General features: G+C 43.5%; 4 protein-coding genes and 2 long non-coding RNA genes across 20 annotated transcripts in view; 3 read left to right on the forward strand and 3 right to left on the reverse strand.

The window, feature by feature from the left end:
- Window positions 1-2,909, forward strand: part of LOC127314154 (protein NRT1/ PTR FAMILY 3.1) — a 3,546-nt gene extending 637 nt beyond the window's left edge. The window contains exons 2-3 of the mRNA XM_051344620.2: window positions 186-1,002; window positions 1,640-2,909. Coding sequence (XP_051200580.1) covers window positions 186-1,002; window positions 1,640-2,537 — 1,715 coding nt within the window. The 3' untranslated portion in view covers window positions 2,538-2,909. The remainder of the gene's footprint in view (window positions 1-185; window positions 1,003-1,639) is intronic.
- Window positions 2,910-5,857: 2,948 nt separating this feature from the next.
- On the reverse strand, window positions 5,858-9,802 carry LOC127314195 (uncharacterized). Its single transcript, XR_007859490.2, has 3 exons — window positions 9,518-9,802; window positions 7,379-7,515; window positions 5,858-6,567 (listed from the first exon to the last, which is right to left on the reverse strand). It is a non-coding gene; the product is annotated as an uncharacterized lncRNA (long non-coding RNA).
- A 6,799-nt stretch (window positions 9,803-16,601) lies between these two features.
- On the reverse strand, window positions 16,602-31,486 carry LOC127314164 (uncharacterized). 15 transcript variants are annotated; one of them, XM_071820121.1, is made up of 20 exons: window positions 30,935-31,486; window positions 30,152-30,421; window positions 29,440-29,514; window positions 29,314-29,363; window positions 28,822-29,084; window positions 28,539-28,636; window positions 27,787-28,010; window positions 27,070-27,160; window positions 26,827-26,988; window positions 24,367-24,678; window positions 23,880-24,054; window positions 23,296-23,379; window positions 20,922-21,018; window positions 20,521-20,718; window positions 20,165-20,425; window positions 19,445-19,589; window positions 18,822-19,047; window positions 18,247-18,294; window positions 17,426-17,608; window positions 16,602-17,049 (listed from the first exon to the last, which is right to left on the reverse strand). In XM_071820121.1, exons 11-16 carry the CDS (start codon window positions 23,946-23,948, stop codon window positions 19,573-19,575), a joined length of 726 nt encoding a protein of 241 aa, XP_071676222.1. In that variant the 5' UTR covers window positions 23,949-24,054; window positions 24,367-24,678; window positions 26,827-26,988; window positions 27,070-27,160; window positions 27,787-28,010; window positions 28,539-28,636; window positions 28,822-29,084; window positions 29,314-29,363; window positions 29,440-29,514; window positions 30,152-30,421; window positions 30,935-31,486; the 3' UTR covers window positions 16,602-17,049; window positions 17,426-17,608; window positions 18,247-18,294; window positions 18,822-19,047; window positions 19,445-19,572. The 15 variants fall into 15 exon arrangements, with proteins under 15 accessions (XP_071676222.1, XP_071676213.1, XP_071676224.1 ...); XM_071820112.1 differs by having other exon boundaries at window positions 18,247-18,391; XM_071820123.1 differs by lacking the exon at window positions 18,247-18,294 and having other exon boundaries at window positions 28,822-29,081; window positions 29,314-29,360.
- A 24,059-nt stretch (window positions 31,487-55,545) lies between these two features.
- Window positions 55,546-56,508, forward strand: LOC127314162 (uncharacterized). The gene is made up of 2 exons (XR_011745198.1): window positions 55,546-56,053; window positions 56,126-56,508. It is a non-coding gene; the product is annotated as an uncharacterized lncRNA (long non-coding RNA).
- Window positions 56,509-57,519: 1,011 nt separating this feature from the next.
- On the forward strand, window positions 57,520-59,937 carry LOC127335345 (protein NRT1/ PTR FAMILY 3.1-like). The gene is made up of 2 exons (XM_051361983.2): window positions 57,520-57,594; window positions 58,762-59,937. Exons 1-2 carry the CDS (start codon window positions 57,521-57,523, stop codon window positions 59,657-59,659), a joined length of 972 nt encoding a protein of 323 aa, XP_051217943.2. The 5' UTR covers window position 57,520; the 3' UTR covers window positions 59,660-59,937.
- Window positions 59,938-67,262: 7,325 nt separating this feature from the next.
- Window positions 67,263-68,733, reverse strand: LOC127314208 (probable carboxylesterase 17). The gene has a single exon (XM_051344668.2). It carries the CDS (start codon window positions 68,615-68,617, stop codon window positions 67,526-67,528), a length of 1,092 nt encoding a protein of 363 aa, XP_051200628.1. The 5' UTR covers window positions 68,618-68,733; the 3' UTR covers window positions 67,263-67,525.
- Between the last annotated feature and the right edge of the window lie 3,195 nt (window positions 68,734-71,928).

The following is a 71,928-nucleotide window of genomic DNA, read 5'->3' on the forward strand; positions in this document are numbered from 1 at the left end:
TACTCCCTCCAGTTCAGAATAATTGCCTAAAAATAGATGTATCTAGTTATGTTTTAGTGTGTAGATATATTCATTTGTAAGCAATAATTTTGAACCGGAGAGTATTCGATTAGTACTATAACGCAAATGTTTACTGGAGACTCAGGTGTTCTCATCGCTTGTATTGTCTGTTGACCTTGCTGCAGTGAACGAGGTCTGCGACAGGTTCGCCACGGCGGGCTTCGGCGCGAACCTCATCACGTACCTGACGCAGGAGCTGCACCTGCCGCTGGTGGAGGCCTCCAACACGCTCACCAACTTCGGCGGCACCTCCAGCCTCACGCCCATCCTCGGCGCGCTCGCCGCCGACTCCTTCGCCGGCCGCTTCTGGACCATCATCGCCGGCTCCGTCTTCTTCCAGCTCGGCATGCTCGGCCTCGTCGTCTCTGCGCTCGTCCCTTCACTCCGGCCCGGCCCCTGCTCCCCTCCCGCCACACCGTGCCGCCGCGCCAACGGGCTGCAGCTCGCCGTGCTCTACCTCTCTCTGCTCTGCACCTCCCTCGGCTCCGGCGGGATCCGGCCGTGCGTCGTGGCGTTCGGCGCCGACCAGTTCGACAGCCAGCCGAAGGAGGAGCAGCACGGTGATGAAGCGGGCGGCGCGGAGGCGGTGGCGGGGCAGAAGCGGCAGTACTTCAACCTCTACTTCTTCACCATGGGGTTCGCCGTGCTGCTGGCGCTGACGGTGGTGGTGTACATCCAGGAGAACGTGGGGTGGGGGTGGGGCTTCGGGATCCCGGCCATCGCCATGTTCGTCTCCATCCTCGTCTTCGTGCTCGGCTACCCGCTCTACGTCCGGCTCAAGCCCGGCGGCAGCCCCTTCACGCGGGTGGCGCAGGTCGTCGCCGCCGCCTACAAGAAGCGGGCCGCCCCGCTGCCGGAGGACCCCGGCATGCTGTACCAGGACAAGGAGCTGGACGCGGTCATCTCCACCAACGGCAGGCTCCTGCACACCAACCAGCTCACGTAAGTGACAAATTAATTTGTCCTCACATGCATTTCCCTCTCGCAAATTAAGCCGCGTAGCACATGACGTGACGTAGCTCGGAGCCGGCGTCCACGAATGGTGTTAGGCGCGTCGGCTACGTGCTTTTGGTGGCGTTTACATTATCAGTGCACAAAGGAAGAAATCCAAATCGAAAGCAGATATATATATATATATATATATATATATATATATATATATATATATATATATATATATATATATATATATATATATATATATATATATATGTATGTATATATATATATATATATATATATATGTATATATATATATACGTACGTGTGCGTCTTAATTTCTTACATATTACTCACTCCGTGCATCAATGTAAAACGTTTTAGATATTTTTAAAATAAACTAGATACAAACTAAAGTGAGTGAATCTACACATAAAAATAGACTAAATACAAACTAAAAAAGCTGATGTGAGTAATTAATGATGAGAGTTTATAATGGTACCAGAAAATTAATGTCAAATACTCAATTTTACAGCAAGATCCTATAAATCAATAAACATAATGATACTATGATACAAATATTATATGCAAGATAGTAGTATTATATGATGATATATGTTCCGTACATGTGTGGTTTCAGTTTCTTCGACCGGGCGGCGATCGTGACGCCGGCAGACACAGCGGGCTCCGGCAAGCTAGACATGTGGCGTCTGTCGACGGTACACCGCGTGGAGGAGCTCAAGTCACTCATCCGCATGCTGCCCATCTGGTCGGCTGGTATCCTGCTCGTCACCGCCGGCTCGCACAACAACAGCTTCGCCATCATGCAGGCGCGCACCATGGACCGCCACATGACCCAGCATTTCCAGATCCCCCCGGCAACCATGTCCATTTTCAGCACCGTCGCGATGCTCGTCACCCTGGTTCTCTACGACCGGGCCTTCGTGCCAATCGCGCGCCGCTTCACGGGCCTTCCGTCCGGGATCAACTATTTCCAGCGCATGGCCGTCGGCCTCGCCATCTCCATCCTCGGTGTCGCCTCGGCGGCGCTCGTTGAGGCCAAACGCCGGGGCTCCGCTGCCGATCACGGGCTACTGGACACACCGGCAACCATGGTGCCGATGAGCGTGTTCTGGCTGGTGCCGCAGTACGCCATCCACGGCGTGGCGGATGGGTTCTCCTCGGTTGCGCACATGGAGTTCTTGTACGACCAGGCGCCGGAGAGCATGCGCAGCACCGCCGCCGCGCTCTTCTGGCTTTCCGCCTCCCTCGGCAGCTACATGGGCACCGTGCTCGTCACGGCGGTGCAAAGCGCCACGCGGAGAAGTGGCGACTGGCTCCAGGACAATATCAACAGGGGCAGGCTGGACGCCTACTACTGGCTCGTCACCTGCCTCATGCTGCTCAACCTTGGCTACTACCTCATATGCTTCCGTTTCTACACCATGAAGCCATTAGAGATGGCGGTGGACGATGACCACGAGAAGGAGCTCGAGCTTTCCTCTGTCCACAAAAATGGCGGCGGTGGCGCTGTATAAGATCGAGCCTAGACGGTGGAGCGTATAGTATAATACTAGTAATTACATCGAATGTGTTGAGTGGCTAGTTAATCAACTGCACATGCGTGCACAACTGTTGCAACATCGAAATGTTCTTGGCGCTAGCTAGCATAGTAAGCATCCCGGCCGGCCGTGACAAGGGCCAATATTGTGAAGGTCATGTTGCAAGGTCATGCCGCGGAAAAAGGAAGATCGTGCAGCAAAAAAGCAGCCCTGATAGATAATCTATCCTTGCCATGCCTGCATCATCTTTGCTCTTTTGCAGCATGTTTCGATTTGCTCTTTTGTTCGCTTTAATAATTGGAGAATTGGAGTGATCTATCACAACCAGTTGAAAGGACGACTAGAAAATGTTTACGATTCCTGAAAAGAGTCCGCTGTTTCGCGATAACTTAAATTTCTTTTCAGAGACCATTTGGTGACAGATCTCTTTTTTATGGTAGGAGATTTGAATCTGCATGGACCCCTGGTGCTGGTGTTCTTGTTCAGGTCGCATGTAATTTGCACGGACGTGCGTGCGTCAGGTTGAACTGCTAACAGCTAAACAAACGCAGAATCCAATGATCGGATTACATGGATATGCTAATTAAGAGCATTATACTGTGGATAGGTTTCTTCACGGGACCTCATTACATCTTATTATTCACCGACTATAATTGTAAGTCCTATAAACCACTAAGAAGTGTACTGTCCGTACTTTTTTGCGAAAATTTCACCGATCTACAAATAGACTAAAAAGTAATAAACATTACAAATAGATATTTGAACGGGAGTGGTGTTTTGGCTCATGGGAACATATGCTTCCTTCATTTTGCAATGCATCTTAGACATATTTTAAAATGTCAAAAAAATTAAAACTAAAAATTCACACGTACATCTTCACATGCTACGTGCCAACAAATTCATTTCACGAAAAATCAACTTGTCATGTGACGTGTGTAAAAAACACAAAATTCGATATTAAAAATAAGGCTTTTGACAAGACAAATTTTCTCTTTTTTACATAACCACAAAAAATATAGACTTTTCCACGAAACTTGACGAATACACGTATATTATGGAGATGTACATGTAGAATGTCTTGTTAAAAAAATTCGACACTTCAAAATATGTTTTTGATGTAGAGGGAGATATGCACTCGGGAGCCGAATTAAATTTCCGTATTTGAACTACCTAGCGACGACTGCAAACACTAGCACGAGCCGAAGGCGCGCCACCATCATCGCCCCTCCATCACCGAAGCTAGGCAACACTAACTACTAAGAAGTGTACTATCCAATACTTCACCTTTTAGGAACTTTTTTTGAAATGGTGTTGATAAATATATGAAGTACAATCGGTCTCTGCAATTTCCAGTATGAAGGCTGGTGCAGAGGAGTACATAGCACCACTAGAAGAAGTTCTATGGCTATATGCAGCCATCATATGCGCCGGGACGTTGGCTGATCTGAGCAGTGACCACCTGTTGACGGTCACACTCTAGAAATAATTGGGATATTAAGAGTAGATGCAATCTAAATGCTTTCCACTGTAGCCACAACTTCAGCTTCTTCTGCCAATTGGCACCGCAATATCGGACCCCAAGATGATGTAATGGTTTTGCCAGCATGGTTCCTGACAATCACGCCCCAATGGCCATGATCAGCACCATGCGTGAAGGTAGCTTTAGTGTTGTTTAACTCATGAGTGTGGAAAATTCAGGAGTGTAAGTGTTCTTCCCTTTTCCTTTGCGGTCATATTAATTCCAACCATTCTTGATCAGTAGTGGTGTTTAGGTAATTAGAGATGAAGCTAACTGAGTTATTAGTTGAAGCATCGCCTTTTTACGAAGATGTTGTCATTTCGTAGATACAAAGCTCTCCACCAAAGAAAGAGAAGCATGGGTCTCATCTTGCTGGGTCGATTGTCCCAAATGCTTAGCCCCCCATTCGTCCCATGTTTTCCTCAGCTCATATTCACCTCGCAGCTGCCACACTCACGCATAGCCCGACGAAGACTAGAAACTTTCTTACAGAACATGACTACATGTATTCACATTCCGGTTGCATACCGCACATGGTGCATGTTGGAAGATAATTCTTGATTCTTTTGATTCCGTTCTTTTGGACACCGAGAGTATTAGAGGCCAGCTTCCAAGCAAAGACTCTGATTTTGGGAGGCACATTAGCCTTCCAACTGAGTCCCAAATTTTCCTTTCACCCTCTGGTTATTGCCTCGAGCCATGGCTCTATGGGTTTGATCTCAGATGCAAAGCCAAGTTATAAGCACTTTTAACTGAGAACTGGCCTTGTTTTATTAGCTGCCAAGCAATATGGTCAACACCAATCTATGCTTGGAATTCTGATGTTTAGGATTTCGTCAGTGTCCTATTTGTGGAAAATGGATCTGGTTAGTGGCCCTTTCCAGACTCTTGAGTTAGGAATTAAGGATCAATCAGGTTTTGAACCCATCTCAACTTGGAACCAGTTGGGTTACCTAAGATTTTGTGATTACCTCTCGCTGACAACTATCCTTCCATATACAAACTCTTTTGTCATTGAAAATCCCCCGCACAAGGCCTCGTTTAGGAGTTTGATCCCTTGGCAACTAGGGGAAGCATTTTTTACGAACACTGTATAGGTAAGGACAACATTGGGGTAGTATTTGGCTTTCAGTAATCGTGCAGACACCACCGAAAAAAAGCTTACAAGTAACAGTGTGTTTTCCGCACTTCTGGCGGTAGAGGCCGACGTCACGAGTATACATCCAGTGGTAATCTTTACCACTGACAGGCATTTTATACAATCAGGGTACGATTCAGCGCTGATGACAAAATGAGCTTTTGACCATCTCTACTAGTTGCTTCATCTATCGAACGGGGCACATCCACGACTTCTGGCGGTAGAGCCCGACGTCACGAGTATACATCCAGTGGTAATCTTTACCAGTGACAGGCATTTGATACAATCAGGTACGATTCAGCGCTGATGACAAAATGAGTTTTTGACCATCTCTACTAGTTGCTTCATCTGTCGAACGGGGCACATCCGCGACTGATAGCTACATGATCCAGCATCTATACTCCATGTTTAAATTTCATACTAGCAATGGATGGGCACGGCGGCACGCCGTGCCAACTGTGTAATACGATTTTGGAAACACATTTAAATTGACGGAAACAATCTGTTTTTTGTTGTTCAGACATTGTACTTTAAGATAGTTAGTAACAAAATCTCATGGTGCACCTGCTGAAATAATGTGTATACAGAGTTGATCTTGGGGATCAAGTAAATAAGTGGGTATTAGAAAGGCAAAGAAACTCAGTTTGGTAATAATTACCGGTACTTCATATTGATCATCAATTGATAGGTACATAGGACAATATAGAAGAACTATTATATATATAGAACTTAAGGGCTAGGCTAGTATAGATTTTTGTACCGATGGACAAAAGGTTATTTAATTTCATGCTAATCTCTAGGTATCTCGGTCTTGGACATTCTTGCATCCATTGTATCAGAGGATGGCTACTTTCTAGATCCACGGTGTAGATGAAGGTGTCGCTTTCTATAATGTCGTTGGCTTCCACGAAATAATCCCACCCGTGCTCTATGAAAAATTGAAGATGCAGTTCCTCCACTCCACCAGACGAACTTTTCAACCGTGTTCCCAAGCACAATTTTCTGAGGGAAATTCCCAATGCTGTGCTTACATAATGATTTGGGGATCTTGAGTGGGTCGAGAGGGCTACCCATTACCCTATGCATGAAGCGACGGTTGAAGATACCCCTGGCATAAGTCCAACCTTGGGACGCCTTCCGTGCTTTGCTAGTCTCTGTCCTTCAGAGTCCTGCCCGGCCTTGTTTTTGTTGTGTCCTCTGTTTGGCTAAGATGTTGGCGCCGGCTTGCTTGTGTTCTTCGATGAATGAAATCCTGGTGGAAGGCTGTCCGAGCTCTACCTTCTCGCTTTCTTCTGAGGGGATGGAGTTGCCAGAGACTTTTTCTCGGTCGTGATATCCTTACCATGTGTCTGCAAGTATGTAACTAGGTTATGTAAACCAGATGATAGTGCTATATCGCTGAGTATCAATAACAAAAAATTGGAATACCAAGTCTTTACCTAGAGCTTACTATGCATGGAAATATGAGCCGTAATAATTATGAGGGGATCCTTTTGTATTGAGTTTTGACCTAGCCGGGTTAGATGTGCATACTACATAGAATGTATTATGAAACCGGGTTACCTTAACTAAGACACATTATCTGTTTTTCTTTTAATGTCTGACTGCTGGTTTTTTGTCCTCTAGTGCTTTCTATAGCTATGTAGAACTGGAGACATTCACTGAAGAGAAAAGGAGGTCTCTGTTTGCTAAGAGGCATGGAAAAGGGGCAGATTTGAGAAGTTGATGAGATAATTGATGTTTGTGATTCTTTGAAGGAAGATAATAAAAAAGACTTGATCTAACTGCCAATGAAGTAAAAACCGGGTGATAATAATAGCATGTTGGATATTAAAGGTCTAGTTAAAATCTCGAATATGGGTAGTGATAAAAGTTAGTAGACCATCCAGTCATTTTTTATGCTTTTAAATGATATACCACAATGCCATTTCCTAATACAATGGCTTATGTCTGATAAATCATGTTGTGTGAACTTGATTAATTCGGTGAGATGCCTCTTGCATATTTTTATTTTGGAAGATTTTTCTTGATCTTTAGTAACTATCTCAATCTAGTACAGATGTCAACTAACCACAAAATTCTCATGTGAAAATATTGTACCATAAATCTACCAAAGTTTGGATGCAATCTGCCGATCAATTATGACCATCGAGTACTCACGCATGTCCTATCATTCCCATGCCCCCGGACGCACAAAGCAGGCCATCCTTCTTGGTTATCCTGATCGGGACAATGCTCTTCTGTCATCCCCCATTCTGATGTGCATGACATCGATGCCTCGATGGTGTCTCCGATCTCTGCATTGTTTGCAAACAATAATGAGAAATAGGACACTACATATCTGAGTCAGAAAAAAAGAAAGTATTGTTCTTGGCACAGTGATGGCACATATCGACTTGTTACAGAGAGCTTAGAGATTGCAACTTCCAGCAATAATGTGGTAGACATCAAGACATTGTTAAATTGAACTTGCTCTTCAATGCTGATGAGCCAGTTAAATAGCAAAAGGAACAATGTTCACAAAAATCAGAAAGTTATCTCCCCTTTTTAATCGGAGGAGGCAACTTCGGCAGAAGCAACCTAAAAGAAAGCAACAACAGATAGGCAACTAAATAAGGAAATAATACCGACAAGACCAGGTCGGCAGTGACTGAGAGGAAACGCTTCAGAGAGCCTGGGACCAAACATTATGGCCATCGATATGTATATCAGGTGGAAAATCCACCTCAACAGAGGACCAAGCCAGCAAAGGAGCAAGTCCATGCACATGAGACGGTAAATATCAACTCGTGCATAGATTGGACCATTCTTTAATTGTTCTCTAAATTAATTTATGTGTCTGCAGGCTACCAAACACGTCCCATGTGTTCCATGTGGGTCCATATGCGTGGGTGCTCCATTCCAGCCTTAGAATTCAGAGACAACCCAGCCAGCCTATCTTCTCATGTAAGGGAGAGCTTAAAGGTTATTTGAATGGGAATCATTCAAAGAAAAAATTGCCACACGGCTGACATAGTTCCACTGGATGGTTGATGGTTCAGAAAGTTGTAGCAATTAACACAACGACATCCAATGTACAACACTTACTTGCCTCAAGCTAGATTCTATGTCAATACTGAAGGTGTATTTGTTCACTATAATCATACAGACAAAACATCAAAAAAGATCACTTAGATATGTTAGTAAATGAGGGACGCACAATTTAGTCAGCAGATCCAGTTTAGAGATACAAATGTATCATTGCGACACACATAATTATTTTGCTGGCCACAACATGCTTTACCAAGCATGACAACTATATTTCGAACAGTGGCCTGATCAGAAGGAAGGAGAATAGAAGAATTCATTCGACGACACCAAAATGCTCCATAAACCAGCTAAATTGTACAATATGGTAGTAACGTTGCTTAATTCTCACACGCAGCAGAAATGCGAAAATACTGTAAAAAAACTTAGCCATCCGACTCTTTTGCCTTTAAATAAATATTTAATGTATTTTCATTAAGAACTCGCCTATAATTCTGTTCATGGATCTTTGGTTTTTAATATAAATCTTGGATCAAATCTTCAAGGATACCTAACAGATTTTAACAAATTATCATGCTCCATTCATATAAACCTGCAATAGAGGCAAAAGTGCCATATTTTTTTTAGAAACATGGAATTGCTACACTTGGAAGAAACACTTTACATTATTCCAGTAAGAATCACTTCAAAAGGTTTATTTCAAGATTTGTTTCTTAAACAATATAAGCCGTCAATCAAAGTCTTGAACCATACATGATACTTCTTGTTGCAAAAACCATTATAACCTGAAAGGCAATGCTTGCTCCATCATTAACTGATTCACCCGCTGGTTCAAGTGGCCAATGTAGTGCAAAAGAACATATTCATCGATGACATAGCTTGTAAGCTTTACCATAAAAAAGACAAATATCCAGCAAAAAAATGATTTGTATATTACTTGCTTCCAAATAGCTGAAAGTAAATAGTCATATTGCTCAAAAGATTTTCAAATAAGCATATATTTTGATGCATCTATAGGAGATGAGTAAATATTCTTAAAATATATTTCTACATCTGTACACTATGATTTTCCTCCAATAACTTGTAGACCAATTTGTAGAAACTAATCACAAGTACGTGCTGAACATCTCAACATTCCAGCTTACGTGGTCCTATACATAATCATCATCTGAGAATGTACCTAGAGGATATGAAACATAATAAAAAAAAAGACATAAGGAATGCACAACAGTAGAGGGCATGGGAAAGAGAATAAGAACATGGGGAACTCACATACACGACTGAGGTGGATCCATCAGTAGTTGTGACTCCCGTTGATTTGTTTGTAGCATAACCGTCAGTGTCAGCCCAGATCTGCCAGTCCTTCTCTCCTTCTGACCGAGACGGCAAGATCTCGCTGCAGCCCAGGATTTTCGGTGGTCAAAAGCGGCCGTGACTGGCCTATGCTCCTCCTGAGAATCCAGGAGAGTAAGGAAGTGGAGGAGAGGGATTCCTAGAGGGCAGCAAGCCGCTGCAGCACCCTGAACCTAGCGGAGACTCCCGTCCCCCCCTCCCACCCACATGTGGTGTGGCAAGCCCCATCCTGTCGAGCGGCCGCCACCGACAGTCAAGATCTTGGGCCACATCACTACTGTAACAAAGCAACAAACCAGTTGCGCCTACGTTGGCCGCCCAGAAAGTCAATGAACTTTGCTTTATGCTTCGCCGCCCACCCCTTTCTTCTCGCCGGAGCCGGAGAGCCCCCATATCATTTTTTCGATCCACATCTTGGGACAGAAAAGGAAGAACTGGGGAGAGGCATCCCACTTGCACGGTGCTGAAGGGGAGGGGGCGTATTGCTCGCTCCATTTACTCGCCGGTAAAGCAGCTAGCGGTCCTGCAACGAATCCTCCAGCAGCAGAGATAGCAGAACGACCAGAGTAGGGCGGGCGCGCCAATCCCCTCACCATTGGAGGCAGATGGAAGCAAAAAAGGAACGGGGCACCCGGTGGCAGAAGGTGAAGAAGAAAGAAAAGAGGAGCGGAAGGGAAAAAAAGAAAAAAAGGAAAGGTAAGGGCATGCGTAATGGTTGATAAGATTATCTTATCTTAACCCTGCCAAGTAATCTAGATATAACAATCAAACATGATGTACAATGGTTTGTTTTTTAATCTTATATTTAATAACGAGATATTCTAAATTTGTGGTGAGAGAGATTAAGCTAAGAGGTGATATCTTAGCTAAGAGAAGACAAAGTCTTTTTTTTATCTTTCTCTTTCATCCACCTTAGCATTTATCCTACGTGGCACTGCTAAGATATCACTACTGTACATGCCCTAAGCAGGACACCGGCTAGACAAGCGGTAAAGCGGCGGCCGCACCCAGCGATGTCTCCCAGGTGGGGCCCATGTAGCCTCAGCAGCACAGTAACCAAGAAACAGTACACGCACCCGAGGAGAAACATGAAAGGAAGAACCGAGAGGACAGAAAATACTAACAAACAGCAACGTGTCCCCCAAAATACACACAGAGGCTCAATGTAGCAACGAATAACACGTGGCAGCACGTGAAACAGGGTAAAAATAAATACCAAAAAACTGTGAAAAAACATTAATGTTGACGTTTAGTATAGTAATAATTTGTCAAGAAATTGATAAAATATCTCTCTATCTTTGCCACTAATGACTAATTACCACTGCGATGTGGAAATCTTCTCTTTAATTGTCTTTTAGAAATATAAAATTTTATGGCGAAATCTGGGCAAATTAATGAAGAATCACTAGTTGACAATACTTCAAAGTCAAAGGCCTCGCGAAGAAGACCTCCAGAGAGTTTAACGAGCAGTGATACGGGCAGAGCCCGCCCGTATGGCCTCCCGTATCGGGTGCCACCACCTCGGCCAAGTCAACCCTAGCAACTACCGTGAAGGGACCCCTATATAATTCGACCCCCAGACGCCACAAAATAGGAAGTGAGGAGATTCGCATTCGCCGACACCACATCACATCTGAGGAGATCCATCGCCGAGCCACCGCCATCACCATCTCCACATCCATTTCTCCACCTTCATAGTCATAGTCCATCTACTTATAATCTCGAACTCCGTGATTGGAGATATTGTTGGACTATTTGATATTCATATTGAATCCATCTTTGCAATTTTTATGATCTTTGATCTCGTTATGAGTGAGTAGTCCTCAAAGGCTGCGAGCTGGGGTGAAGCCTCACATCGTTTATTTGCATTTTATAACATGGGAATATTGTGTTGAGTTCGAATAGAATTTTGTTCTTGTTTATCATCTCTTGCATCGATCTAAAGTCTTGTCGGGTTCCCAAGATCCAAAGGACCGATCAAGGTTATGAGGGGGTATGAGTGGTGCTTCAACCTCTAGATCGAAACCCACTGACATAAGGGTTAGTATAATAGAGAAACTGAGATCTATTTGGGGTCACCGTAACATCACTATGTGTAATGTTTTTGTGTGTTTAATTACTTAATGACTACTTAACACCCTGGGCTGCATAAGTGTGGTAGTGGATCAAAAGTCTACGGTCGATGTAGCTCGTAAAAGCTGTAGAGAATTAGGACGTGACACCCACAATATTTACCCTTATTTCAACATGACTCATGTTGCGCTTATTATTATCTTTATCCGATATGTATGCATATCTGCGGGTCAATCCAACCACAACAAAAAGTTAAGCTGACAAAAGACAACCAAGCTCTTAAGGTCTTGACAAATAATGTAATCTTATACCAAGAAAATCCTTCCCAAGGTTATATCAAATAAACCTATGTCTTATAGGAAAAAAGCTACTATATTGCATCCTTAATCCGGATCGAATGTATCAAACATTTTTATGGCGCCGTTATCGGGGAAGCAATTCTCGCTACCCTGGTGAGGTTACTAGAGACCTTGCTAGTTAGTTTTATTTATAATTTATTTTACTTATTGTTATTAGTTTACTTTTTCTTGTTAATTGAAGCCCAAAAATATTAGTTAATCTTTTATCTTACTAGTCTTGTTATTTTTTTAGTTAAATTAAAAATCCAAAAATATGGCACAAAAAGAAGCTTGAGAAATATGCTACCCCTAATGATGATTATTCTTATGCACCTATTACTCAGTGGAGAATTATGAAATCAAGCCTAACCATTTGGGCCTTATTCAGCAGAACCAATTTGTAGCTCCATCTTCCGAGGATGAAGGTTTGCACTTAAATACCTTCACTGAGATTTGCAACATGATGTTCATTAAAGATGTTAATCCTAATGTTGTCGGGTTACGCTTATTCCCTTTCTCTCTTAGAGGAAAGGCAAAAGACTAGTTTCGTTCATTGCACAAGGGTACTATTACATCATGGACAGTATGTGCTAATGCTTTCATGTCTAAATTTTTCCCTCCTACAAAAACTATGCAACTTCGGTCTAGCATTACAAGCTTTAGACAAGAAGACCGTGATACACTAGAACTCGCGTGGCAAAGGATGAAGGAGTCCATATGAAATTGTCCCAACCATGGGATGGAAGAGTGGCTAATCCTCCATTTATTTTATAATGCTCTTAATCCTATGTCTAAGTCAATGCGTCCAGGCGAAGCTAGCGCGCTTGCTGGCTAGGTGGGGGACGGCCAGGTTCGTGCGTGCGACGTTAATGCCGTCCGGCACGGGCGCGGGAGAACGGCGAGCTGGTCGTCGGCGACGGCGCTCGCGAGGACACGGGCGCCTGTCTGGCGGACTGAGGGTGCGGCGGCGAAGCTAACGGTGCTGAGAGGGGGGCCAGAGAGCAAGGTAGGGTTCAAGTGTGAGAGATAGGGTTAGGCAAACACTATTTCAAATAGTGTTGGGATTTGATCATATTTGGAATCTCAAGTTTTTGTCAAAATTGATTGGTGAAAAGAAATTTGAAAATTGGAAGAGGAGTGGATTGGACTTGCTTCTGATGATACACAACACACAAGGGTGGTGGTGGAATTTGAAAATAAAAGGAAAATGCAAAAATTGCTAAGTGGGAGATTGTTGCATTTGATAAAAAGTCCCAACTTTGCATGAGCATAGTTTTTGATCTAAGATGAATTTTAATGGTGGTCTTTACCACAGTTGTTCACCTTGATGTGTACTTGGATGTGGTGCGAAGAATTGGGAAAGTTTGGTTTGAAAAACTTGAATTACAGGGGCTCAAAGTAGTGACCAGACTGAAATTGGCAGATTTGACCAATATCACATGTGATCACAATTTGAGTTCAAATTTGATTTGATTTTTTTTGATTCCAAAAGTTGTAATAAGTGTTTAGTAACATAATACAACTAATGGTGAAGGCCAAATTGGTCTAGGTCAAAGATTTGTAAAAATGGCATAAACCATATGTGAGGGTTTTGGTGATTTTCTAACTTTTATTCTTTTCTTTTTATTTGCTTCACTTAGGCATGTGTAAGGTTTATTTAGTGTTAGATTGAGTTGGGTAAAGGGTTCAAACCATTTTGGGGCAATGTGGGTGCCTAGGTCAAGATTTGATATTTTGGCTAAGTGCCACATATGCCTCTATGCATATGTTTTAATTCATTTTTGTTTCTCACTTGGATTTGTTGGTAAGTACTTGGTTAGGTGTGTTGAGGTATTTCATAATCATCTACTCAAGGTATACAAAGCAAAATACAGTACTGTTTCATGCCTTGTAATACTAGTACTGTACTAATAATCGCGGTCCTTTCCTTGGATCGACCGGGCCGAATATCTACAACACGGCCGGCCGGACGAATCCAGGTTAGCGGATTCGGCATAAGAGAACCTAGTGAGTCAACGAATTACCTAGTGAAACTGAGGACGGTGATAGCCTCCTGTCAGCCTCCGTTCCCAAGTGACCGGCCTCCAGTGCTGCCCCGACGACGATCCCCGCAACACGCCTACTTCTGTGTTCAATGTGTAAACCAAGCATTAGAGATCCAACCATCCGGCGCCTATCTCTATGCAATTAACAACCCCGTTAGGATGACAAGATCACACCGTACCTAGTTTTCTCATCTCCAAGGGCAGTGCCATCTCCTCTCCGGCCATGGCGGTCAGTGTCCTCTCCTCGACGGACATCTCCGGCCATGGCGCTCAAGTCTAAGTCGGTCGCACGCGCCAGCCGCACGCGGTCTCTTCCACCTCTCCTGGTATTTATAGCCACGACGATGGGGGCCAATGTTTTCGTTCGAAATTTGAAACCCGGCGCCACTTTTTTCATCTAGGTCTGGTTGCTTGCCGCTACCTTTTTTCCTTTCCATCCATTGCCCTCTTGTTTACAAGGAAACTTGAACCGACGCATGGTCTACTTTCCATAAAACTAGGGCGTATCCACGCGTGGTATCATAATTATATTGGGTGCACATCCCGTGATTAGTTAAGCCAGGCCCGGCCGGTACAGCTCCAAGAGATAAAGCCGCGCATGCTTGCTACCTAGGCGAGAAATTAGCGTTGCCAATGCATTCCTCCTTATTTTCTCCCTCTCGTGACGGATTTCACCACTAAACGAGGCGAAGAGCTGCCCTGCATGTCACATTTATCAACGCCCAGTAATTATGGATAGGGCCTGGTTAATTAACGTCTTGTAATTATTCTATGCTTGGTGGTTGCTTCCCGCTACTTTTTTACTTTCCATCCATTGTCCCTTGTTTACAAAGAGTACCATGATTTATGCTCCATAAAACTAGGGCCTACCCTACCTTCGAGTATCATAACTAATTAGGTAAGCCAGACGCATATCCCTTGATTGGTAAAGCCAGCCCAGCCGGTACAGCTCCAGAAAAAAGATGACGCAGGGATATTTCTCCCACACATCCCCTAAACAATTACTCCTACTATTAATCGTTGCTACTACTCCAGGAAAAAATGAAGTAGTAGTAGTACTCTGTGCATGCTATCGTTACTTAGAGCATCTCCAACAGCCACGCTAAATTTTGACGCTGTAAAAGTACTTTGCAGCGCACTCTATGCGTATTTCGCGCGTGAGGCTATATTCTTCTCCGGCAGAAGCTCTAAATTTTGGAGCTGTAAAACTGGGTAGTTGTTTCTACGCGCGATTTGTACAGCACGCCGAGTGAAGTTGATCGGAATCGGTGGCGACAGAGTTCCCTCTCTCCTCTCCTCTGCTCGCCGAGCAAGAGTCAAAGTCTAAGTCACACACGATGCACGCGTAGGCTTCACCCCTCCTCTAGTATATATAGACTGCAGGCCAAGGGATAGACGTTTTCATTCAAAACTCCAAACTTGGCGCCACTTTTTCGTCTCCACCGATTGCCGCCACTGTTTTCAATCGAAATTAGCCGCTCGCGATTGATTTCCAATTTTCCATGCGATTATTATGGGCCTAATAATAACTGATTTGTTCCACTTGTTTGGAAGGAGGAGATGGAGGGTGGAGGAGTATTGTGCCACGGATGACCGCCCATGCTGGTTAGTTTTTCCAAATATAATATAACGACATGATCGCTTTCACTTAACGTTCCCTACTTCAAATAGTCTACCAAACCGAAATTTTAGGAGCGGGTCAATCCCCTAAAATCAGCAACTTCTCTCATTATTATAAGCATATATCCAACTATCAATACCGTGATTTGTGAGAGCTTTCGTTTACATGGAATAGAATTAATTGATTCAGCAAATTGTTCTTGTTCATGGAATAATTTCCTTTGTATGGTTTGCTTAACGAGGTTGTACCTCTGCCTTGCGTTTTCATCTACTCCCTCCGTCCATAAACATGGTGCTCTCCTCTCCTTGGTAAGGAACAAAGCAATGGCCATGGCGATCACTTTTAGTTCGAAGTTCGAAGTTTTTGGGCTCCATTACTGCCACTTTTCTCATCTCCACCCCGCTAATTTAGTTTCAATACATAGCTCTTCATTACATTAATTACAAAGACAGCACAACACATAGATACCGATGTGCCCCGGATCCGTGAGGAGGAGCGGGGCTGCCGATCCTGAAATCAGAGTCCCAACGCGGCGGATTGATTCGCGGAAACCATGCAAATGCCAATTGACACGGATGCATCATACCGAGCCTGATAAGCGTCCTGGCCACGAAATGCATTGGATACCACCTACTCGTTCATTCCGTAAATAAAATGTCTAATGCACGCTCCTCCATGTGTTAGTGAAAGCCCATAGCACAGGATTGATTCAGTGAAAGTTTCATGGCAACCCGTGAAAACCATGCCATTGTCTATGTATGTGTCACGGATGCATCATGCCGAGCTCAATGCGCAGCCAAATATTGTACCACCTAAATTGACCAAACTATTCATAGCTTGATTTTTGACTAAATTTATGTCTTCTTTTACACAATAGCAATCGGCTCATGAGCCAAAGCTTAATACACAACAAATCACATGTCTACTTGAGATGTAATGGAAACTATTTCTAAGCAAGTATATGTAATATGTTCCACACATTCAAAAGTGTGTCGATTCTACATCAATACAGCAAGGAAGAAGAAAACAAAACAAACAGTATGTGCATCTCTCAACATTGTGAAATGTTAGTTCTCTCAATTTTGGCATACAAAGAACCTACATGGATCTCTCCCGCTAGGTTGAATATGATCAGCCGAAGAAATTTCTAATACCAACATTACATAAAAAAAAAAGGACCTTCCATCCACGTAGATGCTCCAGGCCAAACAAGGACAGCAGTCCACCGGCAACTCATTATTAACCTAACAGGCAGTGAACACGGCACTGCGTCAATGAAATCAACAAAGAAAGCATGTACGGCCGGATCTCCAGCTCAACTCCTCCCCTTCACGAGATGGGCCACAGCAACCTGCTGCATGCACATCCTATCACCTGCACACCAATAAACCAAGAAAGGTTCAGCTCCACGAAGGGCATAGGGAACTACTGCTTAGCACGCAAGCAACACATGCACAAATAAAATGTTCAACAACTGGCGATTATTTAGACCGCCAAAAGTTGATCAACATTATGATTGGTTAGATCATATCAAATAAAATTGGTCAACAAGTGACTATGTGATCTAGAAGCTAGGCAAGTGATCGTTCTGCAACTAAAAGTCACTAAATGACTTGTATATTGGATGATACAGATGGCACTGGGCATGGCATAATGTAGAAAAGCATGTACAATCTCAGAAACTAAGAAATCCCACACGGAGCAACGATGCCCTCGATAACATACGAGAGAGGAGGCACGTAGAACTCACCAGCAGGGAGGTGAGGCCAGCGCCACCATGGTTATGGTATGGCGAGCACAAGGGCCATGTCACCAACCAAAGGAAGAAAAGGAGGCCGAGAGGGCCAAGCATGGCCTACAACTGCACTACAGGAGGCCATGGTCAACCCAACACTCACCATCGTGGCCACCATCAGGAGGCCACAGAGGAAACCTGGGAGATTCCATATGCTAACTCAAGATGCATGACAATTAATCACATAAACTTCAGAGTAATTGTTTCAAAACAATATATATACTGGCAGGACAATGAGGAACTGTTGAGCACAAGAACCCATAACAACTTCAATATGAGAAACTATAAATTCAGCACAAAGAAAATTGCCAAGCAATTGAAATAGAAGAGCTTCACTAGGACTAGCAAGAATCAAATAACAACAGGACCACCGGTTGAGCATTCAAGTTAGCTGGCACATGAAAAAAATTCAACTTCTTTGGTGAAGAACATGGAACATAAACAAGCTCAAACCCCGTAATAAAAAATGATGCGTAGGTCACGCACAAGACATGTTTGCACAGAAATAATCCAGAACAAGTAATTAGCATTGCAAGACAGTGCCGGATAAAAAAAAGTTTTCAAGTCCTAATTAGTGACACTCCAAAGTCAAATAATACTATGAGTTGATACTTTTACATGTCTTCAAGCTTTGATGCTAATTGATCAAGCCAATAATCAAATCATTCAGGAAACAATGATTGACCACATGAACACATCCACAATGCACACATCATGCTTCGAAGCAAAAATATAGCTTACGCATCAAACTAAAATACTTGTGTGTCTCTACCTACCACAATTGAAATAAGAGTGTGATTGCAAACGAAGTAAGAGTGCCACTCCTGAAGATTATGCAAGGAACATGATCAATAGCAAAGCCAAATATTTTTGCACAAAATGTTCCTGTCACAAGTTGATCTGAACCAGCCACTGTTATTCCTGTAGATTTTGAAATCGAACAAGTAAACTACACAAAGATGACTTGAATTTTCTAGCAGGGCATGCACACAACATACTAAAAAATAGTCAAGTTGTTATAAATTGCATTTGTTGCTTGTTATTACTGGTGACCACAGTATGCATAAGAGATACACTACTTTGATTATTTGAATGGGAGTATGGAACCGAGAGACCATTGGTATAAATTATAAATATTTTTAAAATAAAACTCCAGTTACATTCAAATATAAGAAAGAGCATATCACGTTTTCTGTGAGGCCAGCTAATTGGCTACTTGTTTAATTTGTGCGAGGAATCAGATCATCCAATAGATTAACAAGCTCATCAACTGACTACATGAGATGGCAGAACTCATGACCAGTTGCTACATCGGCTAAAAAAAGGACATGGGGATGAACCATGAACTCACCTCAAGAGGTTGTAGACGAGGCAGAGAATCACCACCACAGTGGTTGCGGCACGATGAACTCGCGGTCATAGCACGACGGCGAGAAGCAAGGTAGTCGAAGCCAAGGGATGGTCAGGCCTAAAACCATGCACAAGGTGTGCCAACACAGCAACAGCAGCATCACCGGAGCTAGAAAGGCCATGTCACACCGGACCGGGCAGCTCCAGGTCAAGTTCTCTCCTACTGGCTGCAAAGTCAATGTAAAACTTACTCTATATTTCTGCAAATAGGACAATACACGTATCCACACCAATCACCAAACAAATAAAGACCATGCAAATAAAGACTTGTTTCATCTTATCCGAGAATAAAAAATGATAGGGAAGAGAGGTATCCTTGGGTAGTACTAACCAATAACACCCATAAGAAGAGAGGTAACCAGAGATAATTATGAGATCGGAAATATAAACATCCATCAATACAGTACTTAATTCTACATTCTACAGTACAATTATCAGATACAGGGCACAAAGCAGAGGAAGATCTGTTCTCGACGGATGAGATCACTGGATATAACATACAAATGCAGATGCCAGTACAAAAAAAATTGACAGTGACAAATCATATCTAGTTAGCTAGCTAACCTGTTCCTTAGGAAAGTGTTGAGGAGACTGATCCCTGCGGAGAACTGACCGGCAGCAGGGCGATGGAAAAACTGGGCACGTGAGGCCACGGCCAGCCCAGAAGCACCACCAGAGCCGGAACGCCCGGGTCACACCGGACAAAAATCTGTAGTAACAGTTAAAAGTCAAAATTCCAGAAATAAATACTACTAGTTCTGCTACAACAGCAACTAGAAATTAACTATTGAAGGCTAAATTTTAATGATGGCAACATATGAAGTGATACATACATAATAATTCAAGTTGTAAATGGCAAAAGGAGAAGAAATATAATTCTTCCAGGTCATAAAATGCAAGGATTGAGTAAAATACATTATCTACATGCATCTGAGCTAGCTTGCTTGCTTAACCTGTGTCATAATAAGATACTAAATTCCCGTATCTGTAAGCCACCGAGGTGGCTAACATCTGTAACCAACTCTTCTTTGCAATGAAATGAAACGCAATGTCATTGCGTTTTCTCGAAAAAAAAAAACAATAAGATACTAAAAGGAGGTTGCACTTATTCATCCCAACCAGTGTCCACTGGCAAATGGTATTTGACATGAATACTTATTTGCATGTCCAGTTTATATACATCCGACTTAAGTGCCCAGAAAGGCATAAAGACATACTGCAAATTCAGAGTACCCACAGAGACAGAAAATTAGAAGTGATATTAGAGAAAAGATCACATCAGACCATGCAAGTATTGATCCTTCAATAGCTGCAACAGGAACATATTCATCTCCAATAGGAATGTCAGACCAATGGAAGTGAATCCTTCCCCTCCTCCACCACTACTGCCAGCTCTTACAAAGCCTCCATCACTTGAAAGGATGGAGCTCTCCGCTAGGGACAATGTGCGCATAAATAGAAGAATACCTCCAGAACCACCTCCAGGTCCAACAGAGGCATTAGTTACAGCATCAGTTGAACTGCCACCCTCCCACAAACCCAACACTGGAATGCAGTTACAATAAATGTAAGAGACAAATTATTAAGATCTAGTGCGCTTCCAAGACAAAATATGGGCCAATCATTGATATATGTGTTACCAGTTATACCACCACCAGCTGTGGAAGACCCTGCGGTGTCATTGCCACTGCCATTGCCAAGTTCACAAGGCAAATCAGCATTACCATATGTAGTTCCACCGTCAGCACTGGCAACCACCAGCAGGAGCTCAGGGAGACCCACACTGCACAGTTGGGGGACAACCACCGGTGGGCTAGTCCTTGTTCGACTTCCTGAACCTGAATCAACCCAAAACATTTCACTTTTATGAGATCTTTTGAATCATGATAAAAAAAATGCACAGCCAAATCCTAGCAATATTAACAACACAAAACCAAACCAGTAAATAATAGGCTCAATGGCTGGAGCACAGAACAACCATTGCTTCGTGGCCGTTGTATCAAAGAGCAAGTAGAGGAAAAAGAAGAAACCAAGAATTTACCTAATCCGAGAGTAACCGAAATGGAAGTATGAGAGCATGGGAAGGTCTCAACAAAGTACAGGCATGCTCTCTCCTGTTCTTGCAACGGTTTGTTCATCTACAAGAAGAAATAATCAGTATCAAGTACTTGCAATGTTCAAGCAGAATTCAAACCGCAGCAGGAAGCAAATTCTAAAATATATCCAACAGCATATTTCTATAACCAGGAGGTACATATGACACAAAGAAGAAATGAAAATTTTGAAATAACAAGCTAAGCATGTATACTGCCATACTAGAGATACCTATGATACAAAGAAGAAATGGAAATTCATCAAATCATGTTATTGGTGCCTTTTTCGCTAACTTTGTCTTGTGTTTAACAATCTCTGTTGTGCACGCTTTAACTGCATCAGCGAGTATTGAGAAGACTTGGTTATATCCAAAGAAGAAAGGAAAAGATACAAGGGTCTAAGAAAGAGCTCACAACAATTAAGGACAGCTCTGTTTAAGAGTGGACAAGATGTAGAGAGCATTGGCACATTAAACAATCAGAACTCAGAAGGTACCTAACAACAAGTATATCACAAGATTTCTCCTTTCTTATATGTGTATACCATACGTATAAGTGGATTTTAACTTGCACATACATGACTCGAATAAAACCTAAAATGGAGCCTGCAAATATGCAACCACCATATTTTGAAACCCGACAAGTAACAAGAGAAAAAAGAATCAACCATTCAGGTTAGTGAGCAGGCCATGAATTAAGCAGTAGCATTGAGTTACACTTCAAACTAGGATAATAAGGTGGCACACTCTTAAGTGAAATATTTTTTCAGTGTTTTACTTGGCGTATATGCTTAAAAGAGTAGATTCTATATCATCACAATAGTAGGATGATTTATCAACATTTTGCCTAATCATAATTCAGTCCATCTTGGTAGCTGGATATCTGAAGGACTACAGAATTCTTGAACGAAAAAAACAAGGCCCTTTGTAGAAAGAGACGATGTTAGGTTCTTGTAAAAGGCATTGATTAACTTTAAAAAAATGTTTGTCGGCCTAAGCCATCAGGTATTTGCTTAAATGGACAAAACATTGTGTGAAAACATCAAGCACTCACAGCAATGAGCTGGTGATTTTCTCAACAGTAACATTCAACCATATAGGTGGTGAAAATATCAAGCACTATCCCTAGTACGGTTGGAGGTCTGGGAGGAAACTGTAATCAAAATAGCGGTGAAGATTGTCTAATGAAGCAACATAGACATCATGGCACAGAGCATTAAGTGCTGCACAAATTTGACCTGGCAGGTAAATCAAGGGCAAATAATAAACCAAAAGCACTGGGAGCTGTTCGCTGCCCTGCATCGTCACGTCTAAGATGTATTATGCGTGCCATAACTAACACGAGGAAGCTCCTGAGCTAATGTCTGAAGCTGCTTCATAGTGGCATTACATAAATTCAAAGGCACCGAGCTGGAATCCCTGTAGCCAAAGAGCTACTATTGTTAAACACGAGTTTTTGGTGAGATCGTCATGTACTTCTAGAACGCATGGAATGAACAAAGAATCCACTTACATAAAAAAATGCTAGGCCAGAACCAGCAAAGATCAACAAGCCAGTGGCAACTAAAAAAATTCATGCCTTAGACATGTGCTTGCCTTAGAACTGTAAAGAGAAGGAAAAGAATCAGTAAGTATGAATAATACTACAAAAACTTTCCTGTGAACATGATGCAAAGAAGCATTGGCACATCAGACAATAAAAAGAGGTCCATCCCAATAGGTTTCTCTTCCTATTATCATTAAGGAAAACACAAGGAGTAAAAGAAACAGATTTAAATTGCAAATTTATGCATCAAATAAAAACTTATAATGGAGCCTGCACATATGCATCCATCGGACTTTGAAACCCAGCAAGTATTAGGAAAAATAATTTTTGCGAGACTCTCGTATATGTGTTCTGGAATGCACGAGAGGAGATGACCCGCCGTATTTTCCAGGACGAGACCATGTATGAGCTATTGGGGATGATACATCAAGGTTGCACAGGTAATAACCTTGTGTGGGCCATTAGGAAATTAATGCCCACCAGTTTCTGCCAAGTGTTGAATATAAACACACTCACTCATGGTCCATAGTACATATGGCTGAACAAATATATAAGACTTGCAATGCACAGTCTCGGATGCAACTTCACCCAGATCAATTCACAACAATTGCATTAAGCTACTCAAGTCTATGGACAGAGCAAACACTGGAGTGTTGGTCAAAGAAGCCCACCTGATTCAACTACCGAGTCATGCAACGACAAAAAAACCTTAATTGACCAGCATTGTTCTGGAACATTTATCAGGCATTTAAAAGGACAAACATGGTTCTAACATACCTCTGACAAACCAAAGATCTCAACATGGTCAACAGTTTTAATTGTCCCTTGTTGGACACGTCCAGTCACAGCAGTACCACGGCCCTGCAAATTGAAACAATTAATCAATATAAGAATGAGCTGCCAATGAATAAGATCAGGTACAATTAATGTCTTATTTGGTCACTGATGGTCTTTTTATGGAGCAGGTACTCAACTCCTTAATGATACTAACAGTCATGCTTATACCCAAAAGATTACACCTAAATAAGGAATGGGAAAGGATGATCTTAGAGTTTAGAAACTGAGTAAATATAAATAAGGAGCAGAAAGTGCTCAACAGGCTGAACAGGGCCTATAACATCTTAAAGTCAAAGACTTCTGATTCAGTGTTTTAGAGTACAGTATTAGTAGCCGTTACAAATATGCCGTGGCAACCACGGAGCCAGGACAACCTTCAGGGAAGTCATGAAGATAATAAATGATTAAATGTTGAAGTGTAAATACGCACAACAAGAGTAAGTTGACAGCATCATCCAGCAGCAACATCAGTGGCTGCTAATACTGGAACATGAGCAGTCCAAAACTGATTGAGAATATGATACCTGTGATTTATGACCATGAATGCTTGCGGCACCAAGACAACGACAATGCCACAAGAAGGCTGGTTGCATATTTTCTCTGTTGAGCAAAATATGATGAGCTTTGAACCCCTCTCTTCAGCTCTAAAAATCTGCTGCAAACGGCGTTGCTTATCCATTGTGGAACCATCTCTGCATACTGCATCCATACACAACAGTGAAACTCAGAAATGGACCATCCAGAAGAAATAGCCAAATACTGTGATATATCAAATACAGTTGGGTGCTCTAGAATTCCTTTTTCCGAACAACTAAACATTATTACGATATTGAGCACCAATTGGCAGTAGCCACTATAAGAGGTAATACAACAAGGAAAGCATCCAGTACAATAACATCAAAGCCTTTTTCCCAACAAGGAAAGCATCCAGTACAACAAATCAAAGCCTTTTTCCCAACAAGGAAAGCATCCAGCATGGCAAACAAATAAGAATACGGCCACAAGGATTACCTGTGTGATGTGTTGTTGGCAGCAAGTTCATCGATGTTTCCAATATTGATCTGGATAGGATCTGTCAATAAATCACCAGATATTTTTGTAACCTCTTTTGGCCAAGTGGCAGTGTACATCATAGAGTATGGCTGCTACGAGGAATCTCATCCACAATCTTCCGTGTTTGTGGCTCAAAACCAATGCCAAGCATGCGTTCAGCTTCATCATCTCCAGAATACCATCAAGTCGTCCAGGTGTAGCAACCACAATATGTGCTCTACGCTCAAGTTCTCTAAGCTGAGAGCCCTTTGGAGCACCACCATACAGGCACTGCGAAAATAAATAAAAAATGAACATACGTTAAAGATTGTGATACATCAGCTAGCAGCAGAACTCGGGACATATAGCACATTGTCTACAAGGCAAAAAAGAGGCACAATGGTTCATGGAAGGTCATTCCAAGATAAGACTTGTTTTGATATTGGCAGCACCTTTTGTCCAGAATCAGATTAGTCTAAGATGTCTTTTAACAATTATATGTATATTCTTACAAGGCAACACTTCTAAATATAATCACATGGTTACGATCAGTTGGCATCCAGTGTCTATTAACGCTCCTAAGATGCCTTTCCCAACGATGTTTCCTCATTTCATTGGTCACTAATTTCTGTACTCATCTCATAGAACCAATAGGTACGATGGCAAATTCAGGACAAAACAAGCTACCTAGAACTTATTTATTCTAAGACAGTTTCGGGTTGGAAGAAATACATCACCAATATTTTCTTACGAACATGACAAGATAAATAACTAGTTCTAACTTGCACCTCCTAGTAAACCTGAGAATGGTTCTATAACTGCACCATACCTCAACCGTACCCGAAAGAATAAGGCATGGCACCACAACCGGAACTAAACCCATTTGATAATTCCATCCCCCCAACTAAAACCAAAACTATACGGTTTTTTGACCCAAACTAACTAAAAAGAGTGCCAAACTATGGGTCAAAACCGTTTGTTGCATTTGGTAGAGAATCATTCGCTCAAGTGAGTTGAGTCCTATATACTGGTCTGCAATCTGTCAGCAAGCTCTCACGGGCTACGCATAGAGCAAAGATACAGAAATTCACGTAGTGAAGCAACAGGCACGCAAGATGCAAAGGACAGATTGAGCGCTGCTGGACACAGCCATGCGCGAGCTCGTTGTTCCAGCCGACCGCTTCGTCGTCGTACAAGCCCATGCAGTGCTCAGGCCAGCTCGTACAGGTGTGCTCCATGACCATCCTCTCCAAATTAAGCGCCACCTACAGGTGTGCTCCATGTCGTCGGTGTCCTGGTGCCCGCCGCTGTCGGAATCCCCACTGTTGGTCCCGCCTTTACCTGCTCTAGCTACAGCAGCTTGGCGGCAAGGCTACCACCAGTGCCAACGTGGTCTTTCTAGCACCATTGGCCAGGCGATTGAGCACGTTCTTTCTGTTGTGGCAAGGCCTCCGTCGGCACCAATGACTCCCGCTCGGTCGCCACAAACCAATCCAGCAACCGGATCTTGACCATAATTACGCAGCTGTTAGGAATCCAACAGTTTAGGCCCCGACCCAACCATCCCCCAACTGTTTGCTCTCTAAACCCAAACCAAACCAAGCCGTTTACACTTTAGACCCGTAACAACCTGAATTAGTTGAGCCCACAATAAGAAACCGAACTGTTTAACTGTTTGACCCAAGAACCGTTTCCAGGTTTACCTGCTAGTACCAGAGACTAGAGAAGAAAATAGAATCCACAACTACCATTAGCACAAGTTAGAACATTCATACTTGATCCCCTAGTTTGCCAAACACACTAAATGGAAACACTATCAAACTAAACCAGGAGTTATGCATCCCCATACTAGCTTCAGGCCAATACCAACCTAGAAACATGAAAATAAACTGATTTGCAACCAAATATGACAAACAGTTGCATTTCTTCTCTGAAAAACCTTTTCTACAGCTAGAAATCCCTGCAGCAAACATTGTCCTAACACTGCATCCCGTGGATGGCGGTGACTATCAACAGTATGAATGCACTTTTTTTTTGCGGGGAAAAGAGAATATATTAACTTGTAGTAGGAATACAGTCGTCGGCAACAACTTCAGTCACTATCAACAGTATGAATGCACTTTAATATCCACGATCTCAGGCTTTAGCATCCAGCGAACAATACTTGGCAAACATACAAATGCTTGTATTCGGGAACTCAAAAAAGAATCAAATCTTGCAAATCGGATCAAATGGCAACCAACATGAGATAAAGGGCACACACTTTAATGAATGAGCCATAAGAATGATTCACATTGTGTCAGGTTTTAAACAATTTTGACTAACAATTTTAGATCACCAATTTCCAAATAATTAATATGAACTAAAAGAATGAAATGAATATGTTGTTTGATCACATCTCATTCATCGAAACAGGCACAATGATTGCAAAAGTGCTACCTTTCTTGAAGACAAAGAGCATCTGACTCAAGTTGAAACACAAAAAGATGTTCAGTGAGAGGCAAGGTGTGCTCATAGAAGAGACCATTGCCCTTTCTTTTGAACCTCAGGTGTTTCTTCTCTACTGGATGACGAAGACAATGTCTCAATTACAGTATCAGGCTGAAAACAAACCAGGCTGTAAATTTGTGGACATCAAAGTGCTACAAGTAAAACACACTACGATAGATTGAACAAGCATACCGCTTCATTATCTTCTCCACGGAAGGTGACCTTCTGGTTATGCTGTATGCCCTTCTCAGCATGACCATCTAGGTCCTTCTCCTGAATAACCCTGATATAGTGCAAACTAAACAAAAGTTAGATAATAAGATGATATATATTTAGCAAATGATCTACATGATACATACTCAACAAATTATCATGTAAATTGAGAACATGGTAACCTCTAAATGATATATATATTCATAAAATGATCATGTTAATTCAAAACTTGGTAATCTAATGGCACATGCATCAGTAAGGCAGCAAACAGAGTTCATCTACGAAGATAGTTGCAAGTAGTTGTTGCTAGTACAGATGCATTACTACAACACAAGTAGTCGACACCACAGACAGAAGCACGGAGTTTAGTGTCATTTAAAGCTGCTTAACCTCTCTATAACATTTAAACCTTAATTGGTCTGCTGACACCAAACAAAACAAAGACCAAGACTTGTTCTTTACAAAGTGTGACAAAGCATAGTTTGAGTTCAGTACAACACTACATATTGCATATAAGGACAATTACCAACTTTATAAAGCATCGCATCTTCAATAATTCAAAAGCATTAGATTTGCCCAAACATCACGTCAAGGGTAGTAAACAAAATCGAATATTTCAGTAAAAAACCTCATTCGCACTCAACGCATACATACATCCAGCAGCCCAAGGTGAGTAACCGAGAGAGAAAGCAAGACCTTCTGTGTCACGCCGATGGGGGGCTTGGTGCTGTAGGAGACGTCCCAGTCAACGAAGGAATGGGCAGCAGGTCGTAGTGGATGCCGGTAGCACCAGCTCAAGCTCCACCAGGCAGGTACAAATATTCTCAGCTACATTGTTCTGCAACTTCGTTACCAGTTGGAGCTTGCAAGACGCACGAAGCATGCCTCTGCAACTTCACCTTAGCACCATTATTCAGAACCTGCTTTTGCAATAATATGTCAGGAACTATGACAAACTACCATATGTGGATGTTGTTTCACACCATATATGTTTACATGCGTCTTCAACTTTATAACTAATAATAGTAGTTCCGATCTAAAATCGATTGGCTAGCTACATTCTGGAAGGAAAAACAAAGAAATATTATACTTTTCATTTGCATTGCAATTTTCAAGATATATGTAACCAGCTACTAAGAAAAATTTCAGTGGAATAACTACTTTCTGAAAAAAAGAAAAGTTATGAGATAATATTATTCTTTTCACTTGCAATTGCAGTCTTCTAGATGGAGAACAAGCCACTCAGGCAAGCACTATAATTATTGATGTTTCCCTGATTCACATATTTAGCGGAGTAACTACACAAAGTAAATACAAAAACGAAACAAGAGGGATTAGTTGACCCCATAAGGAAGAAAAGGGGTCTTTTATATCTGAAAAATTAAACCTACAGCTAGAGAAACCTGAGACTAGAGTCCACAAAAGAGGAATTGAAACAGGCACAGGACCTTGACGACGACCAAGGTGACCGAGGTGATGCTGGACCAGCGGGTGTACTGCTCCGAGAACTTGCCCACCTATCTTTCTGACCCATCCACTCCTCCGGCTGCTCAAGAAAGAGTCAACAGCAAATAGTATCAGCGAACTTTGTAACATAATGGTAAGATTTATCATAGCAATGCTCAGAACAGGCTACGAAGTAAGCAATATGGTAAGTACATTATCTGGTAGGTGCTTTGCACAAGCAACACTTGAAACCACAAAAAAATACATGAAACGATGGATTTATACCTCCAAATGGCAGAAGTGCGTCGACGAATGCATACAACAACAACGGCAGCCTTGTGTTGTCCTGCAGCTAGGCCGGGGCAGGGGTGCCCTCTCGGTCCGGGTGGCGCGAAGGCCTGAGCAGGAGGGCGCACAGTGTGGTGGCATCGCTGGTCGTCGTCACCGGCAAGAGAGCACCACTGCACATGGTCGACACCAGCTGTCTATCTATGCAACTCCTGCCACTCAACCTTCCGCCTCTTCACATCATCTCGCCCGTGCACCTGCTGTAACCGGACGGACAGATGCTTAGAATATCTTTTCAGCTAGCATCTGAACTGAGAACTTCCAGAAAATATACTAACATGTGCTCAAATTTGATAGGTATGTTAAGAAACGTGCTAGAATGGACAGCATCTCAGGCTTCGCCAATTTACTTCTACTAAGTTTTAATTCATTTGGATCCAACAAACAAACCTTTAAACATGGCCTGAGGAAGAACGTCCAATAACTTACCAAATTTGTGCGCCATTGTTCTTTTATCTGTAGTAACTCTGCGGCTGCTTCTGTGTGTGTAGGAAAAACCTCAGTTAAGGATGTATATAAGAATCTGAATAGAGAACTTTCAGAAAATATACTTACCTTCAATTTGAAAAGTTCCAGACTATGTTCATTACCGAAGCACACATAGTTTTTTTTCTCTAGAATACAAGAGACCTGACAATAAAAACCACAAAAAAGTCAGAACGCGCAGAAGCTTAGCATATCTTTTCACTACGTAGAGAAGCGAGTTTAGTTACAAAAGACACAACAAGTGGCTAATTTACCAAGATAAACTTGCAAATATAAAATGTTTAGAAGATTCAAACTAAAAGAAATGCAATTTCCAGTTAAAATGACACAAATATGCAGATGCAGACAATAACACGACAAAGTGTGGCATAACCTGGACAAGGAGTACAAAGTTGAAATATAGTGCAGCATAGGTTTTAACACATCTTGCAGACATTCAGCTTGAGTAATTACTCATTCAGAGCTAAAAAGGAAAAAAATTGCTTGTTTGTTCTTCCACACAAGGAAATGGACAGATTCCAATATATAAAAAAATTATATTTATGTGATCATAATATGTATATACAGGCACTGTAGCCCAAATATTTAACAGAAGCTAGAACCCACTAAAACCATTAACTCCCCTAAACAGAAGTACAATCATTAACCCTAATCCAATTAAAGGCATGAAACTGAGCGTCACCAAGCCCTTCTCCTTATCTGCACGAGGACAAGCATGAGCAAGCTGAAATCTTGCATTTTTAGGTCTAAACACGGATAGGAGAACAGATCGGGAGCTTACCATGTCGTGTGAGCTTGACGGGGGAAGATCGAAGACATGGAGGAGGTCCTCCATCTAGAGCGCCGGCTTCAGCCTCTGCCGCTGCTACTGCTGCTAGGGCGCTTTGCCGTCGCCGTCATGGCCGCCATGCTCTGCAGCCAGCCAGCCAGCAATGTCCCGACGCAGGAGTGGCATCCAGGCAAGGAGAGACTTTCAAGCCCAGATGGGGCTTCGTTCCATCGCAGCAGTCACCCACGTCATCATGCCATGTTGTGGTTAGTTGACGAACGCCTCAAACAGAAAAGCATAAATAGAATTTAGCTTCGGGAATTCTCAAGGATACACAAACAACTAGACATGCACTTAACAGATGAATTACTAGTAGAACAAGTAGTGAATCAATGAGAAAGTAATATGCACTTAACTGAAACAAGCATGGGATTCTTAAGCATAGAGAAAGCTACTAGAATGAGCTCATTTTATCAGAAGTCAGTGAGCACGCTTTCACAAAGATTATGGATAGTTCAGTTTGTCGGGGATGAAGAGCTAGTTACTAATACACGAAATAAGATGGAATGGATAGGAACATGTGATGAAGCTATTTATTAGCACCGTTATAGTGCTGACCGGCTCCAACCAACACTAAGTGGAGCGACCAGGACGAGAAAAGAAAGAACATTTCCCGCAGATTTGGCACACAACGGATTCACAGAGAGGAAGGCTTGTTTTCTCCACTGCTAGCACACTCAACGTGGTAAAAAGAAAAAAAAAATAGAAGGACAGTATGGAGGAGAGGGGGCTCACGGGGCTGCAGCGGGTTTGGGGAGGTGGCCGGCAGGAGCATGACGGAGTCGTGGGCGGCAGCAGTGAACCGGAGATGTTGCCGGCGGCAGCAGGTCCACCGCGCCTCCATTCCTCCGCCGCCACGACCTCCAGCACCACTCCTGTCGTCCGCTGTCACGGATGTCGCGGAAAGACACCGTCGCGCCGCCTCGGTCGTACCCGCAGGCCACCCACACGCGTGGAGCTCGTAGGCCAGCGGACTCTGCCGGCCACAGGGCCGATCGAGAGGTCGAGGCGGGTCCTCTCGCGCTTCCCACGATGTGGATCGCTCCGGGGAGGAGGCGGGCCGGGGCGCCTCCCTTGATGTGGGGTGCTCCGAGAAGGGAGATGGCGGCGGTGTACGATATGCTCTGGCGCACTGGTTGCGGAGAGAGGGGCGACGGATGGGAGGAGGGACACGCCGGAGGTGGGGGAGACGAGGCACCAGCGAGGGGAGGAGCGGCGGCGCCGGCGAATTTGGGACGGGAGGAGGGTTTCGATGGGGCTGGGACTTAACCAGATTTACCGTCACACGTTTGGTATCGTGGGGTTAGCTAGGTCTTAACCAAAGTTTAGTAGATCAAGCCATGCGCAACGCGTTTAGCTAGGTCTTAACCAAAATTTCGCCTCGCGCCATGCGTTTGAGCCCAAATTTGACGCCCCCTCTTCGCTCATGTTGGAATATTCCTGGCGCGTTGCAGTATCTCGCCCTAAAATTCCGTCTTTTTTGTTTTTCCGTAGGTATCCATCAAAGTGACCGACATTGCATGTAGGCGTATTATACGTTTAGTTCCCCGGTGTACTTTGCTTGTGAGATCCCCAAAGAATCGAAGCCCACTGTCGATGGTCAAACTAATTGAGCCATGGCACGAGACGAGCGGTGGCCATGGCTAGAGCGGAGCGTGGCCGCAACGACCTCACTTAGGAGGGAGCGGGACGAGTTCGTGTTGTCTACCAGGATGACACCTGGGTAGAGCCCTGTGAGGTTAACGAGCAGGGAGGGATGCGGTCGTCTACCATATGGATCTTGCAGGACAGCGGAGGACGAGGAGGCGGCGGGCTAGAGCTCAAGCTTGTGGGTCACGGTGGTGCTGCGTGGTAAGGATGCGACTGCGTTGGTTTGGGCGTGGTCATGGCCGGATGGGACGATTGAACGAATGTGATTTGGGAGCGGTCATGGTGCTAGTCATGGCGGCGCCACTACGTGAGCGGGCACCATGGCGCGCAGATAAGGATGAATAGTTGGTATGTGGGGCCAAGGGTATGATGTCTACATGATGGCCTCGCATCGAAGGTCGTGCACCCGGAGGAAGTGTGGGCTCGATCCCCCGCATATCAAAAGTGTTTTTCATTGGAAAAGGGATCTTGTACAACAATATGATAAGTTTGTAGAAAAATGTTCTGGTGGCCTCGAAGTTGAGTTTCGCACTACATGTCTAGAATCTTCGTGCGATATAGCCCTATTTGTGAATCAAGTGCCAAATCAGAGTTGTGTATTGGATGTTCCTATTCGTGCCCACCCTCCTCCATGCCATCTCGCTATCGCCCAACCCTTCCTCTGCGCCACCAGTGGAAATGGCGTCGTTCAAGGCACTCCCTTACCACCGAGTATTCGTGGTGCCTTTTGATGGCAATCAACGTCTACTTGGGCCTTATGACCTGTGCCTTGAAGGCACCATAAACCTTTGCCTTTTTCTGTGTCTCCGACCATTGGACTTTGCTCATAAAAATAAACTCTATTCATTAAAAATATAATATCAAATTTTCATCAAAATGAAGATTTAATCATTTAGGGTTTGTTATTTAAAGTATTTTCTCTTGTCCTAAATTCCAAGAAAATTCAATAATTAGTAAAACTTCTAAAATAAGCAATAGTAACTTATAAAATAAAGAAAACATCAAAAGTAATTTTCTTTTATCATGAGTATCATTGTTAGTATTTAAACCTCTAAATTGTATTTACCTTATTTATCATTTTTTACATAAAAAATAAGAAAAATGATAAACCCATTATTACCTTGAACTTAAAAGTTGTTTCTTAATTTCAACTTTACTTAACAAATGATTTCTCAACAATGGTTGGACAAATAGAAAACCCTAGTTAAGTTATGAGTAAAACCCTAACTCCATAATTTTATGTGAAACACTAAATTGATTTCACTCCTAAAACCCTAGGGGCTTATGAAATGTAATCATATAAACTTAAACCTTACTCATATATCTATACTAAGAAAACAAAAGCATGCTCATGTTCTATTAAGATCATACTAGCCCAAATATAAATCAAGTTATTATTACATGTCTTCATCTTGAATAAGATCTTATATGACCAACTAATACCACCTCATGATGAACCCTAATTGATACTTATCACTATTAATCATCATTGATTGATATAATTCCACTTTGATCAACTAAAGTAGTAACCATATATAATGATGTACCTTATGTGCTAATGCTCAAGTAAATCATCCAACTACTATATGATTAGAAACTCATTTCATTTAAAGACAGTGGCGAAGGACGAAAAAAATTTAAGGTAGGGCGAACTTTGAATGATGTAAATATCAAATAGTTCTAAAAAGTAGTAATATCTCAATATAATAATAAAAAAATTGATTATAAGTATAACCTAAAAAACATACCAATAATGCCAACTCAACGGCAAAGCTTTACATCTTCTTAAAAAATATGATGTAATTCAAATTATCAAGACGTTTGATTATCCCTCGTTCGATGCGCAACTTGATTTTGATTATTTTTGTTGCTAGAAAATTCCTTTCAATTGTTGATGTCGTCACGGGTAAACCCTATGTCATCTTAATGGAGTAATAACGCGGTCGGAGAAAGTATTACTTGTCTTTAAAACATGTAAAAATCTTCAATTCTACAAGTATGTATAATGAATAACTCGAGTTTATCTTGTATATACTAGGGTACATTCAATGATAAATCTATGTAATACAAGCAATATTATTCACATTGAACCTAGAATACGAGTTTATATTTGGAGGTAATAATAGTCTATGTTTTTGGCCTGTAATCGATTTTGCGTAGTGTTTTTACTGAAACACGCATAACTTTCTCATACGAAGTCCGTTTTCGATGTATGACCACTCAAAATTTTCAGAAAAAACACACGCATCTAAGTGTATTCACCAAAAATCAAGGTAGGGCGGCTGCCCTACCTTGCCCTACTGGGAGCTCCGCCCCTGTTTAAAGATATACCTCATACTTACTTAAGTGAAACCCTTGAGAAGGAATTGTAAACCCTAGTTTTTATTCTCAAAGTCATCAACCTTAACCACCCTTATTTAGTATCACATCATTGTGATCAACCATAATAACAATACTATATAGTAATTCACTTTATATGTTCATGCTTAACTAAACCCTACAAATACTAGATGCGTCTAACTTCATTTTTCTTAGGATCCATATAATAATTAATTAGTACACTAAATTGAGAATCATAGTAAACCATAGAAGCAAATAGTTTCTACTTGAAATACTTATTGTTCCTTATATAACATGTTCTTCAATAGTTATTCTTTTGAAGTAAATAAGAAGTAATGATTAACCATATCCTATAGTATTAAAACTAACCATTGTTCTTTATTTGTTAACACTATGCCAATTACTATTCCTTGTGTTCCAATATAATTGCTATACTCTATTACACCACTTGTATATGGTACCGAGTTAACCAAACCCTAATAAGAACCTTGTTTGAAGAATCACTCTAAAAGTGCAACACACCCTAAAGCAATCATCACAACTCACTAATCTTAAATCATCGGGGTTAGGTCACGCTTAGTGGGGTTGCATATCATACTATGCATTACAGCATTATGCCAATTTTTAAAACATTGTCCTAACCGGACGACGGTGATGCTATTTCATAATTTGGAGTTATCCCGTATGGAAGCCCTTGCCTGCATAATCTTGTAGTTAAGAAAGGCAAGTTCATCACTTGCTCATGTCACCTTGATTATGTTTATCAAATTATTTGCAAATTACTATCTCTCTTACATTACAGAGCAAATATTACTTTTCCAATTATGAATATGACTATGTGGTGGGCAATGAAACCATGGTTTGAGTTGATGGTGGAGGTTCCATTGCAATTGGGTTACTCATCTAGGATTAACAACCAATGTCGTACATTGATTCTTGCGCCGTAATACTCGTGTTAACCATAAGATCTGAAATAGGATGGAGTAGTCAATTGTATTTCTTCCTTCTATACATCAATGGACGCACTTTACCGGAGCAGTTGCATCCAGGAAGGAGCAACCGGAGTGGTGGGAAATCCTGAAGTCCTCATGTTATCGTGGTCTATGATGGGTTGTAGAATACCGGTGAAGGTGTTGAGGTCAGAACTTACTTAGGAGTCCGTGGGCTGGCGGGAGCATAGAATCGAGGTCGGACAAAGGAACCGACGAGGATCCAAGACCGGGACTACAATACCGGTGGATGTGCGAAATCGCGGAGAAATACAATGATTGGATAGGACCTTATATTGGGCCTCACACCAAGGAAGTGTGGACATGAAAGTACGCCCGATTGGCAACAAGGATAAGTTCTCTTATGGGTAAAGCAACACACCTCTGCAGTGTGTATCAAATTGTGGCTTGTCACTCCCTGTTCCGGGTTTAATAATACGAACGCGGCCGGAAAGGAACTTCATTTCCATTCTAGACACCCGGTGAAGGTTGACGGATATAGTTTTTCAGAATAAAAGCAACCTTTGAAGAAATGTTTACGGAAACATGCATTTCCTTTGACTTCCTGGTCTATGGTTGTAGCTATTGCATTAAACACCTCTTTTTCTATAATGAACTTGTTGAGTACGCTCGTACTCACCCTTCTTTGACCCCTCTACTTAGACATGGAGGCATCGAACGAGGATCTACAATGAAACTTGAAGACAGAGGAGTCAACTACTTCAAGAGATAGGACTCTGCCAGACGGAGTCAATCATTACATCCACCATGAAGAAACCTAGATTATAAGTAGAGGGGAACTAGTTTCCTAATCTTAACACCTACGTAGCTAGAATCCAGTCATAGCCCCTCTATAGATAGAGTTAGTGATAAGTTAGACTACCAGTTGTTCTTCTGGAGTTTATTTGCAGCTTTACCTCACTGTAAAGTAGGAGGTTGTGCTGATCTTATGTATAGAGTCTGTGTGTAATTCTATAGACATGCCTTGGCCCTGCAAATGTTTTTGTTGTACCACTCCGAGGGATGTAATAATAGTGGAACGATGTTTCATTAGTGTTATATGTCAATGACTTGCATACTACACCACGTAGTGGTATGATGGATCACCACACAATGCGTCATTTTTTGACCATGGTGACGACACTTTGATGCCACATGGTCTCGGTCGTGTGTTATCTTTCAGCTTCGTCGATGACACTTTGGCGTCGCCCCATAGTCTCAACCATCGCATGCATTTCCCTCGTGCCGAAGACACTCCTCGATGTTCTTGGGCGTCGTGCTAAAGAGAGGCACATGATGAAGTCAAAATGTGGTGGTTTACGTAACAATTCACACAAAATAGGAGAAACAATAAATGTATATAAAAAAAGTTATGAGTGCCATACATGGAGACCCAACAAGCACTTTATGACGGAGGGGTTTGCCAAATGTTATGGGTGTGGTACTCGACAAAGGGACACCACTATCAACTCCCGGTAGAGGCACCGAGCTCGGACATGTGTCCACCATTGTAAGTGCAATTAAGGTGAAGTGCCATCTCTCGAAGACACAATATCAACATAACAAGATTAGTAATGTCACCATTTCAAAGCATGCATGATTGCATCTGCCCTTGCTCGACCGATCAAATCCTAATGTGGTAAAGCACACGGTATGAAGAGCGCATTGTGTCTCATGGTTAAGAACAGAATATTTAAGCACACACTAATTAACTTAGTAGTGGTAGGAGTAATATTTTTTCCAACTGAGCTTCCACCCCTTTCCATTACGAAAACATAAATAACCACCAACTAGTTAATGTTATACGAAGAAGGGGGAGACAAGGGAAGCGGGTTGGTGGAGTAGCATGAAACCCACTACGAATGCTCGATACCAAGTATCCACTATGGAACGAAAACCTGCTACCACTAGCCAACAGCACAAAAAAAATTACAAAACAAACTCAGAGATCTAAAACCGTAGTACCTAGGATACTAAAGAAGAACACTCACAACATTTTTTTTTCTTGAAGGAATGCAAACTTGGGGATCCAAAACCATTCTCCGAGCTTGAGAAACAAAGGATATGATATGCCGCAAGTAGTAGATTGAGCTCTCAGCAGACCCATCGCAATTTCCAACATCTTCGTAGCTCCCAGATTCAGCTTCTCTTTACCTTGACCTTTCAACAGATGTGAAGCGAAGAAAATAATCTCACACGGGGTTCTCATTCTATGTTTATCAAAGGTAGATTTATTATCTTATTCCAAATAGCAGATGTAACAACCATGAAGTAATCATCCCCACGCGGTAAATTAGCATGAAACCATGCCCATGATTGTCACAAATTGTTAGGACAGAGGTTGGTACCCAAAATCTGGCCCACCGCCCACACCACCCAAGCTGTATGACAGCGAAAAAGGAGATTATTTCCCGATTCTACTTCATGACAAAAATAACATAAAGGGGATCGATATTATTTTCTTTGCCGCATATCATTTCTCGTTTATTGGTAAACTAACTAAATGTGAGCACATAAAATATAGGCACCGTTTTGAGTTAGGAATCCTAGCCTAGGATGCGCAACAAAATTAATTTCAGTGAAGCGGGAGAACTCAAGCGCTAAAACTCTAAGTCCAAATTCGAACTGGCCCAGCAGCTCATCAGCGCCCACCGGCCCATTTTGCAGACTGAACCCACGGAGACGCCGCGATCCCCTCGCCCTACCCAAATCGAACGCCGCCGCCGCTCACCTCCATCGCCGGCCACCTCCCCTCCGCCGTCCACTCCTCCACCCAACCAACTTCCACTCGCTCACGAGCCCCACGCGCAAGATCGACGGCAGCCGCCATGGACTCGCGAAGCAGTGAGGCTGAGCCCCCAGGAACCACTGCGTCGCGGCGGCCTTTTCGCCGGCGCGCGCGTGCAACGCTACGACGCTGCGCGGCGCTCCGTCGAAATCGCCGCCTGCGTCGCGTGCGTGGACGGCGGGTGGGTGCTTCACGCCGGCGAGGTGCTGCCGGCCATCCGGACGCGGCGGCGCAGCTCCACCGTGGCCCACGCGGCGCCTTGTTCCGGGTCGTCGCCCTGCAGGTACGGTATCCAAACCCTAACCTCAATACTTTTGCTCCCCTGATTCAGTTTGACTGAAAAATTGTTTCTTGGCAGAGCAGCAGGAGGAGGAGCGAGGCGTCGTAGCAGTAGTACCGCCGGTCCAGCAGCTTCTCCGGCCAGGACTTGACAGCGCACCTCCGAGCCCTTCTCCCCATCCGACTCCCTCCGACAACTGGTGCTGCTACTGTAGGGGCCGCAGTTTTCAGGTATGGGGAGCTCTTGCCGGCAACTGTGAACGGTTTAGCACCATTGAGTTTAAGCTAGCACTCGATTAGTTTCTGTTGTTGGTGATGTTCTGAAGCTACTACGTGGATCCATAGCTCCTGGGTTAGTTTGACAGTGTAGCCATCTAGTGTGTTTAGCAAATTAGGGGGATCAAGTATGAAGGTTATGCATTTTGGTAGTTGTGGATTCTATTTTCTTCGCTAGTCCCTGGTACTAGCAGGTGCAAGTTAGAGCTAGGTTTTATGTAATCAGGTTCTCGAGAAAATAATGCCGATATGTTTCTTCCGAGTTCCAACACGAAATACTCTGTCTTGATATAAATATAAGTTCCAGCTAGTTTGTTTTGTTCTCAATTTTATATCACACCAATTGTTTTTATAAACCAGTACAGAAAATTAGTGAGCAATGAAGCGGGGAAAGATTGAGAGCTGCCAAAAATCAGTAAAGAACCTCCAAGCTAATCATTTTCATGCTAGCTTGGTACGGCGTGAACAAGTTTAGTCTGTAAATAACCTACATGCTAACCTCTTAATTAGCATCATTTTTTTGCTTTGTTTGTCAGCATTGGGCCTTCATTATTTGGTTAAGCATCTCATCATATTGTTCATGTGGAGCTGACTCCTTTGTATTAATCATGTTGGTCGCTATCCCTGATCTGTTTACATTAGCTTTCGAGGGTGTTGAGACCTGAAACCTGAGTTTCTGGTGCTCAAGTAGAGAGAGAGATACATGCATTTGTAAAATGGCCATGTGTACAACAGATGCCAGGTTTCAGAGTTACACTATGGTTTAGTAGTTAATCTAGCTTGATCTGTTTGCACATTCAGTCAAAAAATAAGCACACAAAGCAACATGTTTGTGTATGAACAATCATATTAAAACCTTAGTATTTAGTTAAATTTCGTATTGGTCGAGGCCGTAATATCCTTCTTTGGTCCTGTCCACACCCTTTAGTTATTATTTTCCCGATTCTAATTGCATCTTATGGTAATGCAGAAGCTATGCTATGCTACTGAAGCATCTAGTCAGGTACAGCTAGTTCCTTGTACTGATGTGCTGTTGATTTATGAACTACCATGGTTAGTCTGGCTAGCACTTCTAGATTTTTTTTTTCATATATAATAATGATGTCTTGGAGTACTGAATCCTAAATGCTCAATGTTGGTAGTACGAATTGGTAATCTTCTGTTTGTACCATGCTATTTGATACTGCATACCTGTTTGTTAAATATATTCCTGGTGTAATTTTCTACTGCCTACATTTGAATAATTGACTGCAAAGGGCTGTTTGCTTGATACATTGTTTATGTTGCTACATTATATTCAGTCACGATAGTGTTTGTGTGATTTTAATGTGTAAATTTCTGTTAACTAGCAAAAAGAGATTCTTGTCCTGTAGATGTTTGAGTGCTGCCATCTAGCAGTTGAAATTCTCCTTTCGTTGCCAAACTAAGACTCCATGACAGCAGCCAATAAATTACTTGCAGTCTGCCACTAGTAGTAATATGGTTTTGTTGACAGGTTCAAATTTGCTGGTGTTTCTCATTGATGTTAAAGCTAGTTTTTGTGGTTTGTACGATTTAGAGCAGATTTTGTTTAGGTAAACTAGTTCTTATCTCTGTTCTTGTGCTAATTCTGGTTATAGAATTGATAAGAATAGAGTTTGCTGTACTAACCTGGAATTGTTCTTCAAGGGACTAAGCTGTAACGAACAGGTGCGCACTACTTGTAAGCTGGATGATCTAAATATATCTGGGAACATGAAGTCTTCTTTGGTTCGCGTTTTTTTATAATATCAAGTGCGCCTTTATCATGAAAAAATCGTCATCTTACCTCTGATACATCCTTGCATTCTTTTTGTTTTTATTATACATGTTGAATTAGCTCCATCGAAGCCTTAATCGAGCTAAGACAAGTGCCAGATGGCACTTGTCTAGCTGCTGTTTTTTTGTGTCGTGTTCATTTGGTTTCTGTCGCTGTTGATGAATTACAGTCAGTTTCTAGCCTGCAACAAGATGAAATCCAGTACATTGATACCAATGCTGCTGAGTTGTGTGATTTTATATTCTGTGGCTGGTGTTTGAGTCTGAAAATAATTCATGCTGACTAATTCTTTTAGTAGCCTGTGGTAGTTGTTTCATTTGGTCAGCCATGAATTGCTGGGAGTAGATTAGTGTATATTGTTTCTTTGCTACAGTCATGGCATTTTATGAAAATTTGCTTAGCCGAAGATGAAATGTTTGCTGTATTATACTCATGTTGAGCTTTGTCACCTACTTGTCCAGGGAAGTGTAAGCGTGAGATGTTAACACTGTTGATTTATAGAGTTGGCGACGACTGCTTTGCCCCTTGCTGCCACTGATGCTTCTTTGTGGCAGCTCCGGTGGCAGTGTATCTGCTGCTGTGTTTATGTGTAGTATTCAGTCGCATTTTGACAAGTTGTAATAGTTTCTTTTGTAAGCATAAGTTGCATATTCTATGGTAAATACTACCTATCGTAGGCCGATGGGAAGCAGAACATCGGACCGATCCAACACCATCGATTCCTCCCTGCATCCAATGGCCCCCGCAGCAGCCCGCTGTCTTCGCAGCCCGAAAATTACGCACGGTGACTCCCATAATATTGCTGCCCTTCTTCCTCAAAACCGTCACTGCTCCTTATTCCTATCCTTCCCAGTTCACATATTCTCCTCGATCCGCTGCGCTCCACCCACCATTCCCTCTCCTTCACCTTGCCCATCTGGATGTGGAAGGGCGTCAGCGCTTGCTGCCGTTCCACGGCGCCTCAGAAGTAGCTGCCGTCGGGGACCTAGAAAAAGCACCCTCTCCATGGATTTCTCTAGAAGAGTGCCAAGATGGATCTTTCCGTTCCACGGTGCCTCGGAAGTAGCTGCTGTGGGGGACCTAGAAGAAGCACCCTCTCCATGGATTTCTCTAGAAGAGCGCCAAGATGGATCCTTCTTTGTGAGGAAAGGTATGCATTGCAGGTTCTTTGATGTTCTGAAGTGCTATGGTAGTTTTAATAATACGAACGCGGCCGGAAAGGAACTTCATTTCCATTCTAGACACCCGGTGAAGGTTGACGGATATAGTTTTTCAGAATAAAAGCAACCTTTGAAGAAATGTTTACGGAAACATGCATTTCCTTTGACTTCCTGGTCTATGGTTGTAGCTATTGCATTAAACACCTCTTTTTCTATAATGAACTTGTTGAGTACGCTCGTACTCACCCTTCTTTGACCCCTCTACTTAGACATGGAGGCATCGAACGAGGATCTACAATGAAACTTGAAGACAGAGGAGTCAACTACTTCAAGAGATAGGACTCTGCCAGACGGAGTCAATCATTACATCCACCATGAAGAAACCTAGATTATAAGTAGAGGGGAACTAGTTTCCTAATCTTAACACCTACGTAGCTAGAATCCAGTCATAGCCCCTCTATAGATAGAGTTAGTGATAAGTTAGACTACCAGTTGTTCTTCTGGAGTTTATTTGCAGCTTTACCTCACTGTAAAGTAGGAGGTTGTGCTGATCTTATGTATAGAGTCTGTGTGTAATTCTATAGACATGCCTTGGCCCTGCAAATGTTTTTGTTGTACCACTCCGAGGGATGTAATAATAGTGGAACGATGTTTCATTAGTGTTATATGTCAATGACTTGCATACTACACCACGTAGTGGTATGATGGATCACCACACAATGCGTCATTTTTTGACCATGGTGACGACACTTTGATGCCACATGGTCTCGGTCGTGTGTTATCTTTCAGCTTCGTCGATGACACTTTGGCGTCGCCCCATAGTCTCAACCATCGCATGCATTTCCCTCGTGCCGAAGACACTCCTCGATGTTCTTGGGCGTCGTGCTAAAGAGAGGCACATGATGAAGTCAAAATGTGGTGGTTTACGTAACAATTCACACAAAATAGGAGAAACAATAAATGTATATAAAAAAAGTTATGAGTGCCATACATGGAGACCCAACAAGCACTTTATGACGGAGGGGTTTGCCAAATGTTATGGGTGTGGTACTCGACAAAGGGACACCACTATCAACTCCCGGTAGAGGCACCGAGCTCGGACATGTGTCCACCATTGTAAGTGCAATTAAGGTGAAGTGCCATCTCTCGAAGACACAATATCAACATAACAAGATTAGTAATGTCACCATTTCAAAGCATGCATGATTGCATCTGCCCTTGCTCGACCGATCAAATCCTAATGTGGTAAAGCACACGGTATGAAGAGCGCATTGTGTCTCATGGTTAAGAACAGAATATTTAAGCACACACTAATTAACTTAGTAGTGGTAGGAGTAATATTTTTTCCAACTGAGCTTCCACCCCTTTCCATTACGAAAACATAAATAACCAGCTCAACTAGTTAATGTTATACGAAGAAGGGGGAGACAAGGGAAGCGGGTTGGTGGAGTAGCATGAAACCCACTACGAATGCTCGATACCAAGTATCCACTATGGAACGAAAACCTGCTACCACTAGCCAACAGCACAAAAAAAATTACAAAACAAACTCAGAGATCTAAAACCGTAGTACCTAGGATACTAAAGAAGAACACTCACAACATTTTTTTTTCTTGAAGGAATGCAAACTTGGGGATCCAAAACCATTCTCCGAGCTTGAGAAACAAAGGATATGATATGCCGCAAGTAGTAGATTGAGCTCTCAGCAGACCCATCGCAATTTCCAACATCTTCGTAGCTCCCAGATTCAGCTTCTCTTTACCTTGACCTTTCAACAGATGTGAAGCGAAGAAAATAATCTCACACGGGGTTCTCATTCTATGTTTATCAAAGGTAGATTTATTATCTTATTCCAAATAGCAGATGTAACAACCATGAAGTAATCATCCCCACGCGGTAAATTAGCATGAAACCATGCCCATGATTGTCACAAATTGTTAGGACAGAGGTTGGTACCCAAAATCTGGCCCACCGCCCACACCACCCAAGCTGTATGACAGCGAAAAAGGAGATTATTTCCCGATTCTACTTCATGACAAAAATAACATAAAGGGGATCGATATTATTTTCTTTGCCGCATATCATTTCTCGTTTATTGGTAAACTAACTAAATGTGAGCACATAAAATATAGGCACCGTTTTGAGTTAGGAATCCTAGCCTAGGATGCGCAACAAAATTAATTTCAGTGAAGCGGGAGAACTCAAGCGCTAAAACTCTAAGTCCAAATTCGAACTGGCCCAGCAGCTCATCAGCGCCCACCGGCCCATTTTGCAGACTGAACCCACGGAGACGCCGCGATCCCCTCGCCCTACCCAAATCGAACGCCGCCGCCGCTCACCTCCATCGCCGGCCACCTCCCCTCCGCCGTCCACTCCTCCACCCAACCAACTTCCACTCGCTCACGAGCCCCACGCGCAAGATCGACGGCAGCCGCCATGGACTCGCGAAGCAGTGAGGCTGAGCCCCCAGGAACCACTGCGTCGCGGCGGCCTTTTCGCCGGCGCGCGCGTGCAACGCTACGACGCTGCGCGGCGCTCCGTCGAAATCGCCGCCTGCGTCGCGTGCGTGGACGGCGGGTGGGTGCTTCACGCCGGCGAGGTGCTGCCGGCCATCCGGACGCGGCGGCGCAGCTCCACCGTGGCCCACGCGGCGCCTTGTTCCGGGTCGTCGCCCTGCAGGTACGGTATCCAAACCCTAACCTCAATACTTTTGCTCCCCTGATTCAGTTTGACTGAAAAATTGTTTCTTGGCAGAGCAGCAGGAGGAGGAGCGAGGCGTCGTAGCAGTAGTACCGCCGGTCCAGCAGCTTCTCCGGCCAGGACTTGACAGCGCACCTCCGAGCCCTTCTCCCCATCCGACTCCCTCCGACAACTGGTGCTGCTACTGTAGGGGCCGCAGTTTTCAGGTATGGGGAGCTCTTGCCGGCAACTGTGAACGGTTTAGCACCATTGAGTTTAAGCTAGCACTCGATTAGTTTCTGTTGTTGGTGATGTTCTGAAGCTACTACGTGGATCCATAGCTCCTGGGTTAGTTTGACAGTGTAGCCATCTAGTGTGTTTAGCAAATTAGGGGGATCAAGTATGAAGGTTATGCATTTTGGTAGTTGTGGATTCTATTTTCTTCGCTAGTCCCTGGTACTAGCAGGTGCAAGTTAGAGCTAGGTTTTATGTAATCAGGTTCTCGAGAAAATAATGCCGATATGTTTCTTCCGAGTTCCAACACGAAATACTCTGTCTTGATATAAATATAAGTTCCAGCTAGTTTGTTTTGTTCTCAATTTTATATCACACCAATTGTTTTTATAAACCAGTACAGAAAATTAGTGAGCAATGAAGCGGGGAAAGATTGAGAGCTGCCAAAAATCAGTAAAGAACCTCCAAGCTAATCATTTTCATGCTAGCTTGGTACGGCGTGAACAAGTTTAGTCTGTAAATAACCTACATGCTAACCTCTTAATTAGCATCATTTTTTTTTTGCTTTGTTTGTCAGCATTGGGCCTTCATTATTTGGTTAAGCATCTCATCATATTGTTCATGTGGAGCTGACTCCTTTGTATTAATCATGTTGGTCGCTATCCCTGATCTGTTTACATTAGCTTTCGAGGGTGTTGAGACCTGAAACCTGAGTTTCTGGTGCTCAAGTAGAGAGAGAGATACATGCATTTGTAAAATGGCCATGTGTACAACAGATGCCAGGTTTCAGAGTTACACTATGGTTTAGTAGTTAATCTAGCTTGATCTGTTTGCACATTCAGTCAAAAAATAAGCACACAAAGCAACATGTTTGTGTATGAACAATCATATTAAAACCTTAGTATTTAGTTAAATTTCGTATTGGTCGAGGCCGTAATATCCTTCTTTGGTCCTGTCCACACCCTTTAGTTATTATTTTCCCGATTCTAATTGCATCTTATGGTAATGCAGAAGCTATGCTATGCTACTGAAGCATCTAGTCAGGTACAGCTAGTTCCTTGTACTGATGTGCTGTTGATTTATGAACTACCATGGTTAGTCTGGCTAGCACTTCTAGATTTTTTTTTTTCATATATAATAATGATGTCTTGGAGTACTGAATCCTAAATGCTCAATGTTGGTAGTACGAATTGGTAATCTTCTGTTTGTACCATGCTATTTGATACTGCATACCTGTTTGTTAAATATATTCCTGGTGTAATTTTCTACTGCCTACATTTGAATAATTGACTGCAAAGGGCTGTTTGCTTGATACATTGTTTATGTTGCTACATTATATTCAGTCACGATAGTGTTTGTGTGATTTTAATGTGTAAATTTCTGTTAACTAGCAAAAAGAGATTCTTGTCCTGTAGATGTTTGAGTGCTGCCATCTAGCAGTTGAAATTCTCCTTTCGTTGCCAAACTAAGACTCCATGACAGCAGCCAATAAATTACTTGCAGTCTGCCACTAGTAGTAATATGGTTTTGTTGACAGGTTCAAATTTGCTGGTGTTTCTCATTGATGTTAAAGCTAGTTTTTGTGGTTTGTACGATTTAGAGCAGATTTTGTTTAGGTAAACTAGTTCTTATCTCTGTTCTTGTGCTAATTCTGGTTATAGAATTGATAAGAATAGAGTTTGCTGTACTAACCTGGAATTGTTCTTCAAGGGACTAAGCTGTAACGAACAGGTGCGCACTACTTGTAAGCTGGATGATCTAAATATATCTGGGAACATGAAGTCTTCTTTGGTTCGCGTTTTTTTATAATATCAAGTGCGCCTTTATCATGAAAAAATCGTCATCTTACCTCTGATACATCCTTGCATTCTTTTTGTTTTTATTATACATGTTGAATTAGCTCCATCGAAGCCTTAATCGAAGCTAAGACAAGTGCCAGATGGCACTTGTCTAGCTGCTGTTTTTTTTTTGTGTCGTGTTCATTTGGTTTCTGTCGCTGTTGATGAATTACAGTCAGTTTCTAGCCTGCAACAAGATGAAATCCAGTACATTGATACCAATGCTGCTGAGTTGTGTGATTTTATATTCTGTGGCTGGTGTTTGAGTCTGAAAATAATTCATGCTGACTAATTCTTTTAGTAGCCTGTGGTAGTTGTTTCATTTGGTCAGCCATGAATTGCTGGGAGTAGATTAGTGTATATTGTTTCTTTGCTACAGTCATGGCATTTTATGAAAATTTGCTTAGCCGAAGATGAAATGTTTGCTGTATTATACTCATGTTGAGCTTTGTCACCTACTTGTCCAGGGAAGTGTAAGCGTGAGATGTTAACACTGTTGATTTATAGAGTTGGCGACGACTGCTTTGCCCCTTGCTGCCACTGATGCTTCTTTGTGGCAGCTCCGGTGGCAGTGTATCTGCTGCTGTGTTTATGTGTAGTATTCAGTCGCATTTTGACAAGTTGTAATAGTTTCTTTTGTAAGCATAAGTTGCATATTCTATGGTAAATACTACCTATCGTAGGCCGATGGGAAGCAGAACATCGGACCGATCCAACACCATCGATTCCTCCCTGCATCCAATGGCCCCCGCAGCAGCCCGCTGTCTTCGCAGCCCGAAAATTACGCACGGTGACTCCCATAATATTGCTGCCCTTCTTCCTCAAAACCGTCACTGCTCCTTATTCCTATCCTTCCCAGTTCACATATTCTCCTCGATCCGCTGCGCTCCACCCACCATTCCCTCTCCTTCACCTTGCCCATCTGGATGTGGAAGGGCGTCAGCGCTTGCTGCCGTTCCACGGCGCCTCAGAAGTAGCTGCCGTCGGGGACCTAGAAAAAGCACCCTCTCCATGGATTTCTCTAGAAGAGTGCCAAGATGGATCTTTCCGTTCCACGGTGCCTCGGAAGTAGCACTGGGGGACCTAGAAGAAGCACCCTCTCCATGGATTTCTCTAGAAGAGCGCCAAGATGGATCCTTCTTTGTGAGGAAAGGTATGCATTGCAGGTTCTTTGATGTTCTGAAGTGCTATGGTAGTTTTAATAATACGAACGCGGCCGGAAAGGAACTTCATTTCCATTCTAGACACCCGGTGAAGGTTGACGGATATAGTTTTTCAGAATAAAAGCAACCTTTGAAGAAATGTTTACGGAAACATGCATTTCCTTTGACTTCCTGGTCTATGGTTGTAGCTATTGCATTAAACACCTCTTTTTCTATAATGAACTTGTTGAGTACGCTCGTACTCACCCTTCTTTGACCCCTCTACTTAGACATGGAGGCATCGAACGAGGATCTACAATGAAACTTGAAGACAGAGGAGTCAACTACTTCAAGAGATAGGACTCTGCCAGACGGAGTCAATCATTACATCCACCATGAAGAAACCTAGATTATAAGTAGAGGGGAACTAGTTTCCTAATCTTAACACCTACGTAGCTAGAATCCAGTCATAGCCCCTCTATAGATAGAGTTAGTGATAAGTTAGACTACCAGTTGTTCTTCTGGAGTTTATTTGCAGCTTTACCTCACTGTAAAGTAGGAGGTTGTGCTGATCTTATGTATAGAGTCTGTGTGTAATTCTATAGACATGCCTTGGCCCTGCAAATGTTTTTGTTGTACCACTCCGAGGGATGTAATAATAGTGGAACGATGTTTCATTAGTGTTATATGTCAATGACTTGCATACTACACCACGTAGTGGTATGATGGATCACCACACAATGCGTCATTTTTTGACCATGGTGACGACACTTTGATGCCACATGGTCTCGGTCGTGTGTTATCTTTCAGCTTCGTCGATGACACTTTGGCGTCGCCCCATAGTCTCAACCATCGCATGCATTTCCCTCGTGCCGAAGACACTCCTCGATGTTCTTGGGCGTCGTGCTAAAGAGAGGCACATGATGAAGTCAAAATGTGGTGGTTTACGTAACAATTCACACAAAATAGGAGAAACAATAAATGTATATAAAAAAAGTTATGAGTGCCATACATGGAGACCCAACAAGCACTTTATGACGGAGGGGTTTGCCAAATGTTATGGGTGTGGTACTCGACAAAGGGACACCACTATCAACTCCCGGTAGAGGCACCGAGCTCGGACATGTGTCCACCATTGTAAGTGCAATTAAGGTGAAGTGCCATCTCTCGAAGACACAATATCAACATAACAAGATTAGTAATGTCACCATTTCAAAGCATGCATGATTGCATCTGCCCTTGCTCGACCGATCAAATCCTAATGTGGTAAAGCACACGGTATGAAGAGCGCATTGTGTCTCATGGTTAAGAACAGAATATTTAAGCACACACTAATTAACTTAGTAGTGGTAGGAGTAATATTTTTTCCAACTGAGCTTCCACCCCTTTCCATTACGAAAACATAAATAACCAGCTCAACTAGTTAATGTTATACGAAGAAGGGGGAGACAAGGGAAGCGGGTTGGTGGAGTAGCATGAAACCCACTACGAATGCTCGATACCAAGTATCCACTATGGAACGAAAACCTGCTACCACTAGCCAACAGCACAAAAAAAATTACAAAACAAACTCAGAGATCTAAAACCGTAGTACCTAGGATACTAAAGAAGAACACTCACAACATTTTTTTTTCTTGAAGGAATGCAAACTTGGGGATCCAAAACCATTCTCCGAGCTTGAGAAACAAAGGATATGATATGCCGCAAGTAGTAGATTGAGCTCTCAGCAGACCCATCGCAATTTCCAACATCTTCGTAGCTCCCAGATTCAGCTTCTCTTTACCTTGACCTTTCAACAGATGTGAAGCGAAGAAAATAATCTCACACGGGGTTCTCATTCTATGTTTATCAAAGGTAGATTTATTATCTTATTCCAAATAGCAGATGTAACAACCATGAAGTAATCATCCCCACGCGGTAAATTAGCATGAAACCATGCCCATGATTGTCACAAATTGTTAGGACAGAGGTTGGTACCCAAAATCTGGCCCACCGCCCACACCACCCAAGCTGTATGACAAATAAAAGGAGATTATTTCCCGATTCTACTTCATGACAAAAATAACATAAAGGGGATCGATATTATTTTCTTTGCCGCATATCATTTCTCGTTTATTGGTAAACTAACTAAATGTGAGCACATAAAATATAGGCACCGTTTTGAGTTAGGAATCCTAGCCTAGGATGCGCAACAAAATTAATTTCAGTGAAGCGGGAGAACTCAAGCGCTAAAACTCTAAGTCCAAATTCGAACTGGCCCAGCAGCTCATCAGCGCCCACCGGCCCATTTTGCAGACTGAACCCACGGAGACGCCGCGATCCCCTCGCCCTACCCAAATCGAACGCCGCCGCCGCTCACCTCCATCGCCGGCCACCTCCCCTCCGCCGTCCACTCCTCCACCCAACCAACTTCCACTCGCTCACGAGCCCCACGCGCAAGATCGACGGCAGCCGCCATGGACTCGCGAAGCAGTGAGGCTGAGCCCCCAGGAACCACTGCGTCGCGGCGGCCTTTTCGCCGGCGCGCGCGTGCAACGCTACGACGCTGCGCGGCGCTCCGTCGAAATCGCCGCCTGCGTCGCGTGCGTGGACGGCGGGTGGGTGCTTCACGCCGGCGAGGTGCTGCCGGCCATCCGGACGCGGCGGCGCAGCTCCACCGTGGCCCACGCGGCGCCTTGTTCCGGGTCGTCGCCCTGCAGGTACGGTATCCAAACCCTAACCTCAATACTTTTGCTCCCTGATTCAGTTTGACTGAAAAATTGTTTCTTGGCAGAGCAGCAGGAGGAGGAGCGAGGCGTCGTAGCAGTAGTACCGCCGGTCCAGCAGCTTCTCCGGCCAGGACTTGACAGCGCACCTCCGAGCCCTTCTCCCCATCCGACTCCCTCCGACAACTGGTGCTGCTACTGTAGGGGCCGCAGTTTTCAGGTATGGGGAGCTCTTGCCGGCAACTGTGAACGGTTTAGCACCATTGAGTTTAAGCTAGCACTCGATTAGTTTCTGTTGTTGGTGATGTTCTGAAGCTACTACGTGGATCCATAGCTCCTGGGTTAGTTTGACAGTGTAGCCATCTAGTGTGTTTAGCAAATTAGGGGGATCAAGTATGAAGGTTATGCATTTTGGTAGTTGTGGATTCTATTTTCTTCGCTAGTCCCTGGTACTAGCAGGTGCAAGTTAGAGCTAGGTTTTATGTAATCAGGTTCTCGAGAAAATAATGCCGATATGTTTCTTCCGAGTTCCAACACGAAATACTCTGTCTTGATATAAATATAAGTTCCAGCTAGTTTGTTTTGTTCTCAATTTTATATCACACCAATTGTTTTTATAAACCAGTACAGAAAATTAGTGAGCAATGAAGCGGGGAAAGATTGAGAGCTGCCAAAAATCAGTAAAGAACCTCCAAGCTAATCATTTTCATGCTAGCTTGGTACGGCGTGAACAAGTTTAGTCTGTAAATAACCTACATGCTAACCTCTTAATTAGCATCATTTTTTTTTTGCTTTGTTTGTCAGCATTGGGCCTTCATTATTTGGTTAAGCATCTCATCATATTGTTCATGTGGAGCTGACTCCTTTGTATTAATCATGTTGGTCGCTATCCCTGATCTGTTTACATTAGCTTTCGAGGGTGTTGAGACCTGAAACCTGAGTTTCTGGTGCTCAAGTAGAGAGAGAGATACATGCATTTGTAAAATGGCCATGTGTACAACAGATGCCAGGTTTCAGAGTTACACTATGGTTTAGTAGTTAATCTAGCTTGATCTGTTTGCACATTCAGTCAAAAAATAAGCACACAAAGCAACATGTTTGTGTATGAACAATCATATTAAAACCTTAGTATTTAGTTAAATTTCGTATTGGTCGAGGCCGTAATATCCTTCTTTGGTCCTGTCCACACCCTTTAGTTATTATTTTCCCGATTCTAATTGCATCTTATGGTAATGCAGAAGCTATGCTATGCTACTGAAGCATCTAGTCAGGTACAGCTAGTTCCTTGTACTGATGTGCTGTTGATTTATGAACTACCATGGTTAGTCTGGCTAGCACTTCTAGATTTTTTTTTCATATATAATAATGATGTCTTGGAGTACTGAATCCTAAATGCTCAATGTTGGTAGTACGAATTGGTAATCTTCTGTTTGTACCATGCTATTTGATACTGCATACCTGTTTGTTAAATATATTCCTGGTGTAATTTTCTACTGCCTACATTTGAATAATTGACTGCAAAGGGCTGTTTGCTTGATACATTGTTTATGTTGCTACATTATATTCAGTCACGATAGTGTTTGTGTGATTTTAATGTGTAAATTTCTGTTAACTAGCAAAAAGAGATTCTTGTCCTGTAGATGTTTGAGTGCTGCCATCTAGCAGTTGAAATTCTCCTTTCGTTGCCAAACTAAGACTCCATGACAGCAGCCAATAAATTACTTGCAGTCTGCCACTAGTAGTAATATGGTTTTGTTGACAGGTTCAAATTTGCTGGTGTTTCTCATTGATGTTAAAGCTAGTTTTTGTGGTTTGTACGATTTAGAGCAGATTTTGTTTAGGTAAACTAGTTCTTATCTCTGTTCTTGTGCTAATTCTGGTTATAGAATTGATAAGAATAGAGTTTGCTGTACTAACCTGGAATTGTTCTTCAAGGGACTAAGCTGTAACGAACAGGTGCGCACTACTTGTAAGCTGGATGATCTAAATATATCTGGGAACATGAAGTCTTCTTTGGTTCGCGTTTTTTTATAATATCAAGTGCGCCTTTATCATGAAAAAATCGTCATCTTACCTCTGATACATCCTTGCATTCTTTTTGTTTTTATTATACATGTTGAATTAGCTCCATCGAAGCCTTAATCGAGCTAAGACAAGTGCCAGATGGCACTTGTCTAGCTGCTGTTTTTTTTTTGTGTCGTGTTCATTTGGTTTCTGTCGCTGTTGATGAATTACAGTCAGTTTCTAGCCTGCAACAAGATGAAATCCAGTACATTGATACCAATGCTGCTGAGTTGTGTGATTTTATATTCTGTGGCTGGTGTTTGAGTCTGAAAATAATTCATGCTGACTAATTCTTTTAGTAGCCTGTGGTAGTTGTTTCATTTGGTCAGCCATGTATTGCTGGGAGTAGATTAGTGTATATTGTTTCTTTGCTACAGTCATGGCATTTTATGAAAATTTGCTTAGCCGAAGATGAAATGTTTGCTGTATTATACTCATGTTGAGCTTTGTCACCTACTTGTCCAGGGAAGTGTAAGCGTGAGATGTTAACACTGTTGATTTATAGAGTTGGCGACGACTGCTTTGCCCCTTGCTGCCACTGATGCTTCTTTGTGGCAGCTCCGGTGGCAGTGTATCTGCTGCTGTGTTTATGTGTAGTATTCAGTCGCATTTTGACAAGTTGTAATAGTTTCTTTTGTAAGCATAAGTTGCATATTCTATGGTAAATACTACCTATCGTAGGCCGATGGGAAGCAGAACATCGGACCGATCCAACACCATCGATTCCTCCCTGCATCCAATGGCCCCCGCAGCAGCCCGCTGTCTTCGCAGCCCGAAAATTACGCACGGTGACTCCCATAATATTGCTGCCCTTCTTCCTCAAAACCGTCACTGCTCCTTATTCCTATCCTTCCCAGTTCACATATTCTCCTCGATCCGCTGCGCTCCACCCACCATTCCCTCTCCTTCACCTTGCCCATCTGGATGTGGAAGGGCGTCAGCGCTTGCTGCCGTTCCACGGCGCCTCAGAAGTAGCTGCCGTCGGGGACCTAGAAAAAGCACCCTCTCCATGGATTTCTCTAGAAGAGTGCCAAGATGGATCTTTCCGTTCCACGGTGCCTCGGAAGTAGCTGCTGTGGGGGACCTAGAAGAAGCACCCTCTCCATGGATTTCTCTAGAAGAGCGCCAAGATGGATCCTTCTTTGTGAGGAAAGGTATGCATTGCAGGTTCTTTGATGTTCTGAAGTGCTATGGTAGTTTTAATTTTATATCTTGTTTGAAGCAAGATCATGGACGCGTGCATTGAAATCCATGAGGTTGTTGATCGCACTTTACAACAGTGACAAGCCGGTGACTCCATGCTTCATCGAGCATGTCCGACATCGTCACTCGTCGGCTAAGGGGCGCTCGAAGGACAATGACATCCATCCAGGATGTGCTTGTGTCTTCGCCCAAATAGTTGATTATTTGTAGTTGCAACATATATTGGATCCGAACCTCTTATTTAAACAGTTGATTATTTGTAGTTGCAACATATATTGGATCCGAACCTCTTATTTGTACAGAGACGCTTAGTACTTGATCCATTACCATTTGAAACAAATCTCTACTCGGAAGCAAATTCATCTTTCAACAGTAGCGAACTTTAATTTCATTGGAAGCATATCCCGAATTCATTTGAAGCTAGCACTAGTAATACTCCGATTGAAGCCATTGTATAATCCATGATCTATGGACAACACTGCGAAGCTTTTGAAAAACAATACCACGTTATATATGATAGAAGCAACCTAAAAACTGAAGCAAATTTTAGTGATGAAGAAATCAATTATCCGGTTGGCAGAAGCATGATTTTGTTATTTCCAAAACAATACGTTGAAACTTGTCGGATCGCAGCCTATTTTGGTTCAACTAGAAGCAGATTTTAGTAGCATTGGAAACATAATTTTTTTATCCATCGAAAGTAGCAAATCACATGTCATGGAGACTTATTTTGCTTAAATAATTAGTTTCCTTAGAATCTAAAATATTTTCCTGAAAATCAGGAATGTTAATTATCGACCGGGAGCAGTTTGGAAATGCGCATTATAATGTTAATTGGAAACATATTTTCTTTATCCAACGGAGGCAAATATAAATAGCACTGGAAATACCATTTGTTCTATAAGGTATCGAATCACATGTCATGGAGACTTATTTTCCTTAAATAATTAGTTTCCGTAATTGATTTAGAAACATATCTTTTATCCATCGGAAGCAAATATAAATAGCACTGGAAATATCTAAGGAAGCAAATCACATGTCATGAGACCTATTTTGGTGAAATAATTAGTTTCCTTATAAGCTGAATTATTTTCTTGAAAATCGGAAATGAGTAGTTATCGGGAAGAGTCCTGAAAATCCACGTTATAAATGGTAATGGATTCCTATATTCTTGTTTTAAACTCCTTTTTTTTTACATGGACTCGTTTTAAACTCTTAGGAATATGCTACCAACAATAATTAATTAGCGTGTAGTACGGGATCTGTTTTTGAACGGAAGCATGCAAATCGGCCCTCCATTTACGGAAACAGAACGCGCGGGGCTGATTTAGATCGAATGGTTGCTTCTAATCCTACGGGCGTACATTGGTCTGATCGGAAGCACATATCGGCTTTGGATTCCTAGTGGTGCCCATATTCTATTTACTCCGGAATAGTTAAACTTTGTAGATGGATGGTCAATTGTTCTCTTGAATTATTTGGCATGTGGTCCGGAACCGAGGAGATACTGGTGGACCAAGTTGGCTGGGGAGGAGCAGTTTGAGCATGGCGACTCTTTTTTCGGCAATGGCAATGGCAACGGAGAAACGTAAGAGGAGCACCGGTGGCGGTGGTTGTGTTATATAGTTTCAGATCTTGTAATAATATCCAATCTAGTTTTTTAGAAGTTGTATTTGTTTCTTTTGTAATAATCATATCCGTCGAACTAAACTTGTAGCGAAGTGGGTAGATTTGTATTACCTCTATTCCTAGATTCTAGCATTTCGCTCGTGGTTTCTTGAGCCATCGTTTTGGTCCATGGCTTTTTGGTCTTTGCCTGATTCCGCATTGCCTTTTGGTGGGCGATGTGGACATGACGCTGATGCATGTGGTGCGGTCTCAGCTCCATGGGTCCTCCACCATTCTGGGTCCACGACTGCTTCTCTTGAGGTATATGTGCCTACACTAAAATCCGTGTTTTCTCAGACTCAACGTGCCTCGTTGGATTTTTTTTTTGATGGATCTTATTTGGAAACAATCAGTTGGAAGATATTCAATTGTGACAAGTGCAATGAAGTGCGTATGCATATGTTCGTGCCTTGAATTATGCTTGGTTGTAGAAAGAGGCGCCAAGATAATTTTCACACGCTGAGCATGCCACGGAAATTGATTTTGGGGCTAAATGTTTCGTTTAATTTTGGGTATAGGCCACCCATCGACACAAGTCACACCACCCACGCCTCTCGTTCTATCCACCGCACGCACCAGCTCCATCATCTGCCGACCCCATTTGCGCTTGCGCCTACTCCGTCGCCGGCAGACCTGGCTAGTGGCCGGCTCCGGCGATCCCTCGCGCCGCCGATCACTGCGCCGCACCAGATTCTCCTCGTTTCTCTATTCTACTCCATGGAACCGCAACCGCTAAATCACCGCCCCACCACAAACCTTTAAGCGCCCCAAGATCCGTCCTCAGTTCCTCCTGCCCTCCCCTCCCGCATCAGATGGACGCCGCAGCCCCAGTCTCGCCGATTCGAGATGTGCCGCCGGGCAGAAGCCACGACGTCGCGGCGGCTTGTTCGCCGGTGCGCGCGTGCTCCGTTAGAACGGTGCGCGGCGCTCCGTCGAACTCGCTGCCCGCGTCGCTCGTGTGGCTTACGGCGGTTGCTGCACGCCGGCGTGGACGCGGCGGCTCTGCCCGCCTTGCCCGTCGCCCTTCTCCAGCGGCTGCAGGTACGATACGCACAAACCCCAGCACCCAACCATCTTCTCTCCAATCTGAAAATTCGAATTTTTCTTGAGCAGCTAGAGGGCTTGGATGGACAAATCGGCGGAGAATTCTCGGACCAGTACGCCCGACGGTCCAACAGCTTCGCGGACAAGTCCGTCGGTATCAAGCTAGTTACAGATTCGATTTCAGAGATAAATAAACCTATAAACGAAACTCCAGGACACTTGGTTTTGGTGCACAGCAATGGAATTTTGGTCTGACGTAAAACAACAAATTTCTAGTAGTATTATACTCTCATTCAGTAATATAAACTTGTCCTATGTTGATGCAGAGTTTCAGTTAAGATATAACTTATTTTTATGTACATACTTTACTTGACAGAACAGAATGGCCTCCATTCTTTGTAATTGTTCGTGGGAGTGTTGCACATGACAAATCGGGTACTGCATCCCTTGAAGTTGGTTTCTGTTTTATACTGCTGCTGTTGGTGTACTACTTGGTTAGATGAAACGAATCAGATGGCCTTGTTTTGTGATATAGTCATGCACCTCATTATTATCTAGAAGAAAAGTTAGTGCTTAGTTTACCGTTAGTGGTTAGAGGAAACAAATGAATTGTGCTTAGTGTGCTGTCTATTGCAAGTGCAAGAAGATCGAATATATTTTGTAGTGTAAGGCTAGTATGGCGAATGTAATGTCTGTGTGATGGATATGTGGTTCCGTCGCTTTTTCATTCCACGGTAATACTCTGAACTTGATCTCTTTCTTACTTATAAGATTGAGCTGATGCAGTTTGGTGGTAGAATAATAGTAGAAACCACATATGCACTGGTAGGTGCAGTTTTTGCTCTGTTTGTAGCTAAACTGAACCTTTGAATTCCATGGTCTTGTGTGAGCAGATAGTGGTACGGCTGCTGCACCTATAGTTTGATGAAGGAGGTGAATGACCTAGTTACCTAGTGTTATGTGCTGCGGCATGTGGAGTAGTGATGTTCCGCCCTTGCTGTCCCGATTCAGTGCTGGCGATGGATGACTCGGTCGCCAGCAGCCATGCCGCTGCTGATGTCGCCGGAGTGGACGGCGCCCTGCTGCCTCTATTTTCTACTATTTTTATTTTTTCTGAAAACGAGCGAGCATTTTGTTCCGCTCTAGCAGGTGTAGGCGCGAAACAACAATTAGTATTTTGCATGCCAAGTCGTAGGAAATGAATTGGAGCCGTCCGTCATCAATTGCAATTAACTGAGCGGTATTTCCTGCGGGCGAGTCAGAAGGGAACTGCGCGCGACAGCGACAGGCAGGTTGACCGCTTTGACGCAATCTCCACCGCTGCAGCAAGTCAGCAGCAGCAGCCCAAGATGAGCGATTGCTCGCGCGCGCGTCCCATCCACGGCGCACGAAAAGGAACCAACACTCCCATTCTGACGGGGAGTACGTGACTGCTCGACGCGCGCGTCCCATCCGCCCCGCTGCATGCTGTACCAGGACAAGGAGCTGGACGCGGTCATCTCCACCAACGGCAGGCTCCTGCACACCAACCACCTCACGTAAGTGACAAATTAATTTGTCCCTCACATGCATTTCCCACTCGCAAATTAAGCCGCGTAGCACATGACGTGACGAATGGTGTTAGGCGCGTCGGCTACGTGCTTTTGGTGGCGTTTACATTATCAGTGCACAAAGGAAGAAATCCAAATCGAAAGCAGGGTGCGCTTTGCTTTGCTTTAGACAGCAATATATATACGTGTGCGTCTTAATTTCTTACATATTACTCACTCCGTGCATCAATGTAAAACGTTTTAGATATTTTTAAAATAGACTAGATACAAACTAAAGTGAGTGAATCTACACATAAAAATAGACTAAATACAACTAAAATGGATGAACCAAATAAATACTCCAACTTTGTACATTTCTAAGGCTAGCCATAGTGCTAGTATCATAGCTAGTATCATGCACATTGGTCTCACAAAAATGTCAATGTGACAGCTAATTAAGGAGGAGAGAGAGGATTAAAGTAACATAGGTAGATACTGTATCATAGCACATGTCACGAGAAAATTTAATGCCAAACAAATCTTGTGCACAAATTTGCATTGAGATTTTAAAAAACAATAAATATAGCAGGACTATGATACTATTTCATGATACTAACCACTATAGAGATAGTATCATACACAAGTATCATATGCATGATACTATTATATGATACTTACCACTATGAACAGCCTAAAGGGAGTACTTCATACGTTTAGAAAAGCTGGTGTGAGTAATTAATGATGAGAGTTCATGATGGTACCAGAAAATTAATGACAAATACTCAATTTTACATTAAGGGCTCCTTTGATTCATAGGATTGATATAGGAATTATGTAGGAATTGAATCCTATAGGAAAATTTCCTATACAAGTCATTTGATTCATAGGAACATATGAATCTTGTAGTACAAATTCTATAGGAAAAAACATTAGCTCATACCTCATGGAAAAATTTCTTTGCTACAATCAAAGACATACCATATTCCTATAGGATTCAACTTAGCATGACATTTCAATCCTACACCTTTCCTATTCCTACACTCTTCATATTCCTATGAATCAAAGGAGCCCTAAGATCCTACAAATCAATAAACATAATGATACTATGATACAAATATTATATGCAAGATACTAGTATTATATGATGATATATGTCCCGTATATGTGTGGTTTCAGTTTCTTCGACCGGGCGGCGATCGTGACGCCGGCAGACACAACGGGCTCCGGCAAGCTAGACATGTGGCGTCTGTCGACGGTACACCGTGTGGAGGAGCTCAAGTCACTCATCCGCATGTTGCCCATCTGGTCGGCTGGTATCCTGCTCGTCACCGCCGGCTCGCACAACAACAGCTTCGCCATCATGCAGGCGCGCACCATGGACCGCCACATGACCCAGCATTTCCAGATCCCCCCGGCAACCATGTCCATTTTCAGCACCGTGGCGATGCTCGTCACCCTGGTTCTCTACGACCGGGCCTTCGTGCCAATCGCGCGCCGCTTCACGGGCCTTCCGTCCGGGATCAACTATTTCCAGCGCATGGCCGTTGGCCTCGCAATCTCCATCCTCGGTGTCGCCTCGGCGGCGCTCGTTGAGGCCAAACGCCGGGGCTCCGCTGCCGATCACGGGCTACTGGACACACCAGCAACCATGGTGCCGATGAGCGTGTTCTGGCTGGTGCCGCAGTACGCCATCCACGGTGTGGCGGATGGGTTCTCCTCGGTTGCGCACATGGAGTTCCTGTACGACCAGGCGCCGGAGAGCATGCGCAGCACCGCCGCCGCGCTCTTCTGGCTTTCCGCCTCCCTCGGCAGCTACATGGGCACCGTGCTCGTCACGGCGGTGCAAAGCGCCACACGGAGAAGCGGCGACTGGCTGCAGGACAATATCAACAGGGGCAAGCTGGACGCCTACTACTGGCTCGTCACCTGCCTCATGCTGCTCAACCTTGGCTACTACCTCATATGCTTCCGTTTCTACACCATGAAGCCATTAGAGATGGCGGTGGACGATGACCACGAGAAGGAGCTCGAGCTGTCCTCTGTCCACAAAAATGGCGGCGGCGGCGCTGTATAAGATCGAGCCTAGACGGTGGAGGGTATAGACGTATAGTAATAATAGTAATTACATCGAATGTATTCAGTAGCTAGTTAATCAGCTGCACATGCGTGCACAACTGTTGCAACATCCAAATGTTCTTGGAGCTAGCTAGCATAGTAAGCATCCCGGCCGTGACAAGGGCCAATTGTGAAGGCCATGTTGCAAGGTCATGCCGCGGAAAAAGGAAGATCGTGCAGCAAAAAAGCAGCCCTGATAGATAATTTATCCTTGCCATGCCTGCATCATCTTTGCTCTTTTGCAGCATGTTTCGATTTGCTCTTTTGTTCGCTTTAATAATTGGAGAATTGGAGTGATCTATCACAACCAGTTGAAAGGACGACTAGAGAATGTTTACGATTCCTGAAAAGAGTCCGCTGTTTCGCGATAACTTAAATTTCTTTTCAGAGACCATTTGGTGACAGATCTCTTTTTTATGGTAGAAGATTTGAATCTGCATGGACCCCTGGTGCTGGTGTTCTTATTCAGGTCGCATGTAATTTGCACGCACGTGCGAGCGTCAGGTTGAACTGCTAACAGCTAAACAAACGCAGAATCCAATGATCGGATTACATGGATATGCTAATTAAGAGCATTATACTGTGGATAGGTTTCTTCACGGGACCTCATTACATCTTATTATTCACCGACTATAATTGTAAGTCCTATAAACCACTAAGAAGTGTACTGTCCGTACTTTTTTTTTTTGCGAAAATTTCACCGATCTACAAATAGACTAAAAAGTAATAAACATTACAAATAGATATTTGAACGGGAGTGGTGTTATGGCTTATGGGAACATATGCTTCCTTCATTTTGCAATGCATCTTAGACATATTTTAAAATGTCAAAAAAATTAAAACTAAAAATTCACATGTACATCTTCACATGCTACGTGCCAACAAATTCATTTCACGAAAAATAAACTTGTCATGTGACGTGTGTAAAAAACACAAAATTCGAAAAATAAGGCTTTTGACAAGACAATTTTTCTCTTTTTTACATAGACCGCAAAAATATAGACTTTTCCGTGAAACTTGACGAATACACGTATATTATGGAGATGTACATGTAGAATGTCTTGTCAAAAAATTCCGACACTTCAAAATATGTTTTTGTGGTAGAGGGAGATATGCACTCGGGAGCCAAATTAAATTTCCGTATTTGAACTACCTAGCGACGACTGCAAACACTAGCACGAGCCGAAAAAAATATTAGTTAATCTTTTATCTTACTAGTCTTGTTATTTTTTTAGTTAAATTAAAATTCCAACAAATGGCACAAAAAGAAGCTTGGAAAATATGCTACCCTAATTAATGATGATTATTCTTATGCACCTATTACTCAGTGGAGAATTATGAAATCAAGCCTAACCATTTGGGCCTTATTCACCAGAACCAATTTGTAGCTCCATCTTCTGAGCATGAAGGTTTGCACTTAAATGGCTTCACTGAGATTTGCAACATGATGTTCATTTAAGATGTTAATCATGATGTTGTCGGGTTATGCTTATTCCCTTTCTCTCTTAGAGGAAAGGCAAAAGACTAGTTCCGTTCATTGCACAAGGGTACTATTATATCATGGACAGTATGTGATAATGCTTTCATGTCTAAAATTTTCCTTCCTGCAAAAACTATGCAACTCCGGTCTAGCATTACAAGCTTTAGACAAGAAGACCGTGAGACACTAGAACTCGCGTGGGAAAGGATGAAGGAGTCCATATGAAACTGTCCCAACCATGGGATGGAAGAGTGGCTAACCCTCCATTTATTTTATAATGCTCTTAATCCTATGTCTAAGTCAATGCTTGACACCGCAGCTGGAGGCACATTCATGAGCAAAGAAGTTGAAGAAGGAACAAAACTTGTTGATGACATGCAAAACAACCATTCCCAATGGCACGTGGAGAGATCCTTAAGAAAGGTGAACTCCATCCATGAGACCGAGAATGAAGAACTTCTAAGGTGAATTAGCTTCTAGGTATAATCAAAGGTAATAATACCAAGTGAATGCCATCACCGATACTACTACTGCAGAGGTACACCTCATTGCTCGTAATCCTTATATGCCTGCATGGAAGATCTAAAATTATGGCTCAAACTTTCAAAAGAATTATCGTAACCTGGCGGTGCTCCAAATAATAATAATGCCAATAATAATGGAAATAGTGGTAGTAATCTCCCTATGATATAGCATTCATTAAAATATTTTATACAAGCTCAAACTAAGCAAAATAAAATTCTCATTAAAATCACAGAGAACCATGATACTCTTATTGGTAAATTATCTAACTAAGATGTAAGTTTGAAGAATAATATGTAGGATTTCCAAGAGGGAACAAGAACCTTGGAGGAACAACTGGGCAAGATAGCTGAGAGTCAAACTCTCATACTTTCAAGATTTGTTGAAAAGCCTGAGCCTAACACGGTGGAAGACCTCAAGATGATGAGAGTCGAAGATAACGAAGATCCTGAAGAACTTGACTATATTGATGCTCATTCATCGGACTACTGCACCGTGGAGGACCATATCAAGATAATAACTCTGAAGAATCCAACCTTTGAGAGAGGTAGTGAAGCTCTATACCAACAGTTTATCAATCAAGTTACTATAAAGGTACGGTTAGCTTGAGAATGAATGTAAGAAATTATCTGAGAAACTCCCTGCTAAGCAAGAAGATATATTTGAACCTACTATTATAAGTAATATAGGAGTCAATAAAATTGTTGCACTTTTTCATTTAGTTGCAGTGTTTCTACAATTCCTAAAACATTATTTGATAGGCCAAATCTTGGTTCGTTCAAAATAAGTGAGCTTAAACTGCACCTAGAGGATTTTGCATATAAACAAGACATAGGCATCAAAGAAAAAATTATTGTAAACATTAAAGGATGCCCAACACTTCTTGATCTCATTATAGTTGATATGCCTGAAAATGTTAATGCACCTATCATTCTAGGTAGGCCGTTTTTAAGAACCATAAAGGCCTTGATTAACTTTTATGAAGGGAACGTGAGGATCGAAGTACCCTCGAGAACCCTTTTTTGTTCACTTTCACAAGAGAAATGAGGTAAAGAAGAACGATGATGGAATCATCACCTTGAAGACCAACATGCTCAAATAATTAATCATGATGGTACCATAACTAGAAGCGCTTTATAGGAGGCAACCCATGTGAAATAAATTTTAGTAAGCCTTTACTTTATTAGTTGTTTATTTTGTTTTATAAAAATAAAGAGTGTTCAGAAAAGATCTAAAAGAGATAGGAGAAGAATGATTTAATTATCCCCAAATTAATTATTCTAAGTATTGTTGCTCTATTTTATTATTATATTGCTGTCCTTTTGTATGCCTCACTAACTTTTTGGACTTAGAAGAATTTCCGAAGAAAATACAAGTCAACTAGAGATGTTAGGGACTTTAACGAGCACCCATACGGGCATCCGTATCGTCTCCCTCGCCTCTGCCAGAAAGGCAATAAAGTCATAGAGAAGTTAACAAGCACCCATACAGGTAGCATGCCCGCATCACTTCACCACACTTCGGAAGAAATTTACTGAGAGTTCACCGAGAAACCATACATGCAAGGAGTGCCCGTACTGAACTAGGAGACAACGACACAAATTGGATGAAAATAAAGAGTCTTTGATAAGCACCTATACTGGCAATGTGCGCCCGTATAGGTGCCTGTATCAAAGCTGCAGAAATCTTCGTCGGCTACTGAGACTTTAATGAGCAATCATACGACCGCATGGGACCGTATCGGCGCCTTTGTATCAGATATGACCCTCGGGTTCAAAACCCTAACTCAGAGCAATGAGGACCGATATACGGGTAGGACCCGCCCGTATCGCTCCCCGTATTACCTGCACGACCATGATATTAGCCGCCGGAGGAGAGGTAAAATTTTCTAAACTCTTCCATCTCTTATTTCTTCTACGTCCAAACCTGCAAACATCTCCAAAGATGTTCACCTTTGTTCGTTTTTTATTCGATTCCTCGAACCATGGTATGCTTCTACTACTATCCTTGTTTATATTATGCAAATCCATGCTACATCTCTTGCCATTATCAATCTAGACTTAGCACTCATATGAAACGTTTTAGTGATGAGCATGCTTTGTAATTACTTTTAGGGGAGATTCATTTGTAAAACGTGTAGAGAGGATTCATCATTGCTTAAACTCTATCGGATCAAAAAATTATTTATGCAAATTTTATTTTGGATGATGAAGACAAGAAGCCGCACACACACACATGCCGCCAAGGTAGCGTCGTCAAGTGCCCCCGCCCCGAGAGATGATCGTATGGGCACCCGGCTCACTAGAGAGATCCCAAATTCTTGGTTCAACATGCTTATGAACCGGGAGATCAGGAGCACCGAGTGGGTATGCCCCGCTATACTTAACCAACTCACAGGGCCGTACCCGAGAAAACGGGGGCCATGTGCAAATAAAAAAAAACAAAAACGAGAGTGAAGAGGTCATAGAACAGAATATATTGAACTAGAATCGTCATAGAATATATTTTTTCTATGTTTTCGTTCAAAATTTATAAAACTTAACATTAACTAAACCCAGAACGAGAACTAAATAAAAAGGGAGGAAGTTGGAGCTGCCGTGCAGTCACAGAGAACATAGAGAAGAGCATGTGTGTGTGAGGGGGGGGGGGGGGGGGGCTAAGAAGTGTAATGGGTTAATATTAATATATTAATTAGGCCCAAAACAGAACCTGCCATTAGTAGTGCTAAGTACAATATGTAAACAAAAAAGTTGGAGGCCCCCTTTTATTGGAGGCCCTGTTCGGTCACACACGCTGAACCTGCGTCCGGTACGAGCCTGCAAACTCGGTATGACTCATGATTTCAATTTTATGCAATAGATTTGGCATGTCTCAATTTGTTTTTCAGGGTGTTCCTACCCATCGTTGGCTCATTCTCGAGTAGTTGAGCACCTTTACACACACCGTGAGTGCGCACACCCCTTGGGAGGCATACAATGAACCGAGAAGGTCCAATTCCACCTCACAAACCAGAACTACGGCATCAGCTTCACCGAGTGGTGCAACTACTTCAGATTCGTCAACGATGATACTCATGTTCGACGGGCTAACAGTTTGCTAAGTCCCTCTCCCATCGAGTATGTTCATACTATGGTTGTTTATGATTCTATCCCCAAAGGTGTAGATAGTGAATGTCATGCAGTATACTAGTTGTACTATGTTATTGCTAACACTATGCATGCACGTGGTGAATTCACAATGGTACATGAAGAGGACATGATGGTCCTCGCCAAATCTGCAATCCCCGGATGCAACATGACTCCAAACTTGGACGCATCCTCTTGTTCTATTTGAATCTTCAAGCCGTCCAAACCCATGGACCCATCATCTTGGTTTCTGTACTCTTAAAGCTTGTCACATGATCACAAAGAGCAATGGTAACTTTATTGTTCATATACCTGGAGCTGGGCGTATTGTCTATAACGATAAGTCTCGATAAGTATGAATTAATGTTGAATTGTTGATGATTGCTCGACAAAGCCATTTTCTAAAATTAAATGATATTTTAGTAGGAAATCTTGAAAATAAAATGTAGAACTAGTAAAAAATACAATCCTTGCAGGTGGAGTCATGATTATGGTATATTGACTTGTGATAAATAGGACTAGGCAATGCGCCAGAGCTGAAAATGGTGGTTTATTCATTGAGCGGGCTATCTAGAGTAGCAAGGAGGACTTAGAGCTAGAACCTCTTACTTTAAAGCAACCAAAGCAAGAGTTCTTACAAATTTATTCGAAAAATTGTTAGGCTTTTCTCGTATATTGGACCCATGAATTATTCCCCTGACAGCTTGCAATGGCCATCGTGCTCTCGAGCTTGCCTCACAGCCTCTGTAAGACCTCTTTCTCTCTTAATTTCTGCAGTTGTTCAATATCATTCTATGTATCTGAGTGGTTGCCAGCAGTTTGATGTTTAGCTTGTGGAATTAATTTAGTCACATGGTTTCTCATTTGGTAACAGTAATACTCACATGGCTAGGAGCCACCGTAGCGTTTTGCAGTACTCAGCCATTCGATTTGGGCATCTAACAGTTTACACGTAGTTCGGAATTCTCGCTGAAACATCGTTGTGCAAGTTCGCTCACCACATTCGCACCAAATGGGCCCGTCCAACGTTTCTGGGCTGCTTCTCCCTACGAGTTGGACGTTGTCTGCTTCACCGGGTCTCATTGCCTTTGCTGCTTCATATGTACAAATTGATTCATTTTTTTTACGAGAAATCCACCGATCTATTAATAATCATCAACAGTAGTACAAATAACTCAAAAAGTAAAGAAAATTACAAATTGGTATTCGGACCACCTAGCGACGACTACAAACACTAGCACGAGCCGAAGGCGCGCCGCTGTCCTCGCCCCTCCATCGCCGGAGTCAGGCAAAGCTTGTCGTAGTAGAGCTTGGTGTAGTAGACAGACGGGAAGTCGTCGTGCTAAGGTCCCAAAGAACCAGCGCACCAGAGCAGCAACCATCGCCAATGATGACAACCGTAGATCAGAAGAGACTATCATGAAACCACACCAACAAACATGAAAACCGTCCGGATCCCAGCAGATCCGACGGGCACACAACTCCACGCGCCCTCCGACAGCGCTAGATGCACCACCAGAGCGAGGATAGGGCGGGGAGGACCTTATTCTGACTTCAGGATGTAGCTATCGCCTCACCATCCCAAAAAAGAGACTGAAAAGCAAACTAAATTAAGAACAGAAACTCCCCGCCGACGAGGGACCGTGGTCCACCACACCTCCAAGACCCCAAGGCCACCGGAGGCGGAGCGGACCGACGGTATCGCCGGCGAAGAGGACGGAACCCTAGATGGGTTTTTTGCCTTTTTTTCGCCGCCTCCTGGGTTCCCTTGGCACCGTACCGGTTCGTGACTTGGGTATCCTAATGCTCTACAAATTGATTCCTTATCTTCCACTCCCGTACATTTGTCTACATGCATAATGTTACTTCTATCGTATCTGAGAGCAATTCCAATAGTGCAGCCGGGTGCTAGCTATAAGGCTAACTATAGTCAGCTTATAGCTAACTTATATAATAGTTGGTTTTAAAGATTGATAACTTTATATGTAAAAGGCTCACCACACATACTCACAAAGTGCCTAGAAGCACGTGCAAGAGGTGGCTCTTGCATGAGAGCCAAGCTCTCTTCTCTCCACTTCTCTCTCATCCACCTCAGATCAACACTATTTTAATTCTTATAGCCTGCTGAGTCAACCTTATTGTAGTTGCTCTTATAGAGATGGACTGTAAATATTTTTTGTCACATTTTTTATTACACTTATTGATGTTGCGGCGGAAGGAAGGATTACCATCTAAATATTGTTATATTGAATTGCTGTCATATTTCTTGCTGGTATTTGATTGAATCAGATATATGCATGTTTCTCGGCAAGGGCAATAACAACTGTCGTTTCTGATCTGATGAGACACGGGACCTTGCTTCAACTGTTACTTATGTAGTGCATGGAAGTATCAAGAAGTACTTACAACTTCGTTGGCGTATCTTTTATATTACACGGGAGTATTCAGTATATATGTGCAAATTTTGTGCAATTTAATACCCGCATTTTGTGCAAATATATTATATATGATTACTATCATTTTAAATTTTATTATAAAAAATAAACGGGCGCGGCAACACGCGCCAACATGGTCTTACGGATGTAGACTCACACATAGGTCGATGGACTCAATGGCAGACACACCTGACACTGACAAGATCGATTCAAGAGTATACTCAATGGCAGACACACCTGACACGGAGTATATGTTTTGCAATTTAGTGGCGGGCAACGAAGCTCTTGATGGCATCGATGAGCTCCTGGGTTCGCTCCCCGGTGGTCGGGTCCATGTCGACGGCGAACTTGTTGAGGTAGAAGGAGTGGCTCATGCCGCGGTTGACGAGCACCTCCACCTCCTTCCCGGCGGCGCGCAGCGCGTCGCAGTACTCGAGGTTGGTGTCGCGGATGAGGTCCTTCTCCGCCACGGCCACCAGCATCGGCGGCAGTGGCACGGACTCCAGCGGCGGCGCGTTCGGGCCCATCGGGCACGTGTACGGGTGGTCCTTGGTGGCGCCCTCCGGGAGCGACATGGCCAGGAACTTGTCGGCCATGTCCAGCGTGAAGAACACCGAGTCCGACGTGTTCTCCAGCTCCGACCTGCTCCGCGTAGCACGCACGAACCCCGGGTGGATCGGGACGCCGCCGGCGACGCGGAGGGGCGCCCAGACGTCCGCACCGTCCTCGCCCACGCGCGCGGCCACGTGGTGGACCAGGTTGCCGCCGGAGCTGTCCCCTACGAGGAACACCCGGGAGACGTCCGCGGCCTTGCGAAGGAGCTCGGCAGCCGGATCATCGAGGGTGGTGGCGGCGTCGGACGTGACGATGGACCGGAGCCGGCGGAGCACGTCGACGCCGGCGTCCATCTGGGCGGGCAGACGGTGCTCTGGCGCTAGCGGGAGCTGTGCGGTGACCACTACGGCGGGGACGGCGCACGCGAGGCGCGCGTAGAAGTGGTGGTACATGAGCCATGATGGGTCGGAGATGCAGAAGCCGCCGCCATGCAGCTGCACGATGACGGGGAGGCGCCCGGCATCAGCAGGGTCCTTGAGCTCGGGGAGGTAGACGCGGAGGTCGGGCTCTCCCTCACCGGGGAGGTCGTGGAGCGTGTGCCCGTCGCGGGGCACGGCGTAGGGCTCCACCGGCTGCATCAGAGGCAGGGCCTCCGGCGGCCCCGTCCACGTGCGGTCGATGCTGCCGTCGTCAAACACGCGCAGCCAGCCGGACACCTCGTCCACCACCTTGCGACCGTCCGGCAAGACGACGTTCGCCTGGTGCTCGTGCTGCTGCGACTCGGCGGCAATGGTGGCCATTGTCGTCGTTGTTGGTGCTGCTCTAGTGCTCTACGAGGGCAAGTGCGCGCTCGACTTGGTGTCGTGTTAAACGATGTGAGAGTGTGATGCACGGCGCGATGATGGAAGGGAGCAACAGGTAGGCGGCGTTTTATAGGCGGTGGCCGGAGGCAGAGGCGACCGAGAGTAGAGTAGGGTCGTCGGTCGCGTCTTTGCCACTGATTTAGCGGGAAGTTTCGCAGCGAAATGTCAGGGAATTCGAGCAGAAGTCACGAGTTGTCCGTCGCGTGGACTAGTCTGTGTGAACTGTGAAGCGCGACCGAGATGATTTGGACGTCTTGGCTGCAACTTGCAGGACCAGCCAGGGGTCGTCCTCATGTTTCAGACACGCATTTCCAATTCTAAAATTTCAGGGGTCGTTTTCATGTTGCAGACACGCTTTTCAAATTCTAAAATCTGAACTCCAAACCTAACTAGATCAGGTCGTGGAACAATTTGCACTAAAATTATACAAGACAAAGACTCTCCGGCCAGACTGGCCTGTGGCTGCTAAACTTGGGTAGATATGTTGTTTCTCAACGGCTACAGCAATTGAAATGAGAAAAAAAAAATGAAGGGTGTAGGTTAGAGATGGAGAACGACAAACCAGCTACACCCTCCGATCCACAAAAAATGTCGAGAAGTTAGTAAAAAAGTTGTACTAACTTGGTATACGAAGGGAATAGTTATCTCAGCAGTCTGATTCAATGATGATTGGTAATGAAGCGTCATTTGTAAGCCTTCGGCGCATGCTCTAAGCTCCGCTTTGACTGGTGCATGGCAGTCCTCCAATGTGTGACACGCCGTGAAGATCGTGAGACCAAGTTCATCTCTCAACACCATACCAGCGACAGCTATGATCTTCAGTTTTGAATGATCCATCTATCGAGAGCTTGACCCACCCTGTTGGGGGTTTAGCCCAGGGTTTATCAAGAGCTTTCTTAATCTATATAGGGCCAGGCGAAACCCCTGTAGCAACCACTAGGCTTTTCCCTTTCAACAAACTGACTGTGGGTTTATCTTTGATATCTCTAGTCAATTTCAGATAGTTGCATAGGAATCTTTTGGACCCCTCAATCGACGGGAGCAGCTTGTCGTGGGTTGGGTCGCCTCATTCCTTGCATACCATGCTCGCCAAGCACAAGGAGGGTGGTGTCAATCATATGATCTGGAATACGGATCAACACTGACTGAAACCAACTAGACAATGGTAAGGAGAGATCCTCATCAGCAGGTAAACTCCATATGCTTCTCATTTCCTCCCATAGTGTACATGCGTGGGGGCATTTAAAAAGAGCATGAGCTACATCCTCATACTCAGAACCACAGATTTTACACCAGCCTGGGACTTGCATCTTAAGCCTCAACTTGTTTACTAGTATGAGTGATATGTCACATCAGGATACATATATTTGTTTTTTCAATAACAGGCAAGGTTTTACAAGATACAACTCACGGTTCAGACACTACCCCTCCCAAGTCCTGCAACATGCCCTACTACTCTTTTCTTTGCGGTTTCCCACAACAGCAGATCCTTCTGTGCCATAACTACAATCTGATCTAGGAATTGCAATCACCGTACCCGCAAATTTTTTTTTTTTTGCAATCAAATCTAAATCGTGCCTTTTGTTTCGTGGAAAACGATTAGAGATGGAGAGCCACCAGCTTCGGACAGTATCATGAGCAGTTGGCATAATGTCATCAACCCCCTTACTATGGCAGAGCTGTACTGACCATTGGAGTAAGCCGCCAGCAGGAGTACCCTTCGCTGTTGAGGAGGGGTTGAGTCTGTATCTGAATCCATAATTGGAAACTTTCAGAGATCGCCTGTAGCCCTGTACTCTGGGTGCTCCTCTCATATCAAGAATCCACTGATTTTCATATAGTGCCTCCGCTACTGTCCATTTCATTGAGCCACGTCCATTTCATTGAGCCACGACCACGGACAAACGGAAGCAAAGCTGGGGAAATTTGGGTAGGGCTTTGCCCACAGATCTACTATCTGTCCAAAACACAATTCTACCGCACTTTATAAGCGTGCACTTGCAACTGCCTCAAACATTTGCTCTGCGTCTGACCAGAGGGTGAATTGAAGTCCAGTCCATGACCGTGCAGGGCCAGCTCATTTCAGCCATCACCAACACATTCATAGAGCTGCATTCAGATACTTCAAATTCTGCATGCCCAGTCCTCCCAAGCTCTTCAGCTTACGCACTTGCTCCCATGCAACGAGACAGTGCCCACCTTCTGCATCATCAGATCCATGCCACAGGAAAGACCAACAAATTTTGTTTATGCACTTGGGGACCCATGAAGGGATGTCAAGGGAGAGCATATGAAAGACAAGCAATGGCTGTTAGCACAGTCTGAACCAAGATTAATCTCCCACTGTTTGTGAGCATCAAAGTTTGCCAGGTAGCTAACTGCAGTTCCACCTTTCAAGAAGGGATTTAGAGCATTTTCAGTCGTGTCCCCCAAAGCGGTCTCTAAAGATTTTTGGGTGCGTCGGACATTTAATCGGCCTCAGTCGCGCCCCCAAAAGCCCTTTCCGCTACGTTGTCCAGCGTCCCGAGGCCATCCTCGCTCCACAGGGGACGCTTCGGGCGCGCTAGACAGAGCGTGAAGCGAGACGGGAAGTAGCAGGCCCGACGCATCATTGACACACGAACGACATCCAACCGTCGCCTACCTCGCGACGAAAGTTATTGGCGCGCAGCAACGGTGCAGTTTCCACATAGGCGCAGCGACACGTCTCGTCGCGCCTAGCTCTTCGTGTCAGCGTTAATGCGCGCCACCGCTCCCTCACACAAACCCTAGAGTCTCTCTACCCAACCCTAACTGCCACCATCTCAGGAGTTGAGGGCCATTCCATGGCTGGTAGAGGTCGAGGTCGTGGTCGAGGCCGAGGTCGCGGCCGTGGCCACATCGGCGGCACGCATGCTAGAGTAGCAATGCCTCCATGGTCGTTGTCGCCTGCGCCATCATCGTCTTCCGAGGGGGAGTGGGAGTTTGAGTTCATCGTCGTCCTCAATGGCGACCCACTCGTCATCCAGAGGTTGCCGGACAAGTTCGTCGAGTTCGTCGTCGGCTGCGCTATCGCAGTGGGAGGCTAGCTGCGGCTTTTGCCGGTGGCCGGTGGCCGTGCTCTTCAATGGGCACAGCAAGATGTACCTCCACACCAGCTGGGAGAAGTTTGCGCGCTCCCACGATCTCCAAACCGGCTGCGTGCTCAACTTATGCTACCAAGGCGGCAAAGAGATGAGCGTGAAGGTGTTCGACGACACGTCCTGTAG

This window comes from Lolium perenne, chromosome 1 (assembly GCF_019359855.2).
Source record: "Lolium perenne isolate Kyuss_39 chromosome 1, Kyuss_2.0, whole genome shotgun sequence".
Taxonomy (NCBI): domain Eukaryota; kingdom Viridiplantae; phylum Streptophyta; class Magnoliopsida; order Poales; family Poaceae; genus Lolium; species Lolium perenne.

Coding starts and splice junctions, on each gene's coding strand:
- LOC127314164 (XM_071820123.1), bottom strand. CDS start 23,948: ATGCAACCAGCCTTCTTGTGGCATTGTCGTTGTCTTGGTGCCGCAAGC. Junction 20,719..20,921: donor TTCGGTTACTCTCGGATTAG/GTAAATTCTTGG, acceptor GGGTTGATTCAG/GTTCAGGAAGTCGAACAAGG. Junction 20,426..20,520: donor AGCTGGTGGTGGTATAACTG/GTAACACATATA, acceptor ACTGCATTCCAG/TGTTGGGTTTGTGGGAGGGT.
- LOC127335345 (XM_051361983.2), top strand. CDS start 57,521: ATGCTGTACCAGGACAAGGAGCTGGACGCGGTCATCTCCACCAACGGC. Junction 57,595..58,761: donor CTGCACACCAACCACCTCAC/GTAAGTGACAAA, acceptor GTGTGGTTTCAG/TTTCTTCGACCGGGCGGCGA.
- LOC127314208 (XM_051344668.2), bottom strand. CDS start 68,617: ATGGCCACCATTGCCGCCGAGTCGCAGCAGCACGAGCACCAGGCGAAC.